This window comes from Rattus norvegicus, chromosome Y, assembly GCF_021556685.1.
Source record: "Rattus norvegicus strain SHRSP/BbbUtx chromosome Y, alternate assembly SHRSP_T2T, whole genome shotgun sequence".
Lineage (NCBI taxonomy): Eukaryota > Metazoa > Chordata > Mammalia > Rodentia > Muridae > Rattus > Rattus norvegicus.
This window is the reverse complement of record NC_141555.1, coordinates 16,314,746-16,386,834: the sequence shown is the minus strand read 5'-3', so window position 1 is coordinate 16,386,834 and position 72,089 is coordinate 16,314,746. Positions and strand designations below refer to the sequence as shown.

The 72,089-nt window shown below is 38.8% G+C and overlaps 2 pseudogenes; both read right to left on the bottom strand.

Annotated features, from left to right (window-relative positions):
* On the bottom strand, positions 38,289 to 43,991 carry LOC103694780 (vomeronasal type-2 receptor 116-like; annotated as a pseudogene).
* On the bottom strand, positions 55,137 to 55,463 carry LOC147997971 (glutaredoxin-1 pseudogene; annotated as a pseudogene).
* Positions 55,464 to 72,089: the final 16,626 nt, after the last annotated feature.

Sequence of the window (72,089 nt, the reverse complement as noted above, 5' to 3'; positions counted from 1 at the left end):
CTACTTGTTTACTTCTGTATTTTCTGTTGTCCTGTATTTTCTTAAGGGAGTTATTTATGACCTTCTTAAGATCCTCCACTGTCATGATAAAATGTGAATTTCAATCTAGATCTTGCTTTTCTGGTATGTTTATATACCCTGTGTTTGCTTTGGTGGGAGATTTGGGCTCTGATGAGACCAAGTAGTCTTGATTTCTGTTGCATGTGTTCCTGTGCTTCCCCCTAGCCATCAGTTTTCAATGCAGTTAGCTTTTCTTGCTCTTTCTCACAGTGGTTGACCGTCCTGTAGGCTCATGTGTCAGGACTGCTGTAGAACTGTTTTCCTGTTTTCTTTTACCCAGTTAAGGGAACAGAGTATTTTGCTCTCAGGCATGTTGTTGCTCCTGTCCACTGGCTTTCTACTGTCCCTGTGGGTGGGAACCAGAAGGAACTTCCCATACTTCTCCTAGGTCCCTCTCTGGGGGAGGGGGCACAGATGGCACAAGATGTTTTCCTCTTGAGTCAGGAATCTGGGCAGAGAGTAGACTCTTCTGGTTTGCCAGGAGTGTCTCCTTCTCTGAAGGTCTAGTTGCTTCACCCTCAGGATTTGGGTACAGGGAGCTATTTGACCACTTCAGGTCAGATCGAGGCACAGTCTGGAACATCGTGCTACAGCAGCTTTACTCCTACTATATTCCTGTGTCCAGAGGTGCTATGCAGTTTTGTCTTGGGTCAGAGATGTGGGCAATGGTGGGGGGAAATGGCAGTCTCTGGACGTTTTATGCTCGGTATTGCCCACACTCTTGGGTGATCAGCCCTCACTCCCACTGCGTCTATGAGCAGGGAGCTCTGAGTTGGGATCAGCGAGGTTCAGGAGCCAGCTAAAAACTGGATGTTCCCAGTCCCAACGGAAATTCTGCCTTTGTGTGTCCTGAGTCCACCAGTAAAGTCACTTAGAGCAGAAAAGTTGTAATCACCTCTGGTCTCAGACCTGAAGTTGATCCATGGGCTGACTTTCAGCTCTCTAGGAGAACCACAACCAGAAATGTCCTGCCCATCCTGATCCTATGTCCCTATGCAGGGGAGGTCCAGATGGAGGTAGGTGTTTTTTTTTTTTTTTCTGGAGTCAGGAATGTGAGCAGATTTTTCAGGGGTTTCAGCCCCTCTGATGGTCTAACTTTTCCCCACCCCACACGAGATTTGGGTGTAGGATGCTTTTTGAACTAGTTCAGATCCAGGTGCAGTTTGGACTACAGGGCTCCTGCAGCTTGACTCCTCCTATATTCATGTGTCCAGAGGCACTCTGCAGTTTCCTCTTGGGCTAGGGATGGGTGCAAAGGTGGTCAGAAGTGTCAGTCTCTACTTCCCTGAGGTCTCAGTATTGCCCACTCTTCTGGGTGATCAGCTCGCTGACCCACGGAATTTCCAAAGGAGTTTCAAATGTTCATTCCCTATCCTACAGATCTCCAGTCTTTCCAATTCTCCTCCAGAGTGGGTTGGAGAAGACCGCTTTCGTCAAGGGGAGGTACAACAGGCCCCATCAGACAAAGAGGGCTGCAGAAGTTCTTCTCTTAAAGGTAATCTCTGTGATTTCTCATATTCCACAAATTGATTAAGTCCTGCCTCCTCTCCACACGAGAATTTAATATCTTTGACAGCTGCCAAAGCAGGGCAGAGAGCTATGTCCACTCTCAAAGACAGTCAAAGATGTGCTCCATCTCCACCAAAGTGCCTTATGTAATCTGCTTCGGAGAAAGTGAGTTTGAAACCTGATTCTGCTGACAAAGGGGATTTCAAAGTTTCGCTATTTAAACGAGACGACCTTCCATGTCCTCCAGCATTAAAAAAAAATGGGCTTAAATCATCTCTTATGGTCCAAGGGAGAAAAAATGCAGTCACAATTCCCCAAGTGAACCTCATAACACACACACACACCTACCCAAGCAGAGACAAAACTTTCTGCACGTACACCATTAGATCACGGATCATTGCCAGTTTTAGAAGGGGCTCTTAAGAGTTCCACACACATGCAAGATGTGGCAGAAAATTCTGAGTCCACCCAAGGAACTCTTGTGCCTTGTGCAAATAAAAATGTGATCTTGCAACCTCACCATGTAGCCCAGTGCTTCCTATGTCCCTATACAACACAAATTATTCAAATATCTTCTACCACTGAAAAGGACCCTCCTGACATGTCAGCAGGATCAAAAGAGCCAAGTTTATCACAACACACAGTCAATGAGCCATGCATATTTATACAGTGTACAGAGAATATAAAACATCCCCTACCTCCTCAGCAGACTCTAGGTCATTCTCTCCTGAAAGGAGAGGCTCCAAAATTTTCCACATATACATCCGAGATGCTAGAATTTCCCAAAACTGAGCAGGATTCTCTGAGAAGTACTCTATCTCATAAAGATTCTGTGGAACAAGAAACATCTACAAAAGGAGTTCTACCCACAGTAACATATATAGAGATGGCTTGTGGATGTGACACATGTACAAAAGATGTTCTAGGACATATTCCATCTGTAGAGAAGGTTATGGATCCAACCATATGTGAACGAGGAGTAGGGGAACATGATATGCAAACACCAGTGTCTTTACCATCCTCTACATCTGAGGAAAGGGATTCCTTGGATTCTATTTGTGTAAAGAATGCATAGGACCTCCACAAATTACACAGGAGGCTAGAGGAACTTCGTTATTTCCTCAAGATCAGCCATCTTCCCCAACTACAGAAGACGGTACACACTCTTCCAAATATGCACAAACGGTTTCCAATCCTTCTTTACACCCACAAGTGGACCCAAAACATCTGCCATATACATCAAAGGCTCTGGATTTTACCTTATTTTCTAAAGGGGCCTTGTAACCTGTTTTGCCTATCAAGGAGGCTAGGACACCTGACAATTTTATACAAAAGTCTGTTTCCACTTCTCCATTAGAAGAAATTTTTCTGGAAAATTCCACAATTGAACAACTATATCTAGGAACATCCTTATCTGCTCATGAGGCTCTCCGAACTCTCACATATGTCCATGATGCTCTAGGAGAGGTCACATTTTCAGAGGTATCTCTAATACCTACCCCCCCCGCCCCGTTCTGATGTCACAGTCAGGATTTGTACACATATACATGGTACATCAAGACCTTCCTCATCTGATATGGATGTCTTAAGATATACTGCATCTGAACAGCATGCTTTACAACTATCCCTGTCAAACGAAGTTGATTTATTTCACATGTCCACTCTGGGGATAAACAGTTGACATTCTCCCTCTAACAAAATGGACCACAGGCATCCAGTTTCTAGAAACAAAGGGTTAAGATTTGATCCTTCTGATTGAGTCTTGAGAACTTTCTCCTCTAAGGAAGACAGTTTCAACCTTACCCCTTCTGCCAAAAGGGATCGTGTGCCATCTTCTGTTGCCAAAGAGACACCAAAAGCTACAATTACTCCTCAGGTGAGTCCCACACTTTCTCCATCCGTCCAAAGGTTTTTGGAATTTTCCAAAAAAGACAAAGGTATTGTGGAATGTTGCCAATCCTTACAGGGGCATGCTGGACATTCTATATTGTCCCAGATCCTCAAGTGACTCCTCCTGCTACCAACAAGGCAGGTTCACCATCTGCCCTAGAGTTTCAGGGAATTCCTTCACCCCTCTCTAGGGCTCCAGAAAGTGTTCTCCATTCTCAAAGTGATTTGTCATTGTGAAAATTAGACTTCAAAAAATACAAAACCTTTTTTTTATTTCCAAAGGTCTGAGAGATAGTCCACATTGAAAAAAAATGATTTAGACCTTGTGCCTTTAGCCAAAGTATTCAGAAAAATTCCATCTCTTCTAAGGCATCTAAAAAGGAATTTGGCTCTAGCATTATTCCTGGGAAACATTTACCATCAGCCATACAATCCCCAGGATAATCGGAATCTAAAAAGGGGTATCTATAAACTTTACCGTCTGCCCAAAGGTATTTAGGATGTTCAGCAACTTCTCCAATAGGTCTGTGAACCTAGAGAACAAAAGAACTAAAGCCATCTTCCCAGGGTATTTTCCCAAGAACCACATATTTCTTCTTTTCTTTTATATCAAGACAGATATCCAGCTTCCTTCTCCCCATCTCTGATCTCTTCATCCTATTTGTTCTCCCTCCCAAATGGCTCATACAGAACAAATAAAATAAATCTTTAAAATAAAAAAAATACAAGTTTACTTATCTACGTTTAAGTTATTGTGCTTCTGTAGCTGACCAGACTTCTGTGTTCCTCTGAGGACAGAAAATCCATTTTCTATCTATTAAAATCCATGATGAGGGCTCAAACATTACATGCCGTATCCCAAGACAGTTATTCAAACCACAGCTTCTGCTATTCTGAGAAATGAAATAGCTTCCTATCACACTCCTATCCTTTCTTCATGTCCTGCCTCTGATAGGCACATAAGTAAATTAGTTTGTACATGAGGACATTACAGTAGCATTTTCCTGTGCTGTGAGAAAACTGAGGTTAACACAAAGGTGTCAGGACAGTAAACAAAGAAGTGGGCATAATGACTAACTTCTCTGAAAATGCTGTTGGTTAAATGGTTCAGCATTCCTGGGAGTTTTTCAACTCACAGGTCATCTTTTGGAGCTCATTATTCAATTTCTACAACTTCTTAATCTGTTGCACTTGCTCACTGATGGTGGAAGGTTGGGATGATGCCTTCCCAGCAGACCCTGTAGATAAACAGAAGGGAACATGCATAGTAATGGCCAAGACAAATGACAGAAAATGATAGTCCTCCAATGAAGCATAACGAAAGGGGAAGTCTACAGACACTTGGAAGCACGAAAGAGGAGGAAAGCTCTCTTCAAGCTTGAACTATTAGCTATTTTCTTTCTCCCAACCATGATCACTAGATATATGCCTCACTCCCTGCTGCAGTCCCCCTGGCCCTTATCTGGCAAAGGCACGAAGAAATAGAGAACATTTTCAGTTTGTATCTGATGTGATGCAGGTAAGTACTGGAGTCAGTAGTGTTTAGAACCACCAAACCTTAATCATGTGTGTTCAAGACAAAGAGTAAGAGAACAGGATGCATGTCCAAGGGAGTAGCCCTGTCTCCATTCTTATCATAAAATTCCTATGGTATGTCCAGAAATCCACTGAAGATAAAATTCAATACTCTACCCTGAGAGTCAAAGCTTTTATCCCTGTGGCTCTTCTTGGCATTCTTCCTCATTCAGAATGAAATTAAGGAACACACAGTAGACAAGATGCATGATTGAAAATTCTTGGCTCTCTTCCAAAAATTCATCAGATATTCCTCAAACTGGGTCTCTTCTTTAGGATGCCAGATCCTTCAGGTCATAAGTCCTACTCCTAGAAGGCCTGAGCCAAGATCACCTCCTCTAGGCAGCTCCTCAGAAATGGCCCACTGCTTTCACTCGCCCTTTTCCACCAGATAATTTATGTTTTCACTTCTATGAAAAGAAAGTATCTTAGATTCTTCTTCCTCTCTCTTTTGTCTCTCCATGCTCTCTGTTTTCCCTGTAAATAGCTTGATCATCCTGAAAAACATTTGTGTGGGTAAACCAATAAGTACTAACTAAATGCCACAAGGGCAGTTTCTGTTTCCATAACACTAGTGACATCACAGAGAATACCATGGAAATTCCAGCATACATTACAGTATCCAGAAGAGAGTCCCCTTCAACAGCACATAACTATGCATTAACTAGATCTTATCTAAATAAACAAGCCAAGTTGCCCTCTTAAGGATCTTTGCCTGAGACACAAGGTAAGACTTTCTATCACTATCCCTTCTAACCCAGAGATATCACTGATCTGTAGTATTTTTTGCCATCTTCATGCAAGAATAGTCAAGACTCAATGTTCAAACACAGCCCACAAATGGTCCTCCCCACCTTAGGTAGCACACTCAAAATGACAAAGAAGAAAATATACTGAAAACATAGTTCAGAATGCTTGTCAGTTATGCGATAATTCGACACAGTTAATCCGTCTCAGGTAACATCTTCTATAGCTAAGTGCCCAATTTCACCAAATTCTTCATCTATTCCTCCTGCTAAATAATATTGGAGGGTTGGGATGATATCTTCCCAGTAGGCCAGGTACATAGATAAATACAATTATGCAAAGACTCGGGGAAGATCCACAGACTACAACAGTATGAATAGGGGAGTTAAAAATACAGAAAACATATAAATTCTGATAAAAACTACCCTCAGAGGATCAAAAATAACTTATTTTAGCCAGGAGGCTGGTTGTGATGTGATCAGTGGTACACAGTTCTGGCTACAGGTGCACTGATTAACACAGGTGTAATTTGAGTCACCAAAACCATATACTCAGAGAAAGCATGATAGGTCAATCTTGGAATGAATAGTTAAGAAGTTAAACTGAAGTATAGAGAGGTATCATTTGGAAGAAGCAGACAGACAGAGACAAAGACCGAAAGACAGACAGAAAGATAGACAGACAGATACACACACACACACACACACACACACACACACACACACAAACACACACACACACACAAACACAAACACACACACACACTCACACACACAAAACAAAGCATCAGTCATAGGGAAAAAGATGTTGTAGATCATTGGTAAGGTGCTTCACCCAGGGAAGGAAAGTCAAATTCTTCATTTGAGGGCCACATGTGACAACTTCTATACTCCTGAAAGGCAGTCATTACTACATTTATGTACAACATACATTAGGAAAATACAGACAGGAAAGGGGAACGTAAGGGAAGAGACTAGGTGTTATTACAGGATGCATGTTTATTAAAGCCCCATGTTACCTTTCTCCTGATGCTGGCAGTCCCTGTAAAGAGAAGCCAGTCCATGGTCAGGCTGGCATGCATTTCTTGGATCTCTTAAAATTTTCCTTCCACACATGATCCTTGGCTCCTAGGATTGTTGGGAGTTGTTGAATATTCTATGTCTTCTCAGTTGTTAAAGTTCTAGTCTAGCAGATTTGGACATCAATTCTATTTTTAATTATGGTTCTCCAGTAGCCAGCAAGTTCCGATCACACTGGGGTTTATGAGAGAATAAAGTGCATAAACTGACATGAAATATGTTATCATTAGTAAAGACTGTTGTAGGAAAGCTGAAAAATAGGAAAGAGGCAGACAGAAGGAGAAAGAGAGATGAGACTGAGTGACAGAAAAAGACAAATACACACACACACACACACAGAGAGAGAGAGAGAGAGAGAGAGAGAGAGAGAGAAAGAATATGCCTTGTGTATATGAAGCCAGAAAATAATTTGTGAATCTAGAAAACAAGGCATAAATGACTGCCTGTAAATCCCAGTAACTAAGAAAGAAGCCTGGAGACAGTTGTGCTATTGAGGCTTCATACACATTGCCCTATACCAATGTGAGACACTAAACTTCCATGAAATCCTTAGATTGGAAATTGTAGTTATGGTGGTCCAGAAAAAAAAATACAACACAGATTTGTCCCCTCTGTCTGCCTCTCATTACTCTGATCTCCCATGTCACAAGAGGCTGAATGATCTTCCACATACCCTGCAAAGTAGCTCACAAGAAATAGCAGCTATCTTCATTGGTGATTCATCTGAACCTACCCTTGGCTTGTGGATGGTACTCAGGAAGCTAACTGACAGGTTACACTTTGCCTAGCTAGGTGTCAAAGTTCAGACCTGAGACCCCACTCGGTGATTGTTAACACTTCCATATTTCCAAATGGAGGGCAGTGTCACAATGGCCTGATACTGTTTTGTCACGCCATTCATATGCTTCATGTGACCCAGTTGATAGCCTCCTTCAGCCTATTCACAGATCAACAGGATGCAACTTTGCTTCAGAGCCTTCATGTCTGGCCACAGAAGCAAAGAGAAAAGTGTCACAGTCAACAGTGATAATGTAGCCATGCCATGGCATTTCCTCCAAGTATTACTTTCAAGTGTATTATTTTTTGCAGGTTATCCTACTCTTTCTAGAAGGTCATGATGTGGGAGAACGTTTGGATGCTGCCCCATCCATAGTTTAGAGATTTCTTACATAAACTCCTTTCAGTGACAAGGTTTCTCTAAACTTGCATACAAACTAACCATTTAGCACACAAACTGAAACACACACACACACACACACACACACACTCACACACACACACACTATCACAAACACAGTATACAGATAATAGAGAAGAGCTTATTGAAGAAAAGTTAGGTCAGTTGGTCTAAAATATAAAATGTGAAGGGTTTCACTAAAATCTGTTACCCTAGAATGGAGGATGGGAAAATGGGAAAGAATTGTGAGACGTGCTTGCCCCTCAACTTGGCCACATGAACAATGACCTATGAGACAATAGATCTGCATGATCAAAGCCAAAGATCAGGAGCATACACAGTCAATTGAATGTGAATACAGCTCATCTCTCTGATCTCCAATGGAAGAGTTCAGGTGTTTCCCAGACCTCTCCTGCATAATATTTCAGTGCACTCCAATGTTAACACACTGAAGGATATTCAAGAACATACCTGACAGGTGATCTTTTGACGTAGGTTCAGATAAACATGAAGCAAGAGTGTCAGCATTCCCAGAGCTCTGCTGAGCAGGGGGTGCTGATTTCCTCTGGATCACATAGTTATGCTTCAGAAATCCAAGGAGTCAGCCTTCTCAGACTTATTCACAGCTGCACATGGGGTATCTTGGCTTCACAACACCATAGCTTGTAGATACAGAAGCCAGGATGAAAACTGCAAACTCCACCAGCCTACAGTTCTTTGACAGATGCCCAGAATGGCTGAGAGGTCTCTCTAGATTCATGAATATAGATAGGCATGCCTTGTATAGGTATAACATGGTTGTTTAGATTCCCCATCTACTGTTCAGAACATGGAGGGAAGTCAGGAAGGAGCCAGTCCTTGTTCTAGTTTACTAAGTGACAGTTCTTCACTGTAGTAGAAAACTGCCTGCCAAAGGACACTGTTAGGACAAAACAGCAAGGAACAGATTTGGAAAAGGTCTATACCAATCCTCCATCTGACAGAGGGCTATAACCAATACATACAAAGAACTCAAAAGTTAGACATCAGAGAGACAAATAACCCTATTAAAATTATGTTCCAGAGCTAAACAAAGATTTCTCAACTGAAGGAAATCAAGTATCTGAGAAGAACCAAAAGAAATGTTCTTCATACTTAGTCCTCAGGGAAATGTAAATGAAAACAACTATGAGAATCCACCTCAGACAAGTCAGAATGACTGAAATAAAAACCTCAGGAGACAGAAGATGATGATAAGGATGTGAAGAAAGAGGAACACTCCTTCTTTGTTGGTTGGATTACAAACTGGTTCAAACACTCTGGAAATCAGTCTGCAGGATCCTTAGAAAATTGGACATTGCAGTAACTGAGGTCCAAGCCATACCTCTCCTGGGCATATACAGAAAAGATGACATACAAAAAAGACACATACACAACAATGTTCATAGCAGCCTTATATAAAATACTCATAGGCTGGAAAGAACCCAGATGGCATTCATCAGAGAAATGGATACAGAAAATGTGGTACATCTACAGAATGGACTACTAATCAGCAATAAAAACAATGATTACAAGAAAGTCATAGACAAATTGATAGAACAAGAAAATATCATCCTCTGTGAGGCAAACAAATCACAGAAAAACACACATGGTATGCAATCACCAAATGTGTGTATTGGCCCAAAAGCTCAAATTACTCATGATACCATCCACAGACCACTAGAAGTTCAAGAAAAGGAAACCCAACTTATGCTTGCTTCAGTCTTTTTTAGAAGGGGGAAAATACCTATGAGTTTACAGCAGAGACTGAAGGAATGCAATTCATTGCATGGAGTTCATGTGGCATATATATATATACACACACACACACACACACACACACACACACACACACACACACAGCTACAAAAACTAGATAAGATTGATGAAGCTAAGAAGTGCATGCTGACAGGAACCAGATTTAGATGTTCCCTGAGAGACATATCTAGAGCATATCAAATACAGAAGTGAATGCCAGTGGCAAACCAGTGCACTGACAACAGTTCTCCTGTTGGTAGATTTTGAGAAAGGTTTACAAGAGCTGAAGGAGATTTCAACCCAATAAGAACTACAATGCCAATGAACCAGAACTTTCTAGTACCAAATCAATATTCAAAGACTGTACATGGAAAGACCTATAGATCCAACTGCATATGTGCAAAGGATGGCCTTGTTGGGCACCAATGTAACAAGAAGCTGTTTGTCCTACATGGGTTTGACTCCCAGTTAAAGAGAATGTCAAGGGGCAGTAAGGGGGGTTTATAGAAAAAGGGGAGGAGACTTGTTAGGCTCTCATGGAAAGGAACTTGGGAAATGAAATAACATTTGAAATGTAATTATGGTAATATCCGATTAAAAATGCAATAAAATTTCTTGAAAAAAATAAAAAAAATGAAGGAAAGAATAGAAATGAAAACTGCCAGCTAATCACACCTACTGAATCAGAAATCTTAAGGGTAACTGTCAGGGAATGCTAGTCAGAGTAACAGTGGTGAAAAGAGTGAGATGATGAAGTTTCAACTAGAAGCTCTGCTCTCTCCCAGATATCAGTGTCAGACACAAACTGCACTATAGGAATCCAAAGCATGGAGGAGTTTACACCGAGCTGAAGACACAATACTTGCCTTTGCCTTCTTCCTTAGGACATATTCTTCTTGGCAAAAAGAATAAAAGCCATGAGCTCTCAAGAAAACAACTATACCCTTCCCAACACTTAGCTTTGGGGTAAAGAAGTTAATGATATAAACTCTCTGACATCCAGGAACCATAACAAGCAGGGAAGTCCAGGTGCTCCTGAGAGGCTCCCAGCTCCTGATTCCTATATGAGGAAGGCTCAAATCAATGCTATGTCTTCAGCAAACCCACCAAACCCCTACACAAGACTCACTGAGTTCTCCCATGGACAAGATATTTCTTCCTTTTTTTATACCAAGACATAAGGCCAGTTTCCTTCTCCCCATCTTTGATACCTTCATTCTTTTTGTTCTCCCTCCCAAATGGCTGTTTGCTCTGAATCAGAGGCCAATTAGTAAACCCTAGACATACAGAAGGAATATCTGAGAGCCAGTTGCTTTCATGACAACACATGTGATGTCACAGAAGAAGCTAGTGCTCTCCAGGATACAAGAGATTTTTCAAGGAGGGCTTAATGATGATGTCACTGAGACCTGCCATGGCCTACCTGCTGAACAGTTTCAGCAGCTATGTTGACTGAAGGCATCCGAAAATTAATAAATCCTAAATGTATGTCACCACAGTTGTGATGATCATGGATTGATTAGACCCGTTACCATAGAGATGTCTTATTTCAGGGGAATGTATGGACGATAAAGCAGTAAATGACCCTGAACTAAGAACCAGATGCCTGGTAAACTTTCACGTTATTCACCCCCATGTTGTATGGGCCCAGAGAGAGAAGAGGGGGACTAGTGGGCAGGTTTTTGATTTCACAGAGGATGGTAGAAATAGGAATCAATTGGGTTAGGTGATAGTCATATGGAAGAGAATGGTTTATGACTTTTATGGTGTATGTCTGATATCACAGATATGTCTTTAAAGCATTATTTTAATGTATTTGAGAATATTCATATTAATATGGATTGAAATTATAGTTGGGTTTTATGTCTTAATTCATTAATTTAACTTACATGCTAGGGGAATATAAGTTAATGTACGATATACATTAATGTTGTAATGTTCTAGATTATTTTATGTACTGTATAAACCTGAAGTCTGGCTTAGACATATACTGCCATGCTGTCTAATGTAGGTAGTTATAACATACATTGGTACTGGCAATTCATGGAGTTCTGTGGACACAAGACAGGTAGCCTGGTAAAGCTGAGTTACCAGAAAACTGCCAATTGTTTCTGAAAAAATGATCTTTCCTTCTTTTGTTCAAAGGTAGCCATTTGATTCTTTTGCATGCTCACATCTTATTTATACCATGAAGTCTCAGGTAGCAATGGTTTGGGTATGTCACCACGAGGTCAGTGGGATCACAGGTCTTCGAGACTCTTGTTGGGCATCCAGGTCAGTGATCTTGTTACCTTTAGTCTCGAGGCAGACATCTCTTTGATGTCCATAGCAGTGAAACCTAGAAAATCATAGGGGAATCCAAATATCCTCTGGAGAGCCAAGAATTTCTCTTTGTTCTTAATGTCCTTTCCTCAGCAACAGGGACAATTTTTGTCTCCGTATTATACCATAGACATGTGGAGTATCCCAGCATTATGTCTGTGCATGTAGAAGATGACAGGCTTCCCTTTTCACCATTTGATCTCCTGAGATAGACTGATGAATCAGTTGTGTCCTCTGGGACTATGTACTTTGCTCTAAGTCTTGCGTGAAAATAATTTCAATTACAGTAACTGTTGAAGCTCCTTGGTATCTTGCTCCATGTTTAATGAAAATACTCCCAACTGTGTTGACTATGGCATTAATGTCTTTCATGGGATGGGGTTTGGCAGTAGTCCATTAGGTCTGTCCACAAAAATTGAACCATTGTTGTTACCTCAGGATAGTCAGGGAAGAGCATATGAAGCCTACAGCACACAACAGGGTAACAGGATTTATGTCAAGTGCGTTTTTCCAACTACACTCCAGTATGGTACAGTAAGAGTATCTGTTAGTGTGCAAAAGGGACATATAGAAGTCAGGTTCTCAAGAATACACTTGGGAGGGAATAGAGAGGCAAAGTATAGAATAGAGGCAAAAGGAACAGCCATTCAGAGCCTGCCACACATGTGGCCCATATACATAAAGCCACCATACTAGATAAGATGAAGCAGCAAAGATGTGCAGGCTGACAGGAACCGGATGTAGATCTCTCCTGAGAGACACAGCCAGAATACAGCAAATACAGAGGCGAATTCCAGCATCAAACCTCTGTCCTGAGAATGGTACCACCATTGAAGGAATCAGAGAATGGACTGAAAGAACTTGAAGGGGCTTGAGATCCCATATGAACAACAATGCCAACCAACAAGAGCTTCCAGGGATTAAGCCACTACCCAAAGACTATACATGGACTGACCCTGGGATCCAACCACATAGGTAGCAATGAATAGCCCAGTAAGAGCACTGGTGGAAGGGGAAGCCCTTGGTCCTGCCAAGACTGAACCCCCAGTGAAGGTGATTGTTGGGGGGAAGGCGGTAATGGGTGGAGGGTGGGGAGGGGAACACAAATGTAGAAAGGGAGGGGGAAGGGTTAGGAGGATATTAGCTCAGAAACCCGGAAGGGGTATAACAATCAAAATGTAAATAAGAAATACTCAAGTTAATAAAGATGAAAAAAAATAGAAGCCAGGTTGTGGTGTTCCTTGTAGAAAGGCTTCACCTCTCTGGGATGATAGGAGTATAAAATGATGACCCAGAATTAACTTCTCTGCTTCTTTCACAGAATAGGGGCAGCTAATGTAGCCTTTAGACAAGTGATCCATCCTGAGGCTACAGGGTCCAGTTGTTTGGACAGGTGCACCCAAGGTGTTTTCACGGCTCTAAAGTGTTTTTGTAAATCCCTCATGCAGTATCTTTTCATCTGTTTCATGGAAAAACAGATAAAAACATTCTGAGGAATCTTGAAATGTTGGGCTGTAACCATAACAAACTATCAAGTGTCAAACTCCATACCATCTGTTTCCACGAAGATTCGTCCTAGTACCCTCATGTGTTATGGGGTTTTGAGGATTTGCTATTTCTCAAAAACCCTGGTATCCAGGCAGAGCAATACCCAGGCACACCAAGTATCTCTCAAACCTGTCTTGTAACCTTTGGAGATGGGACCAGTAGGATAACAGCAAACATTCTGTGATACAGGATTCTTTTGTCTCCCACAGATTTTTGTCAAGATTGGTGTCCTCTTAATATAAAAAGGTGAACTTTCCTAGCTCACCCTTGCTAGCTCAGTGATTATAACTTTTGGACCAGTGCCTCAGTTTCCCTTGTTCATTTATTTTTGAGTTTAAGGAGAGAGGAGGAGGTTATCTTCATCTTGTAAGAGTGTTGACCTGAGAAATTTCTGAGGCCAGCTACAGACCGGACTGGAGAATTTTGAAATCCTTGGCTGAAGGGGTCTAAATTATTTGCCCACTTTTACATTCCTCTGTAACTGTCATTCAAAATTGAATTTTATCTCCTCTGCCAAAGGGAACCTGAAGAATACATCTTTCAACTACAAGGCAGTCTACGTATTTTCCCTGGAGGATTCAGATTTCTGAGTGTATATGTGATAGGAACTGTAGGGTAAGTAGACTCTACACTTAATGCAAGTCCCTCAGATCTCGGATTGTTTATATGATTAATGATCCCAGTTTCTTCTCAGGAAATGACAGCATCCTACAGTGAGACTGGCAGGATATCAGGATGCCCACCTCTTTCAACTGGGTATTATAGTCTGTAACTCTCCCTTTGCTTCCAGACTGCAGATTATTTAATCTGCATAAGCACAAAGGAATGGGTCAGTTGAACAATTATGGGATTTTGTTTTAGGACCAGGCCTGGGAGGATAGTTTTGTCAATACACCTAGGATTCTTCCTACAAATCTGAAAGGTAGTCCAACTATTTTTTGTATAGGGAGCAGGACTTTCACAAAGGAGATCTTCTTTTGGTAAACAATGTTTTCTTTGTTAGTGTCTGGAAGTCTAACTGTGTCTCATTCTTAGAAAAGATGATGGTTGCTTTCAGTTTATGCAAGAGGTCTCATGCCAGAAGGAAACAGGAAGAAGGGGTGACAATCTGACATGAACAATAACAGGTGAGTTATTATACCTTTGCAAATGTTAATAGAACGTTTGCTGCTTCAGAGACATTAAGGGAGTTTTCCTTTTGCTGCTTTGAATGTTATCTTCTGATCAGGTAATTGTCTTAGTAGATTATTGAGGACTGAATATGTCAATCCAGTGACCAGTAAGAACTCAATTGCTTTTCCACAATTTTAAGTTTTACCGCAGGCTCCTGGAGTAAAGTAGCCTGGGCCCCATTACCCCTGTAACTATCGTACTCAATTTACCTTTTATTTCCAGTTACAGGACTTATGTTTTCAATGTACACGTTATTTGCAGGAGGCATGTTTGTCTTTCTCCAATGCTTGCTTGGTAGTCTTCTGGCCCTTTTCTTGTTTGTTTCACAAAACTTGTTTATCTTTCAGATTTACTGTTATGATTGCCACTATTGGCCTTGGTAAGTCTCTTGTCCTCCTGGCTCTCAATCAAATATCTATTTTCCCACTCATTTTAAGCTTCCAGTAACCACTGAGACTCATCCATACCTGCACATCCCTCTAATCTTTTGACATCAAATATCTGGTGCCAACTGAGTGACAAAATCACTTTTGAACATCTTCCTATGCCCAGGGCCTCTGGGCCTACTGTTGTAGCTGTATGATAAGTCTATAAAAAGCATATTAGAAAAGAATGTTGTTCTGAGGTACCATGTGTGAACTCACTCACTTTTTACACGTTTTCTGTCCTCTGAGCTGCTGCATGGAGCCCAGCCAGAAAGTCTGGAAATAGATGACCAGTACCACAGTATCTTAGTCAAGGTCAGAATCCTAAGGGAGGTGTGAGGAATGGAAAATGACTCTCAATACAATTATTGTTATCAGTCAGAGATCCATATATGGATGCAGTACCACATTTTTACTTTCCAACAATTTTCAGTCCCTCTCTTCTGTTATGAACAGGGGAGCCAGTAACTGTTGGCAATCATTGTCATTCTGCTGATGAACATAAAAAAAAAAAAAAACATTTTCTAAGATAGAGATGAGTGTCTGAGTTTTCACAGAGAAAGAGGGTTTCTGTGGGCTCTAGTAGTATTGGTCACTTGTCCTGAAGGAAATACATATCACAACTTAGGATAGGGACTCCTTACTCAGATCTTTTGTTCCCAAATGAGAAAGATCAGACGCTAACTAGAGGGAATAATTGCAGGAACTACACAGATTTAAGCCATATTCGAGTCTTCAGGCCACAAAGAGCATAGTTGGATCAACTGTAGGTATGGAATGGACAATTCAGGAGAAGAAGAGGAAAGGGTACTTGGGCATGGTTGAAACACAGCATGAAGTCACCAATCCTGAAGAGAAAAAGGATAGGTTAGTTCTTCCTCATCTTAATAGATGTGTAGAATTTTTAATGTTTTTTCACTTGAGGCTTGGTTACTGCAAAACTGATATAATTTATGTATTTTTATTTACATTTTATTTGTTCCTCCCTTTCCCTGTTTCACCTTCGGGAACCAACTATCTTATCCCTCTTCCCCTGCTTCTATGAGGGTGCTCCTTATACACCTATCCACCCACTACCCTCCCACCTCCATTCCCTGACATTCTCTACTATGAGATATTGAGCATTGACAGGACAAAGACCTCTCCTCCCATTGATGCCTGACAAGTCCATCCTCTGCTACATAGGTGGCAAGAGTCATGGGTTAATTTCTGTGTAACTTTGTGATAGTGGTTTGGTCCCTGATATTTCCTGGGTGAAGGTTATTTTTAAAGTTTTCACAGATATAATTTTAAGGAAACAGGTGCAAGCCAGAAAGGAACCTGTCATTATCCACGTAAGGACACATCTATGTAAGGAAATTAATAAGAATGCCCAGGAGTGCTTATGACACCCAGCAATACTTCTCCTGTTTTTCAGTGGTTTCATGTACCTGCACTCAGCCATTCAAGGTCAAAAAAAGACCATTCTAACATATAGAATCCATACACAATTCCTTGTCTTTACAGGTCTTCAGGAAATAGTAAAGATAATATGGCAAAGGAGTGAGCTGCTTATTATATTTAATCCATAATTCTCAATTCACAATGACAAATAACAGAATGATCAGGAGGACAGAGATAGCCAACACTTGAACAAATAAATGACTATAGGAGACAAATTAATGGTGGCTACAACACAATCATACACTTGGGTAAAGGGTCATTTGGTGACAACTCACTAGAACGTTGATGTCTTTTACCAGCAGCAAAAATTGACCATCACTATGAGTTCAAAGAAAAGGTGCTATATCCAGTATTGCTTCTGGAAGTGACTAAATAGTTGGCAATTTCTCTAGGAAATTTAGACCAGGGTATCACAGGTGCCTCAGATGCTGAGTTGGGTTTCTTTGCTTGGTTCTCAGTTGGATGACTCAGGTTGCAGTCTTGGAAGAAATATCCACACATCAGGGTCAAAATCCATGATGAAATGTATAAGTTGCTAAAACTGGTTAGGATTTCAAATAGATGATGCTGTGTCTTCACAATATTATAGGGTAAAAATTGAAAGACCATTCAATATGATCAAGGTCTGGAGGGAAACATTTTCAAAAGACTAACTCTAAATGGAAATTACCAGATTTCATTTTAAAGACAAAGTATACAAGAAAAAAAACACATCCTGTTTGACTGATGCAGGGGGAAACAAGAATGCAGTTTAACAAGAGTAAAGAACATGCAGTCAGCTAGGTCATTTTAACTCTCATTTTCTAGAAAAGAGTTGTGAGCTCTCCCGCAAAACTTTTCGGGACAAGAGGTAGAAGCCAGAGACAGATTCATGTGGGAAAAGATGGAGAAATCTTTGCCCACATACTCAATGTAAAAAGAAAATAACTAAACCCATGCGGAATGACAAAGGGTGCAAATCCATCAGGAAAGTAAATTGTTATCTAGTGAGGTGCTTCTTATGGGTGAAGAAAATAAGACAGGGTAGTGAAGAAGGTGTTTACACATGGTTGTCTTTATAACCATAACAAGTTGTAGAAAAATGATTAATAATTGAAATCAATAATTTCAATTATTGTTAAATTTTTGTATTTTGTTAGCAAAGTTTTTCTATAGATTTTTGTGTTTTCTTTCATCAATGTCTTTATCATGCAATATAATACCAAGTAAGACAAAACAATGGTTTTCATATTCATTTCAAATTTGAGATACTAATAGAATGTGCCGTAGAACACATTTCCAACGAATCTAAATGTATAACGTGTTTGAGATTGTAGAGTTGATGATTATATCATCAGTATATCTATAATTTGGTTAAATGTATATTGCATTTCCATTTGTATGTAGGATCATTCTATTTTATCAAAGCACCATTATAATCTGGATATTATTTTCATTTATAAATTATTCACAGCATAAGGAAATATGATTGCTTCAGGTTGACAAGAAGTAGTGTCGTGATGGCTATTTTTGGTTGCCTACTTGACTACAACTGGAATTATCTAAAACCATAAAATAATGGGCATACCTTTAAGGGACTTCCACTTTCATTCAAAGTGAGAAGAACTACTTCTAGTCTTAATTTTTGAAATACAAAAACACTCCTTGAATCGAGGTATTTAATCCAGCTACAATGTAGGGAATTCCTCCTATTGGAAACCTCTATAATTACATGGAAGAAATTAAGTTTTTGCTCTTATCCTGCTTACTGTGTCTTGCTAGCAAGTCTATTTCATTACTGGCATTAAATCATTTTTTTAATCTTAATAACGTGAGTATTTCTTATTTACATTTCGATTATTATTCCCCTTCCCAGTTTCTGAGCCAAAATCCCCCTAACGCCTCACCCTCCCCTTCTATATAGGTGTTCCCTTTCCCATCCTCCCCCCATTACCACCCTCCCCCCATCACATACACTGGGGGTTCAGTCTTATCCGGACCAAGGGCTTCCCCGTCCACTGGTGATCTTACTAGACTATTCATTGCTACCTATGAGGTCAGAGTCCAGGGTCAGTTCATGTATAGTCTTTGGGAGGTTGCCTAGTCCCTGGAAGTTGTGGTTGGTTGGCATTGTTGTTCATATGAGGTCTCGAGTCCCTTCAATCTCTTCCAGATCTTTCTCCAATTCCTTAAACGTTCCCGTTCTCAGTTCAGTGGTTTGCTGCTGGCATTCGCCTATATATTTGCTGTATTCTGGGTGTGTCTCTCAAGAGAACTCAACATCCGTTTCCTGTCGGCCTGCACTTCTTTGCTTCATCCATCTTGTCTAATCGGGTGGCTGTGTATGTATGGGACACATGTGGGGCAGGCTCTGAATATGTGTTCCTTCTACATTTGTTCTAAATTTTGCCTCCCTATTCCCTGGCAAGGGTATTCTTGTTCCCCTTTGAAAGAAGAAGTGAAGCATTCACATTTTGATCATCCTTCTTGAGTTTCATGTCTTCTGTGCATCTAGGCCAATTCAAGCATTTGGGCTAATAACCACTTATCAATGAGTGCAGACCATGTGTGTATTTCTGTGATTGGGTTACCTCACTCAGGGTGATATTTTCTGTTCCATCCATTTGCCCATGGATGTCATAAAGTCCTTGTTTTTGATATCTGAGTAATATTCCATTGTGTAGATGTACAACATTTTCTGTATCCATGGTTCTGTTGAAGGGCATATAAGGTTTCTTTCCACCTTTTGAGTATTATAAATAATGCTGCTATGAACATAGTGGAGCATGTTTCTTTGTTATATGTTGGGGCATCTTTTGGTTACATGCCCAAGAGAGGTATAGCTTGGTCCTCAAGTAGTATAATGTCCAACTTTCTGAGGAAACTCAAGACTGATTTCCAGAATGGTTGTACCAGTCTGCAATCCCACCAACAATGGAGGAGGTTTCCTCTTTCTCCACATCCTCGCCAGCATCTGCTGTCACCTGAGTTTTTGATCTTAGCCATTCTCACTGGTGTGAGGTGAAATCTCACGGTTGTTTTGATTTGCATTTACCTTATGACTAAAGATGTTGAACATTTCTTTAGGTGTTTCTCAGCCATTCGGCATTCCTCAGCTGTGAATTCTTTGTTTAGCTCTGAATCCCATTTTTTAATAGGGTTATTTGTCTCCCTGCGGTCTAACGTCTTGAGTTCTTTGTATATTTTGGATATAAGGCCTCTATCTGTTGTAGGATTGGTAAAGATCTTTTCCCAATCTGTTGGTTGTTGTATTGTCCTAACAATAGTGTCCTTTGCCTTACAGAAGCTTTATAGTTATATGAGATCCCATTTGTCGATTCTTGATCATAGAGCATAAGCCATTGGTGTTTTGTTCAGAAAATTTTCTCCAATGCCCACGTATTCAAAGCTCTTCCCCATATTTTCTTCTATCAATTTAAGTGTATCAATATTTAAATAGAGGTCCTTGATCCACTTAAAGCTGAGCTTTGTACAGGGGGATAAGAATAGCTCAATTTGTATTCCTGTGTATGCTGACTTCCAGTTCAACCATTTGTTAAAAAGGCTTTTTTTTTTTTTTTTTTTTTTTTTTTTTTTTGCCATTGGATGGATTTAACTCCTCTTTTAAAGCACAAGAGAGTATAGGTGTATGGGTTTATTTCTGTTTCTTCAATACTTTTCCATTGATCGTACTGACTGTCCTTGTACTGATATAGTACAATTTTTATCACCATTGCTCTGAAATACGACTTGAGTTGAGGAATGGCTATTCGCCCAGGAGTTCTATTATTGTTGTGGGTAATTTTTGCTCTCCTGTGCTTTTTGTTTTTCCAAATGAATTTGCAAATTGCTCTTTCTAACTCTATGAAGAACTTAGGTCAAATTTTGATGTGGATTTCATTGAATCTGGAGATTGCTTTTGACGTGTTGCCACTTTTCAATATTAAACCTCCCAGTCCATTTGCATGGGAGATCTTTCCATTTTTTGACACCTTATTCAATTTCCTTCTTTCAGACATTTGAAATTCTTGTAACACAGATTCTTTGTTTGCTTGTTAAGAGTCACACTGTGGTTTTTTCAGTATTTGTGGCTACTGTGAAGCGTGGCATTTTTCTAACATATTTCTCAGACTCCTTATCCTTTGATAGAGGAAGCCTACTGATTTGTTTGAGTTAATTTTATTTCAAATCACTTTGCTGAATTTATTGATCGGGCTTAGTAGTTGTCTGGTTGAACTTCTAGGTCATTTAATTATACTATCATGTGATCTGAAAATAGTGATATTTTGTCTTCTTCATTTCCAATTTCTATCCCTTTGACCTCCTTTTGTGGTCTGATTAGTCTGGCTAGGACTTCAAGACATATATTGAATTAGTAGGGAGAAACTGTTTAGCCTTGCCTATTACTTGATTTTAGTGGGATTGCTTCAAGTCACTCTCCACTTCGTTTAATGTTGGCTGCACGTTTGGTGTATATTGTTATTTCTATGTTTAGCTATAGGCCTGGAATTGCAGTTCTTTCCTACACTTTTAACATGATGTGGTGAAGAATATTGTCAAATGCTCTCAGCATTTAATGAGATGATCATGTGGTTTTATTCTTTGATTTTTTTTTCATATAATGGAATTCTTTGTTAGGTTTCCATGTATTTAGCCATCCTTGCACTCTTGAGATGAAGATACTGGATCATGCCAAAAGGGTTGTTTTGATGTGTTCTTGGATTCAGTTTGTGAGAACTTTGTAGAATATTTTCTCCTCAATATTCATAAGGGATCTTTTGTCAGAAGCTGTCTTTCTTTGTTGCAATTTTATATGGTTTATTTATAGTCATAATTGTGGCTACATAGAAGGATTTGGGAAGGGTTCGTTCTGTTTCTGTGTATGTTTTGTGGAATAGTTTAGACAGTATTGCTGTTAGGGTTCTATGAATGTCTTTTACTATTCTGCACTAAACACATCTGGTCCTGGGCTTTTTTTCATTGGAAGACTTTTAGTAACTGCTTCTATTTCTTTAGGAGTTATGGGATTGTTTACACAGGTTAAATTATCCTAATTTAACTTTGGTACCATGTATTTGTGTAGAAAGATATGCATTTCCTCCAGATTTTCCAGTTTTGTTGAATATAGGATTTTGAAGTAGGATCTGATGATTTTTTGAATTTCCTCAGTATCAGTGGTTTTGTCTCCTTTTTTATTTCTGATTTTGTTACTTTGGATAAACTCTCTGTTCCCTCTGCGGAGTCTGGCTAGGGGTTTATCTATCTTGTTGATTTTTTCAAAGAATCAGATATTGATTTTGATGATTCTTTGTATGGTCCTTTTTGTTTCTACTTGTTTGATTTCATCCCTGAGTTTGATTATTTCCTGCCTTCTATTGTATTTGCTTTTGTTCTGTTCTAGAGATTATAGATGTGCTGTCCAATTGCTAATATAATCTCTCTCCAGATTTTTTTTGGAGGCAGTCAGAGATTTTAGATTTCATCTTAGCACTGCTTTGATTGTGTACCATAATTTTGTGCCTTCATTTTTATTAAATTCTAAAAAATTCTTTAATTTATTTCATTATTCATTCCCTGACCAAGTTATCATTGAGCAAAATTTTGTTCAACTTCCATGTATGTGTGGGGTTTCTGTAATTATTATTCTTATTGAAGACCAACCTTTGTCTGTGGTGACCTGATAAGATGCATGGCATTTTTTTAATCTTCTTGTGTCTGTTGAGGCCTCTTTTGTGACTGACTATATGTTGAAATTTGGAGAAGCTACCATGAGGTTCTAAAAAGAATGTATGTGTGTGTGTGTGTGTGTGTGTGTGTGTGTGTGTGTGTGTGTGCATGTGTGTGTGTGTGTGTGTGTGTGTGTGTGTGTGTATGTGTGTATGTTTCTTTTAGGATGAAATGTTCTATAAATTTTTGTTAAATCCATTTGTTGCGTGACTTTTTTTTTTTTTTTTTTTTTTGGAACTGGGGACCGAACCCAGGGCCTTGCGCATGCTAGGCAGCACTCTACCACTGAGCTAAATCCCCAACCCCTTGTGCATGACTTTTGTTAGTTTCTCTATGTGTCTTTGTTTCTGTTTCTATGATTTGTCCATTGATGAGAGTATGTGGCGGAAATCTCTTAATATTATTGTGTGAGATGTAATGTGTTCTTTCATTTTTAGTAAGGTTTCTTTTATGAATATAGGAACCCTTGCATTTGGAGCATAGACATTGAGGACTGAGAGTTCATGGTGGTAGATTTTTCCTTTGATGAATATGAAATATCCTTCCTTATTTTTATTTATATCTTTTAGTTGATAGTTAATATTATTTGATGTTAGAATGACTTCTGCAACTTCTTTCTTTGAACCATTTCATTGGAAAGTTGTTTTCCATCCTTTCACTCTGAAGTAGTGTCTGTCTTTCCCACCGAGAAATATTTCCTGTATTCAGCAAAATGTTGGGTCCTCTTTCCATATCTTTTCTGCTGTTAGACTATGTATTTTCATTGGGGAATTGAGTCAATTAATGTTGAGAGATATTAGGGAGCAATGATTGTTGTTTCCCATTATTTTTGTTGTTAGAGCTGGAGTTATGTTTGTGTGGCTATCTTCTTTTGGGTTAGGCAAAATTACTTTCCTGAGGTTTTGGGTTTATTTTTCTCACCTTGTCTTCGAGGTTTCCATCTACTATCCATTGTAGTACGATATTGTGTAAATTTTGCTTTGTCATGCAATATCTTTGTTTCTCCATCTATGCTATTTGAGAGTTTTTCTGAATATAGTAGACTGATTTGGCATTTGTTTTCTCTCAGGGTTTTTTGTCACATATGTACAGGATCTTTGGCTTTCATTTTCTCTGGCACGAAGTCCGGTGCCATTCTAATAGTTCTCACTTTATATTTTCCTTGACCCTTTTCTCTTACTGCTTTTAATATTTGTTCTTTTCTTTCTGTATTTGTTGTTTTGACTATTATGTGAGAGGAGGACTTTCTTTTCTTCGCCAATCTATTTGGAGTTCTGTATAATTCTTTTAATATTTACGGGCTATTTCTTACTTTAGGTTCTGGAAGTTTTCCTCCATAATTTTGCTGAATATATTTATTGGCCCTTTAACTTGATAATCTTCCGTCTCTTCTACACTTACTATCCTTAGGTTTGATCCTGTTGTTTTATCTCAGATTTACTGGATGTTTGGGGTTAGGAGCCTTTTGTGTTTCACATTATCTTTGATGGTTGTTTCAATGTTTTCTACACTGTCTTCTGACCCTGACATTTACTCTTAATCTCTAGTATTCTTTGGTATTGCTTGTGTCTCTGACTCCTCATCTCATCCCTAGGTGTTCTATCTCTAGGGTTGTCTCCCTTTGTTCCTTTTTATTTTTTCTATTTCCATTTTTAGGGCCTGGATTATTTTGTCCAATTCCTTCACTTGTTTCTTTGTGTTTTCCTGTAATTTTTTAAGGAATTATTGTGTTTCCTTCTAATGGGCTTCTACTTGTTTTCCTGTGTTGTCTGTATTTCTTTAAGGTCCTTAAAGTCCTCTAACATCACCATGAGCTGTGATTTTAAATAAAAATCTTGCTTTCAAAGTTTGCTGACCCCCATCCAGGGCTTGCTGTGGTGAGGGAACTTCATTCTGATTATGTCAAGTGTCCTTGGATTCTGCTTGTTACTTCTTAACCTTGCCCCTAGCCATCGTTTTATCTCTGGTGTTAGCTTGTCTTGCTGTCTATGACAGTGGCTTGAGACTCTTGTAAGTCTGCCCATGGGCACTCGGGAGACTGTTTTTTTCCCAGTGGCATTTGTGTGTGATAGAGACCTGTGTCAGAAGGTCAGCTATTGGCACAGGCAGAAATCAGACAGATCCTGTCCTGGACTGCTCATAGGTTCCTTTGTCCAGTGGGCTCCAGGAAGGTAATTCTTGGGCTAGGAATGTGAGCAAAAGTGGTGGTCTCCTCTGTGCTCTCAGGATAGTTTGTACTCTGGGAATCCCACTCCCTTCCCACGTGATGTTGATTTTCTTTTTTCATTCATTCTTTAACTAACTAGCTAAATATGTAATTAATGTATGTATGTATGTATGTTTGTTTGTATGTATGTATTGATTTATTCACTTTACATCATAGTTGCTTCCCCCTCTTGGAGTTCTCCTTTCATATATTCTTTTTTAAAATACTTATTTATTTATTTATTTATTTATTTATTTTTACACTCCAGATTTTATTCCCCTTCTGTTCTATTCCCTGGACAGTTCTACATCCCATAGAGAATAAACTCTACACACGCCACCAGACCTCTAAACTTCTTGGAGTTTCTAGTTTCTTGAGTGTTAGGAGCATTTTCTGCTCTCCACATTTCCTCCATCATCTTGTGAAAGGGTAGAATACACTATGAACATACAATCACCATGATACATCAAACATCTCTAGGGCTAGCCACTTCCCCTCCCACTGAATACAAATAACATAGTCCAGTCAAGGATGGTGCAAGGGTTGCAGCATTAGGACGATTGAGAATCACTCCTTTTATTTAACCCCAGATAATTATAGGTACCAACATCCAAATACAGCTGCACTGCAGCTACTACATCTTTGACTCGCAGAATCTAATTGAGGAGGCAGTGGAAAGAATACAAGATCATCTACTGTAAATCATTGTCCCCAGAACATGATAAAGGAGACAAAAGCAAACACTGTAAGATCAGTGTACTTAAGTGTTGCAGTTTGTTGCAGTTTCCTCTCCAACCCGAATCGGCAGGTACAAAGAAAATGCAACTCAATTTATATGAAAACAATCTAGCATCTAGATTGGGCAGATCCACCCTACACTGTCTTATCCTTAGCTCCCAAATCCCTCATCCCTAGCACCTTTTATTTGCCAGGTCTCCAGCTTCTCCTTCTCCCAGGACAACTCTCTCCTTGCTTCTTTCCTTTCTCCTCCCCTAACTCCACCCTTCCTGAGTCCACCCCCTCCTGACTCCTCACCTCTCCTGACTCCTACCCTCTCGTTCCCTACTCCTCCCTCTGCATAAATCTCGAGCTCTTGCCTTTATTTTACAAATGCAGAGAGAACTCCAAGGCAAAGCACAACATTTCCCCCTTTTTGTCCAGTTAAAAAACCTTTTCCCTATACATATGTGAACTAAGTATTATTACCATTCTGCAATTTGTACAACCAACAATTCAGTCATCACCCAGTCCATCAATTTTGTTCATTAACCATGTCATCTATACTAAAAACTATACCTGACTATATCCTGGTTCTACATCCTATGCCACCTGAAAAACACCCTAACTGATTTATCATCTTTCTCAATACTAAACCGCTTGGGTTGTCTATGAGACATCCAGTCTCCAACCACATCAGAAATCCAAGAATGATTAATATTACCTGAAAATATGGGAAGCACAAAACATGGCTTCCAAGCTAAGCCAATTTATAGAGACTGCTGGTCCCCTGGACAGTCCCCTATGCCTTAATATGTCGGAGCATCAGTCTTCAGCCTTCCGGCCCAGAATCATCTGACAGACCTTTGTGATGCAGATTTTGAAGGGCTGATTACCCTCCCTTGGCAGAGATTATCAGCCGACTATTTTGCATAATTTGTCCTTTTCTGGACAGTGTTTTGTCTGTAGATGAATTGAAGCAATTTGATCAGTGGCTGTGTTACCACGATTTGAGCAACTCCATTGATGCTCAATTTCTTCTTCGAGTCTAAGGGGTCCTTTCAGAGGCAGACAGGTTTCTAGTCAAATGATCTAGATGAAGAAATGTCCACAAATGTGTTATTCTGTGGACTTCTGATGCCCTTGAAGATTTCCTATCTACATAGGCGTTTCTGAACTGTTAACCATAGACTACCGTTGGCCCTCTCTAATCGAAGTATTTCCAAAACCCATCTAACCTGACTCAGTACCATGACTTTCCTATCTTGTCTTTTGCTGGTACTGGTTAATCAACTAAAAATAATGTATAATAGCAGTTATAGAACTGGGTCTAAGACTTGTATTCTTAGATGCATAGTGGAGACACAATGCTTATGTTAAAGTAGCAATATTAATCTCAATTTTAAATAAATAAGAAAGTATACCAATGAAAACCTCGCATTTGTATAAAATGCATTCTATACCATTGAAAAGATTGTAGCTTCAACTTTGTATCAAATACAAACATTTCTATCAATGTAAAATGTAGCTGTATAATTTTGTTTAAGAGTAAGTTTGCTAATCTATACGTTTATCTATTTCTGTAACTTCTATGTATTACTATATCACCCCCCCCCCCGTTTTTTTAAACAAAGAAGGATAGAAAAGAGGAAAGGAAAGGTAGCAATCCCTGGGTTTAAATTCTCTAGTTCCCCCTGCCCAAAGCTACATTTGTATTGTATCCCTTATAAGAAAACATATCCACAGTTCTTAGAATAACCAGAACTATCCACCCCAACATAAGGAACTGGGATGATGATCTTCCTCATCTGCTTCCAGCTGAATTGGGCAAAGAATTCCCTTCTGGGGCCCAAGGGGAATTAGGAAAAGTTGGCTTTGTCGAAGTAGTGCTAGCTGGGATTTGCCTGCCAGTCACTCTGTGCTGAGAAAGTTCATTGCTTAGCTGACATCTTGACTATGACAGTCTGAAGGGCTGGATAAGTAAGCTGGCTTTTCTGGAAAAGTTCTGAAAGCAAGACTTTAAATGAAGCAGCTTCAGTGTAATTGAGGGAGAATCAAACACGAAGTTGGAATGGAAGGTCCCGGAATCTCAGCATCCCAGAGTGTGTATCATTTCAGGTCTGTCTTCCTCTTCTTTCATCCTGCAGCACACAAAACTTACCAAGCATCGTATAGTTCTGTAAGCGCATTCACATGGAGTAAGCAGAGTGCACAGCTTAGTTAATAAAGATCAAAAAAGAGAATTGACTACCTTTCTTCAGGTTAGTTTGATCATATAATCAAACAATAACATAATTTTGTAATACATGCCATTTTACAAGATGCATGTAATAACAAATTATGAGAAATTCGTACTCAAAATGTTACTGTCTGTTTATAGACATTTTAGTCTCAGCCAGTTCATACACAGATACCTAAACATCCATATACATACATACATATACATACATACATACATACATACATACATACATATATATATATATATATATATATATATATATATATATATAAAACCGATTTGTTGATTGTCTTAGTAGGTCTCCCCTTGTCATGTCTGATCTTTATCAGCTTGTAAGGAACCCACAGCATTTCTGCTTCTGTAGAAACATAGGCATAACCCCTTCCCCAACATAACACATTTCCCATCTTCCATTCTGACATCAGAATATCCTTAATATAAGAAGGCTGGTTTAGTTCAGTAGTCTTTTCCACAATCTAATGTCTTTCAGCAGCTGTGCTGTTTTGTTCATCAGCATTTAAAAAATTTAAGGTTGATAAAGCACTATGTAGCCTATCTCTGGGAGTTTTTGTTGCCCCTTTTTGTCTGTTAACCATCTCCTTTAGACTTCAATTAGATCTCTCCACAATCGCTTGTCCTGTAGGATTGTGTGGTATACCTGTAACATGTTTTATATTATAATATTCAAAGAAGCGCTAAATCTTGTTAGAGATATATGCTGGACCATTGTCCATTTTAATTTGTATGGGAATTCCCATTATAGCCATAACTTCTAACAGATGTGTAATTACAGTATCGGCCTCTTCTGACGCTAAGGCAGATGTCCATTGAAATCCTGAATATGTATCTATAGTATAGTGTATGTATTTCAGCTTACCAAACTCTGTAAAATGGAAAACATCCATTTGCCAAATTTCAGTTCTTTGGGTGCCCTTAGGGTTAGCTCCTGTAGGCAATGGAGTTTGATTATATAATGAGCAAGTAGGACATTGACTCACAAACTCTTTGGCTTGTTGCAAAGTGATAGAGAATTCTTTCTTTAAGCCTTTGCTCTTATCATGGTGTTTTTTATGGAATTCTGAAGCCTCTAGTACACTTCCTATCAGTAGCTGGTCGATTTCATTATTACCTTGAGCCAGAGGGCCTGGCAGACCTGCATGGGATCTTATGTGTGTTCTATATAGTGGGTAACTCCTATTTCTTATTTTTGTTGTAGCTGAATAAATAGTGATGTCAATTCAGAATAATTCTGAATAGGTTCATCAGTCTCTATGTATAAAACAACACTTTCTGCATATTGAGAGTCAGATACTATATTAAGAGGCTCTTGAAAATCTGACAACACCATGAATATTGCATACATTTCAGATTTTTTAACTGACTTATATGGACTCTCAGTCACCTTGCTTACATTTTCTGATTTATATGCTGCCTTTCCTGACTTACTGGCAGCAGTGCAAAATGTAGGGGCTCCAGATATTGGAGTTCCCTTTATTATACGAGGGAGGATCCAGTTAGTTCGTTTTATGAACTGAAGTCGTTTGCATTTAGGGTATCTGTTGTTAATCTCTCCTAAGAAGTTACTGCATGCTCTTTGCCAATGTTCATTTTGTACCCACAAAGAGGCAATTTCTGCATTAGTAAAAGGTACCACAATTTCAGCCGGATCCATTCCAACTAATTGTCGAAGACTCAATTTTCCTTTAAGTATCAATTCAGAGACCTTCTCAATGTAGGTTTTCAGTTTCTTATCTCTGTTTATGTGCTAAAAATATCCATTCTAAGATATAATCTTCCCTCTTCATGAGAATTCCTGTAGGGGAATGAGTAGAGGGTAAGATGACTAATATGCAGGTCATCTTTGGATAAATACGATCTAGATGTGTGTCCTGCAATTTCCTTTCTTCCAAAGTTAGCTCTTTCTCAGCCTCAGCTGATAGTTTCCTTGGGCTATTTAAATCTTTATCGCCTTGTAACGTTTGAAATAAATTGCTCAATTCTTGAGTGGTCAAGCCATTCACAAGCCTCAACCAGCTAATATCTCCCAGTAGTTTCTGAAAATCTTTAGTTGTCCTTATTGATTTCTTTTGATTTGCACCTCTTCTGGCCTAATCCTTTGTAGACTTATTTTATACCCTAGATAATTAATAGAGTCCCCTGTTATTATTTTCTCAGGGGCGATTTGTAATCCTCAGCAAGGTAAGGTTTCACTTCATCAAACATTCTTTCCAGGATACTTATATCTGAATCAGACAATAAAATGTCATCTATGTAATGATAGATAATAGATTGGGGAAATTTTTTGTGAATCATCTCCAATGACTGCTGTGCAAAATATTGACACAGGGTAGGTCTATTCAACATTCCTTGTGGCAGGACTTTCCATTGATATCTTTTTGTGGGGCGACCTCTATTGAGGGTAGGCACTGAAAAGGCAAACCTTTCTTTATCGCCTTCATGTAGAGGAATAGTGATAAAACAGCCTTTTAAGTCAATCACTATAATAGGCCACTACTTAGTCAACAAAGAAGGCAGTGGTATCCCAGGCTGCAGGGAACCCATCAGCTGAATAATCTTATTAATTGCTCTGAGATCTGTCAACACCCTCCATTTGCCAGACCTTTTTTTAATGACAAATAATGGAGAATTCCAAGGGCTGGTGGATTCCTCTATATGTTGAGCCTCCAGCTGCTCCAGGACTAGCTGTTCTAATGTCTGTAGTTTTTCTTTTGCCATAGACCACTGATCAATGCAGATGGGTTGGTCAGTCAGCCACCTTAGTGGCAAGGCTGTTGTTGTCTTAATAACAGTGGTTCCTTGTGGTAGCACTAAATTGTCAGCCTCCACTGTATCTTGCTTATGGACACCTTGGACAATCTCTATCTGTCCTTGATAACATTCCCTGACTGATTTAAAGTTTTTATTAGGAGCCTGATAAATTTCAGGGCCAGACCCTGAAACTGAGGGGATATTAATTTGAGTTTTCCACTGCTGTAGTATGTTTCTTCCCAATAAGTAAATGGCTATATCAGCCACATATGGCCTTAATTTTCCTACCTGACATTCTGGTCCTATACATTTAAGCCACCTGGTGCTTTGTTTTATTTGGGATAAAGTGCCAACACCTAGAAGCTGCATATCCACTCCTTGAAGTGGCCAACTAGTGGGCCAAGATTTTGGAGAGATGATGGTAACATCTGCTCCAGTGTCGACCATTCCTTCAATTTCAATATTGTTTACCAGTACTTTTAGTTTTGTCCTTTGGTTCTCTATAGACGTTTGCCAAAATATTCATTTTTCGCTCCCTTTGAGGCTTGCCTCCTCTGGTCCCAGAACATCTATTTTTGAAGTCGTGCAATTTAATTGTTCTGAGGAAGAGAACTCTCCCTGCCTAACATTGGGGCCTGCAAGAGGACCCCCTGGGAGTTTTCTGGCAGGCTGTGGCCCCATCTGTCTGTTATTGCTCTACATTCCTTAGTCAAATGTCCACCTCTGCCAAATTTTTGACACATTCCAGGAGGCATAGTCCTCCTTTTGATATTAATTTGGTTTTTCTTGCAGTAATAACAGAGATGACCCTGCTCATCACAATTAAAACATTTGTAATCTTGGGTCATCTCTAGCTGCCCAGTGGCAGCTTCTCCTCTCATAGTCGTATCAGGAGAACAATATCCAAGAAGAGCTGTATATCTAATCCACTCATCTATTGGTGCGGACCTCGCCTTCAGTGGTCTGATTACTTCCCTAAATTCGGTATTTGCATTTTCAAATGCTAAAGACTCAATTATCTCCTTCTTGCCGCTCAATCTGATACACTCCTTTCCACAGCTTGGGTAAGCCTTTGAAAAAGTCAGGGAAGGTTTCTTTAGGACCTTGTATGACTTGAGTGAATGTTTCAAGTCTTTTCCCTGATTCTGCAACTTTGTCCCAGGCCTTTAAGACTGACAATCGAATTCATCCCCAAGTTTCTTCATAATATACAGCCTGCACCTCTTCTTCATCAAAGAGGCCTTCACCAAGCAGTTGATCTGTGGAAATCTCTCTGCCTCTAGCTCTATTTTGTCGTGCTATCTCCCTCACTTCTTCTCTCCACCACGAAATCCATTGTAAATTTTCAGCAGGCTCTAGAATTGCTCTTACCATATCTTTCCAGTCTTGGGGGATTACTGTATTTTTAATAGCCCAAGAAATCAAGATTTGTTTTACAAATGGTGAATGGATTCCAAAGTTAGTTACACTTTCCATAAATTTCCTCAATTCTAACACATCCATGGGTTGCCATTCAAATTCTTCTTAACCCTGTGGAAGATCATCATCTGGAGGCCTTTGTTGTACACTAACTGGATAGACTAAAGTTTGTTTCCGAATAACCTTAGGTTGGCTTTCCCTAATTTTATCTTCTGTCCCTACCTGAGTTTTTTCTTTAGTTGTAATTTTAAATTCCTCTCTTCAATTCTGTACCCATGCTTCATATCTCTCCTGTCTTGTGCCCCTGTTCCTTGAGTTCCTGAATTCTCTGTTCAAGGATTTGCTTCCACACTTTGAATTTTTCTTTATATTGTACTTCTAATCATCTGCTATCCATTATCTTTTGATTGATTAATTTTAAAAAGTTATTCTCCAAGTCTTGCTTCCAAACCTCATTACTTTCTCTCTGCTATTCAGTATGACCAGTGAGCTGTTGTATGTTCTGTTCTAACATCCTTTCTAGTTCCTGTCTACCACATTCATTTTCATCTTTCTCTCTCTCATTATGATCTAAATAATTTCCTGTGTATTCAACTATAGTGTTTTTTCTAGGCTACATTGCCAAGACTTAATTTTCTCTTTCTGTTGTTCATGTTGTTCCATAATTACTTGTGTCTTCTGTTTTAAGCCTTGCTTCCATAATCTTAGCTTCTCTTTATGTTGTAATTCTGATATTGTATTCTGCCTTATTTTGATTTGCTAGTTTTAGTAAGTTATCCTCTAGACTTTGCTTCCAGATTCTATCTCTATCTCACTGGTGTTCAATTTGATCTATGAGTTGTCAAATTCTTTTTTCTAGCATCTCTTCTAGATCCTGTTGCCAAGACTTAAGCTTATCTCTGTGTTGTTCAGAGTCATCTTTAAATTTCAGAAATTTCTGTTCTAGCATTACTTGTAATTTCCTTTCTAAGGCTAGAAATTTGCTATTTAGGGCCCTGTCTTTTGAGAAGATAAAGTAAATCAGAAGAATGAATATTGCAATACCGGTAAACGATAAAGTGTCTATTTCCTCAAAATTCATAACCGTCAGTCCATTCAAAATACCATTCCATGAGGCCCAAAAGATATTCATTGTGTTTCTCATCCTTAAGTATTAAAAGGTTATATATCTCTCTTACATCAAAGTAGTACCTGATCCGAAGCCCTTTATACCTTTTTCTCCCTCCGCCTCAGAACACGTGCAGTCCTCTCGATTCTTTGTTCCCAGGGAGGGGCCTCTTTGGGTTGTCTCCGGCTTTGCTTGGTCCTGTGGTGATCTCAGGAATCCTGTTCAATGTGCAGGCCAGGAATCTCCCTCACTGGCAGTTGTGCTCTAGGTTCTCCTATCCCTTTCCTCGATTCTAGATGATGCCCTCGGCTGTAGTTCTCTGTCTGGGGTTTGGGGCAGGGAGTCTCTCTGCAGTTCTCTCTAGACGCCTCAGACCCAGTCAACTCCCAATCCACCAGTACTCCTCCCTAGATCTCTATCAGAGCCCTATTCTGGGGCTGAGAGTTAAGTAAACTTTTATCTCAGGTTAGTTGAGTTCTAATGGATACGTTGGGCACCATGTTGTTGCAGTTTGTTGCAGATTCCTCTCCAACCCAAATCGGCCAGTACAAAGAAAATGCAATTCAATTAATATGAAAACAATCCAGTATCTAGATTGGGCAGAAAAACCCTACACTATTTTATTCCTAGCTCCCAAATCCCTCATCCCTTTTATTTTCCAGGTCTCCAGCTTCTCCTTCTCCCACAACAACTCTCTCCTTGCTACTTTCCTTTCTCCTCCCCTGACTCTTCCCCCTCCTGAGTCCTCCCCTCTCGATCCCGACTCCTCCCTCTTCCCAAATCTCGAGCTCTTGCCTTTATTTTACAAATTCAGAGAGAACTCCAAGGCAAACCAGAACACTTAAGAACATGAAAAGTAAGAAATTTTATGTGTCTCCATGTTTACATCCCCACATAAAGCAGAAAACTGCCAAGAACTAGGGACAGAGGAAAATAGACCTATCTTTCAGAATCAGAGGGTTAATTACTGGCTGTAAAATGCAATTTGTTCAACCTTGAAATTAAACACACATTAACAAGTATTTGTCATTTTAGAGCAATGTTTCTCCATCTTCCTAATGCCATGAATATTTAATACAATTCCTATATTCTGATGAGTCCCACCAAAAATTTTTCAATTTCTCATTCAGATATATAAATTTGCCATTGAAGGGCCTGTCCAACATGGGATACATCCAACATGGACACAACATTCTGAAACTATTATTGATGCCTTGTTGTGCTTGCAGACAGGAGAGTATCATCGGTGTCTCTTGTGAGTCTATACCCCCAGCTGATTGAGACAGATACTTAGAGTCAGTCATTGTCATGAGACACAGATCACTGACAAAGAGTTAGAGAAATGATCGAAGGAGATGAAGGTTATGGAAACTCCATAGGAAGAAAAACAGTGTCAACTAACCTACATCACTGAGAGCTACAAAAACTAATACACCATCCAAAGGACATTAATGAGCTGTTTTGTTTGCCAAACACATATGTTTCATAGGAGAACATTGTTTGTCCTCAGTAAGAGAAGATATGCAAAATTCTGAAGAGACTTTATGTCACAGGGCAAATTGATGCGTGGAAGGGTGAGGAGTGTGTTATTGATGAGCACCAGTAAAAATTGGTGGAATACAGTGTCAAGGCATATGCTAGAGGCAATGGGTGAATATCTCCAAGAAATTTGATCATGGAGAACAAAGTTTGGAATTTAAGTAAATGAAATAATTTAATGAAAAATTTCACCCTGTTGTCCTAGCCGCAGTTTGACAAATTGTTTTAAAGCCTTTGTCAAAACGTAGAATCTAATCTGACACTATAGAAGAGAATTAACAATTTAGAGATATACTACAAAGAGGAAAGATTGGAACAAAAAATATAGAATTTAATTTTTTAAAATGGAAACATGTAGGATTTTTTTTAAATTTTAATTCAAATACAACTGCCCAAAACTCGGGGAATAAATGATGGTGTTGGTCCAGAAGCCACCAAACTTTGTAATCAATATTGACTATAGGAAAATGAAGCTTTCAAAGCTGAGAGAATCTTTGCTTTTTCTTGTAATATATTCTCTCTTCTCTCACGTTAGTCATATGTTCACTGTTTAGCAGAAGATTTTTTTTGATAAACTTACAGGCCTCACATATGCATTCTTCTTACAGAGATTGCAGGCATTTGGCAGCAACTCCACCCAGCTTCCTAGAGAACACTTATGTAGTTGTGGCTGCTGCTTTTTTTCTTCTTATGTGATTTATATGTGGTATTGTTTGTTCACATTAGTAAGTACACTTGTGCAGTGTGCAGTTTCAGGCCAGAATCCCTTAGGGATGCTTGAGCAGAAAAATTGAATGTTCAAGATTAGTATGAGTTCTTGAATTTGAGCCTAAATTTGAATAGTAGATCTTCACTTTGGAGGAGAAAGAAGTAAATCAGTGAACTTATTCATAGAATTTTGTTGTCTTTTTATCTGTTTTGTTTTCCCTATAATTTTAAATCATGTATATGGTGCAGAGAGAGACTCATATGTCCATGGGTGAATGAGGATTAAAGTGGGAAATGATGACTAAGACGTGTATTAATAGAATCTTGTGAGCCCGCGAACACAATTCCTTTCATTACCAAACTATCGCCCCAACCCAAAACAAAAAACATTTGAGAATATTTCTATTCATATTAAAGGTACAGATGCTCACAATTACTAAAGGGATCTAATATCACTAAGCTCAATTTTGTCTTTGTTTCTCATAACTCATCCTTGCCTCATCCTTCCAATTGAGAAAATTATTATCAAGTATTGCCATGCCTACATTGATCATTGAGCTTCAATTAAAAAGAAATTACTTAAGAAAACACTTCAAACATATTATTTTGTGCTTAAGACTCAGTCCTTAATTTGAATCAAATTTGTCAGCATGTTTAAGTCAATTTCTGTTGCTGTCCTAAAACACTAACCAAAACAATTTTGGGAATTTTAGGGTTAATTTGACTTCCTACTTATAGCCTGATGCAGGGAAAAATTAGTCAGGAACTTACATTACCATGGAGGAATAAAAATTACTGGCTTGCTCAGCCTGCTTTTCTATACTGCCCAGGGCTAATGAACTACAGGGAGCACTACCCACATTTGTTTATTTTTCTGCTGCATTTATCATTGATCAAAGAAATACCCTAAAATTAAGTACACAGTCCCTCCTCTCAAGTGATGCTAATTTGTATGAAGGTGAAACAAATAACCATCACAATATTTTGTGTAAGCTTTATCAAATGAACCTGTGTCGATACTGGATATGAAATTCACAAATCAGAAATAAAAAGGTAGAAAGTTAAATTAAATTCAATGAAAAATAAGAACTTGGTAAAAAAGACATCTGAGGAAGAGACATTTGGATAGATCTTAAAAAAAAAAAGTGCAAATGTTTTGAGAATGCTTGCATCCAGTGTGAATGTTCATCAAAAGTTGAACTTGGTGACAATATACTCAGTGATTAAGTACAATTCCACAAGAAGTCATTTAAAACAGTTATGGATCAGAATTACAAACTTACTCACAGCTAGGGATGTGTGACAGTGGCAGTGGGGATGTCATTTTATATCTGCATTGTATGAGTTGTGTTAGTCTCTAACTAGAAACTTTACCTCTAAAGACTAGAAATGAAGTAGCTAAAAATTATATTACATGAGACTAGAGGAAAGATGAAAGGAATAAAGATGAGTGTATCCTCTCAAATGTTTTTCCATCATTCAAGGCACACGGAAAAGTGCAAAAGTTGAAGGGAAAGATCTTTAAAATGAAAGGATGAGGAAGTTGGCTGTGAACACAAATATTCTGAAAGGACCATACGTTAAAAAAAAAAAGCTTTGGGAATATGTCTGAAAAGGTACAATCTAATGAAGAATTATTACGCTGTGTATGCCAGTATGGAAGGTAGTAAGCTCAAAAGAATTTTACCTTAAATAACAATTAACAGGGATATATATATATATATATATATATATATATATATATATATATATATATATATATATATATCATGGGAGCATTTGTCATTGCACAGGAAAGGTACAAATATTTTTTTCATGTAGTACCAAGTAACGAGTTATCAGAATATAAATGTATGCAAATTTAGAATGTATCTATAGCTTATATTTCAAAATGTATATGTATATAAGATACATATATGGATTCAGTAATATTGATTGATATAAGACCCCATGTGCATTGTAGGAATGCAGGGAGAAGTACAAATGATAAGTTGGAATCAGGAAATATAAAGAAAAAATCAATTAAATCAGAGTGATAAATAAAGGAACAAGCAATATTTTGTGAAAAATGACACTGTATATCACCAAATAATGTTGGCAAATAGCAATGGGTTTTGTGTTTGTATTTACTTCTTTGTGTATGTAATATTAAACTGAATAGTATTTTGTTACTCCTATTTTGACAAAGTGTGTAATGAGATTCTTCTTGTAAAGTGACTTATTTGTTCCTCGACTTTGGTAACCTAATAGTGATAAAAGTTATTGTGCATTACAATATTTTCATTATTGTTTTTTCGCACTGAAAGAAATACATTTCATAGTGAAATGCTGCTTTCATATAATGTTCAAGAGCCTTATAGATCAGATATAATCTGAACCCCAAAGTACTTTTCATATACTGTACTATAATCAGTATGTTATTGGATATTCTGAACATCTTCATAGTACATTTTAAAGCTATTCCAGTATGTCAGGACTCTGTGATATCCATCAAGAATATCCAAAGCTGCAACTGTGCTCCACACTTTACTATGATTCAATCATGTTTCTGTTTTTAAATCAATGCCTTTTATTGCATCAGTGATCTAAGATACTCCTATTCCCATCTAAAGCAAATTATCAATTTGCTGCTGTCTTAGGTTCTGTTGCTGTAACAAAACACCATGGTTAACAGGTTATGAGACTTCTATCTCTTGGCCACATATAATTGAACAATACCAAGATAAGAACATGAATGCAAGGAATCAACAATAGTCCATGGAATAATGCTGATTACTGGCTTTATGTCCATCCTATCTACAGTCTTCTTATGACTGCCAGATCAACTTGCTTAGAGTTGTCATTGCCAAGAGGCAGCAGGGTCACTTTATACTAATCCTCAATTAAGAACATACCTTAAACACATACCTACAAGTCAAAGCAATGGTAGCTATTCCTCAATTGAGATTTCCTGTTCTCAATATGTTTACGTTTGTGAGAGCTCATTTGCCACCAAAACTTACCAATTGGTATCATTTTACGTAATACTACTATCTGTAGGTATACTACTTAAACTTTTTTATGGTTAAAGAATATCTCTGTTAAGACAAAGTAAAACAGACAAGTTGAGTATCATATAATATTTTGAAAGTATCAAACTTTTGATAAAGTCATTTATCTTTTCATTTCTGAAGAAAATTTAAATCTGGTCGAACTAAAGGAACATAACACTTTGGGACAGATAAACACCCTAGTAATCCTGCGCTAGAAGCCAAAATAGAGCAAACCTCCACAATTATCATAACCTTACCCCTCTTGCTGTGGTAGACAGGGAGGAAGGTGATCCACTATTGAACACCAACATACTGAATGTTAGGAACTTTACTTTATTGAATCTGTCAGGAAGGTTCCTAGGCAAGAATGCCACAGTGAAACTCCCCAGACCCAAGGAGCCCAAATATCCCAAGACAAAGTAGAAGGCAAAGATTGAGCCTTTTTTGCAAATAACGATGATCTTCCCATATTTTGATTGTATATCTCTGTCAATAAATGTAGGGGATTTCACCAAGCAGATACCACAGAGAGCAATTTGGATTAGGATACAAATGGGTAATGAGAAAGTTAGTTGCCCCAGTTATCATCATTCTTCTTACCCTTTTCCCTGGTGTAGTGAGCTTGAAATCTGTAACCACAGTCATTGTTTTGGCCAACACAGCAGAAATTACCACAGTAAAAATACTCCCAATGTGGTCTGCTGCATGATTCAGGTGGCCTGGTTGGAATATCCAATGAAGAGCAATGAGCAGAGAAAACAGAAGGCTAGAGAGGTGAGCAGGATGTAACTGATAATGCGGTGATTTGCTTTCACAATGGGAGTATCCTTGTACTTCACAAAACTGACTAGGACTAGAATTCTGATGGCTGAGAAGGACAGGGACATGCAGCCTAGAGCCATGCCCAGTGGATCTTCATAAGCTAGAAATGTCACAGTTCTTTGGAGGCACTGTGTCTGCTCTAAGTTGACGTATGAAGAATCTGGGCATCTCACACACTGTTACATATCTGCTGGCAAACAACAGTAAACACTTATAAAATATCATATTTCTGTAGTTAATATTTTTATTTGTATTATTCAGAAGATATAAAAATACATAATTTGATGTTGAGCATCTATTACATTTCTTACTGATTTAGGGACCATTAACTAAAGATTGCTTTCTATTCACCTATGCTTTGAGATGGAACAAATTATCATCACAGAGAATGGAACAAAAGTACTTATTAAACCAAGAAGAAAGAAAAATGTGATTAATATTATTTATAATCTCAGGTTATTTTATTCCTCAAACCATAAATTTACTACAGACAGACAAAGGTAATGTGCAAATATAGTTGTTGATGCCATTTCATGTAAGACATTATGTACTTTGCTTTGAGAGTTTTGCACTGTGTCTGTACCTATGCTTAGGCACCAGAGCATATAATTACTTATGCAAAACCCATTCACATAAGGGAATATTGTCCTTGAAGAAGACCAAAGATAGATCTCATAGATCTGTGCATATCCCTCTGGTTGTATAATCTCTTTTTTTCCCAACTACACAGTCCACGGTTATGGATATTGAAGGTTATGGTGTGAAGGTTATGGGTATTGACATTCATCCTTATTTCCTTAAATAGAGTGTGATTAGTGATAAGCACTATTCCATCTGTTCCTGCATTCTTGAAATATCTGCCCTTGTTCAAACTTTTAGAATAAATTCTTAATCCTTTAAGCCATGTAAGGTATTAAAATATATTTCATTAAAGAACAAATGTTATGCTGAGCATCTGGTCTTTGTCAGGCACTAAGCTGCATTATAGAGAAATATTGTGGACTGATAATTTAGTCAAAATTCTTTGTACAAACAATCAAAGAAGAATAGACATCTCAAATCTTATGGTTAAAATTATTGTTTTAAAAGTGTTAAACGGGGTTGGGGATTTAGCTCAGTGTTAGAGCGCTTGACTAGCATGAGAAAGGACCTAGGTTCGGTCCCCAGCTCCGAAAAAAAAAGTGTTACACATGCATGTTACCCTAAAGATTTTCTGCATAATATAAAAAATGCGTTTTTTGTAGAAGAATTTATAGTTTATTTCATAGGGTGCAAAATAGATTGACATTATTCAATCATTAAATTCTGAAACCTAGAGATTTTAGGTATTCAGTTTCCATCTAGGCCATATCATATTTCTAGTTTTGAAAAAGAAGATACTTTTATTGAACAATTTTCTCCTTCATGCAAGCATGTACCTGTATCGTTGGAAATGTCGTTTTCTGGGCACTGGACAGAATCAAAGCAGCAGTCTGCTGTTTCTTTCTGATGGATTTTCCTGAATCCAGCAGTCCACATCACACTACATATGGAGCAGGGAACCTGAGGCAATGGACATACACACACACGTGCACACACACACACACACACACACACACACACACACACACAAACGTGAGTGTCAGTGTAGTTCATGTATATATAATATATACAATGTCCCATAGATTGATAGATATGACATTATCTGTCTTGGCTATAAATATGTCCTTGATAATTTATTGTTATATATTACTTTGCATTGCACTGCAATTTACCCAACATTTACAATATCATGTAATATTATATATGTAGCATGTCAGTTATAGCAATTAATTTTTTTCTTAAACTGATTAATAGAAATGGAAGGTTTATTTGGCATCAGTTTCCTTCTCAAGATTTATAAGTAAAAAATAAATTAGAGGTGTATGGAGAGAGAAGGTAGTCAACACCAAGAAAGAGTTGTTCAAATGAATAAGAACAAAGTATGTTATGTAAGACTATCATACAATTAAACTTTTCCTAAGTTTAAAAGAAAATCTTGAATCTCCATCCCATTCCCCTCCTTCAGCTTTCTGAGGGACCTTCCACACCAATATTCCCACTTTGACATCACTACTCTAATATCACCCTATGCTAGGGCATCCAACTTCCACAAGATCCCTCCCACTGATAACAGAAATAGCAATCTTGTGCAGAGAATGGAAAAATTGGAATGGGGATAACATTTAAAATGTAATAAAATATAATAAACTACAAAAATATATAAATTAAAAGTAGCATTTGGTCTTCATCTCATGGTTATTATTTCAGTGCCTCATGTTTTAAATTTATATATATTGAAAATATAACCATTGTATCATACCTACCAATGTTCCTCCTGTGGCCCATTCCAAGTCTTCAGATATATGAAGTTGTTGAATCTGTGTGAAATAAGGAAAATAGCTTTCTATTTTGACTTTTAATCCAAAGCCTTGTGGAAAATTCCAAATGATGAAAATGTCATATTCTACACAATGATTTTCCCTGTGCTTCATGTTTATCAGTTCTCCAACAGGGTTAGTAACCCAAGGAAGCCACCTAAATGAGATGCATCATTAGATGATTACATATGCATATTAATGTAGGCAATGCTATATTGAGAATGTACCATATTTTTAATGTCTTTCCAACAAGACAGGTGTATGAAACTAATCACATGTAGTAAAATACATTATACCTCCTGAATCATTAAAAATTAATATACTTATTAATGTTTGATTTTAAAACATGCTAGAAAATAGAAAAAAATAATTACCAGAAAACAAGTAACATGGTGTGTGTGTGTGTGTGTGTGTGTGTGTGTGTGTTTACGTGCCTGTGTGCATGTTTGTCAAAATAATATTTAAGAACTGAAGCCACCTATGTAAGAATTGAGTAAAAGTCTAAAATTCTGGAAATTGTGGAAATAAAGAATGGTAGTAGGTATTTTATATGCATACTGTATGCATATATGAAATAAACATAAACTTATTAAAATGTGTACTCTTAATCATTTGCGATTTCATAAATAATTATTACTTTAATTGAGTAACTATTAAACAAAGCACATTTACTGATTCTTGAGAAACTATTCATGAGAAAAATCTTCTATCCTAGTCAATACTTAAAGTTTTTCACTCGGCTCCTATTTTCAATTTGACGTCATGTGGCAAACGGTTGAAACACATTTTCACAAAATACAATGGTATTCATAAAAATATATTGTCTCCTATTAAAAGTTATCACTGTGCATATATATATATATATATATATATATATATATATATATATATATATATACAAAAAGATTCATTTGAGAGTTTCACAGTGTAGAGATCTTTAGTCTAATAGAATAATCTCTAAAATGTATGTGAGCTTCTCAGGGGCGTGAAAGATCATATTGATATATCTAATTATCATGAAATATATGAAGCTTAACCTGCTAACAGTCAATAAACACTCCTTTGGCTTTTCCCAATTTCTGAGACTGTAATTGTTGTAAAATGATTTCATGGTAAGTGTGGGCCACAGCATACACAACATTATACAAATTGTAACCATCTTCACTCAGCACCATATCAAATATGCGTGTTACTGAGCAATGTATTGTTGAAAGTAAAATAATCCATTTTAATATTGTTCTTCGAGATTGTACAGTTAAAATGATTCCACACCAGCATAGACTGCGAAATGTCTACTGGATACTCAGGTGTTTATTGTTTGCATAAAATTTCTGAATTCAGCAATTTCACTGTGATGGTGTACAAAAAGGACAGTCCCATTGAAGAAATCAAGGCTGAAATCTTTTATATTTGTGATAACATCCCATTGCGAGGTTGTCGTACAGATTCTCTGAGCACCTAGGTTTCCTCATCTCCTAAAGCTGACTTCTAGAATAGAGTTAATTTCACATAAACTATAACAATTTTTGCTCTAGATGTCATAAGATTTTGGTCATAAATCTTAACCCTTGCCATGTATAGCTGCATGTTTTCTGGGATCATATTAACAAAAGCTAAACAGATCACATGCCTTTACATTTCTTCTCTCAAGTCTGAGAGAAACTGAATACCTTGGTCATCATCTGTAATGGCCAGTCCTATCCATGTCCATTTAAAATGAAGCATCAAGGATGTCATGCCATTGGATAAACACGTGTCCTTTGATGCCAACTGATGGACATAGGGAAATTGTTCATGGTCACTCAGGTTTGGGTAAAATGGTCCAAAGAAGATCTGAAGACTGTTTAAGAGAGGACAAAGTATCCCACTGAGGAATATTATTGGTAGGATGTTTGGAGTCATGTACAACTAATGTTACTCACCATTCATAACTCAGATTAATGTTACTCACCATTCATAACTCAGTTTAAGGATACAATGATTATACTACAAATATTCAATATTTTCCTATTATATTCTAGACTATTCTTGACAATTCTGAGTATTCAGTTTTGACTATTAGATCAGTAATTTGTACAACAGATTATTTAATTATATAAATACATATATATATATATATATATATATATATATATATATATATATATATATATATATATATATATGTGTGTGTGTGTGTGTGTATGTGTGTGTGTGTGTGTGTGTTGTGTACGTGTGTGTAACACCATACTCAGTAATGCATGGGGTCCAAGTTTTCCTGTAGGCACATGTAAAGGTAGTTTAAAAGTTGTTAATTCATACAGTGTCTCACATTCTTACTTTGGAGCTTTGAAATTAATTGCCAGTGTTAAGAATGTTTTCCATAATGGTCTTGTAAGTTATACATACATGTTGGCCTCAATCTACAGATAAAATTAGTAAAATCCAAATCTTTGCTTGCTTGTTATTATACTTAATCCACAATTACCAATATATCTTCACACATGCCAAAAATGATGGAAAATAGCAAAGACATGTTGGATAAAAGATAAGGATTCTTTTTGATCTCATCAGTAGCAAAAAGCAAAACCAGAAAAAACTCTTATTTTCTTGCTGGTATTCTAAAACTAAGTATAGTGATGATTCAAGGAGGTGTTAGAAACATAAAATTTCAATTGCAGTTAACTTTTGTACTATAAGAAGTATATTTGTCCTGTTAAATTAATCAAAAAAATTAAAGGAAATAGTAAACATCAATATCATACTGTTAATCAGTTTAATATGTGACTGAGTGTTTGCATGACTAGACCAAAAAATATTCTGGTAAAATATTATGAAGCCAGGCAGGTTATTCCCTATTCAGTGACAACTTCAGAATGACAGGAGGGGCTCATTTAAAGAGTACTTATAAAGCAAAATATATGTATATGCATTAGTATGTATGCAATAATAATACATGGAATCAAGTATAGTAGACCTCCCTCCCTTCTGCACATATATATTTCATTATATGAATTTATAGACAACTTTTAGAGACCAAAATAAGATAACCTTTTTCCTACTTAGTATGGATTAGAATTTGTTCCATATTTTGGCTAAATTATGTCTTTGACAGTGTAAGTATTTTTTCAGTACCTTTGCACACTTAAAAATGGGTAAATAGAGTGTCCTAATTCGAATTTCCATCCTTTTCTATACTCTGTGGTAATGCCATGTCAAATGATTTGGGAACACGCATGGAGGCTGACTCTTTCACTCTGTTGTGACTGCAATTAAAATGCCATCCTGAGCCGTGTGAGTCTTTTGGAAGTAATTTGGTGCTTATATGCATTGGACTGAGATCCATACTGTAGTCATTATATCAAGCATAGAGGTGAAACATGCAGATTTTTTAGTAATGTCGAATTTGCTTTTGTCAAGTTTGAGAGGTGAGGCTACATATTGTTTTCACAAGAGACAATCTTTATCTTATTTGGAACAGAAATAGTACTTCAGAACTCTCTTTTTTTTGCCTATCAAACGTTATAGGCTTGATATGATGAAAAGAATGCACTCACACACTACCGTGTCCCTCTTGATTATTAAGGAAATTTTTGTTCACTTGATTCCTTTAAGTTATTCTGTTGGATGGCCATCTTAATATTTGCACTATAATATTTGATTGGTATATAAAATAAAAATTTACTTTCTTGTTTAAGAGAGAATATTCCACTGTGTCCTTCTAGTTTGTTGTGCCTTTATTTCTTGTGGAATTATACATCTGATTCCTTGTTACGTTACGGGGAACATGTGATAGCCTATATTTAATTTCATTTCATAGAATAATATTACAAGTATTGGTGATGTGCTTTCATTAAATGTTTGATGTAATTCATTAGAAAGACGTTCTTTTGCTGCTTGTTGTCCATTAATGATATGCTGATTTTTGTTTCTTCAATCACTTAAAACTTAGTTTAATACATTACTCAGATAAGAGGCAGTCAAACATTGAAGAAATTATGAGTATCTGAACTGAATTCTCTCCATGGATGGAAAGGCTTCTTTTTTCATGACAAAAATATGAAATAACAAAGAACTCATTGATTAAGCACAAATATTTGCAAGGCACTGTGATGTCCATTGTATATCCATGTACCAATAAATATAACTTCAGTATCTTCATTAAAATGGAAGAGCAGCACAGTCAATTATAATGATCCTGATTTATGTAGGAAAGACACACTCCACTTAGTTTATTGAATCAAAATCTAACTGCTTATTACTTGATTAAAATAGGATTTTTAACACAATACATCATGTTTGACATGGCATATTACTTCTGTAATACTAAAAGTACATAGTTAGGCAGAATTTTGCTGATGATTTTTCCAAGTTGTCCCATTATAAACTTTTTTTCTCTCTTTTTTGATTTTTCAATTTATATTGGTCATTTTATTTACTTACATTTTTTCCCTCCATCTGAATTGAATTGGGTATTTTTTTCACCTTTATTAACTTGAGTATTTCTTGTTTACATTTTCATTGTTATGCCCTTTCCCGATTACCGAGACAATATCCCCCTGACCCTACCACTCCCCTTCTCTATGGGTGTTCCCCTCCCCATACTCGCCCCATTACTTCCCTCCCCGCAACAATCAAGTTCACTGTTGTCAGTTTTGGCAGGACCAAGGGCTTCATCTTCCACACTGGTGCTCTTGCTAGGCTATTCATTGTTACCAATGAGGTTGGAGCCCAGGGTCAGTCCATATAAAGGCTTTTTGTAGAGGCTCAGTCCCTGGAAGCTCTGGTTGGTTGGCATTGTTGTTCCCATGGCGTCTCAAACACCTTCAGCTCTTCCAGTCCTTTCTCTGATTCTTTTAACGGGGATCTCTTCTCACTTCAGTGGCTAGTTGCTGGCATTTGTCTATGTATTACCTATATTCTGGCTGTCTCTCAGGAGAGATCTACATCTGGTTCCTGTCAGCCTGCAATTCTTTGCTTCATCCATCTTATCTAGTATGGTGGCTGAATATGTATGGGCCGCATCTGGGGGAGTCTCTGAATGGGTGTTCCTTCTGCCTCTGTTCTACAATTTGCCTCCATATTCCATGCCAAGGGTATTCTTGTTCCACTTTCAAAGAAGTAGTGAAGCATTCGAATTTTGGTCATCCCTCTTGAGTTTCATGTGTTCTGTGCATCTACTGCAATTCAAGAATTTGGGCTAATAGCCACTTATCAATGAGTGCATACCATGTGTGTTTTTCTGCGATAGGGTTACCTCACTAAGGATGATATTTTCCAGTTCCATCCATTTGCCTATGAATTTCATAAAGTCATTGTTTTTTATAGCTGAGTAATATTCCATTGTGTAGATGTACCACATTTTCTGTATCCATTCTACCTTTGAAGGGCATCTGGGTTCTTTCCAGTATCTGGCTATAATGAATAAGCCTGCTATAAACATAGTGGAGCATTTGTCTTTGTTATATGTTGGGGCATCTTTTCGGTATATGCCCAAGAGAGGTATAGCTGGGTCCTCAGGTATTTCAGTGTCCAATTTTCTGAGGAACCTCCAAACTGATTTCCAGAAAGGTTGTACCAGTCTGCAATCCCACCAACAATGGAGGAGTGTTCCTCTTTCTCCACATCCTCACCAGCATTTGCTGTCACCTGAGTTTTTGATCTTAGCCATTCTCACTGGTGTGATGTGAAATCTCAGGGTTGTTTTGATATGCATTTCCCTCATGGCTAAAGATGTTGATCATTTCTTTAGGTGTTTCACTGCCATTCAATATTCCTCAGCTATGAATTCTTTGTTTTGCTCTGAATTCCATATTTCAATAGGGTTATTTTTTTCGCTGTAGTCTAACTTCATGATTTCTTTGTATATTTTGTATATTATCCCTCTATTTTTTTAGGATTTGTAAAGATCTTTTTCCAATCTGTTGGTTGCCATTTTATCCTAACAACAGTGTCCACTTTTTTACAGAAGCTTTGTAGTATTATGAGATCGCATTTGTTGATTCTTGATTCTAGAGCACGAGCCATTATTTTTTTCTTCAGCAAATTTTCTCCAGTGCCCATGTGTTCGAGATGCCTCCCCAATTTTCTTCTATTAGTTTGAGTGTATCTGGTTTGATGTGGAGGTCCTTGATCCAGTTGGACTTGAGGTTTCTACAGGGCAGTAAGAGTGGATCAATTTGCCTGCTTCTACATGCTGACCTCCAGTTGAAGTAGCACCACTTGCTGAAAATGATATCTTTTTTTCATTGGATGGTTCTAGCTCCTTTCTCAAAAATTAAGTGACCGTGGGTGTATGGCTTCATTTCTGGGTCTTCAGTTCTATTCTACTGGTTTATTTGCCTGGCTCTCTCTCAATGCCATGCAGTTTTTTCACTGTTGCTCTGTAATACTGCTTGAGTTCAGGAATATGGATCCCCAAGGAAGTCCTTTTATTGTTGAGGACAGTTTTAGCTCTTCTGTTTTTTTTTTTGTTATTCCACATGAATTTATGAATTGTTCTGTCTAACTCTATGAAGAATTGGATTGGAATTTTGATGTGGATTGGAATGAATCTGTAGATCACTTTTGGTATAATGGCAATTTTTACTATAATAATCCTGCCAGTCCATGAACATGAGAGATCTTTCCATCTTCTGAAATCTCCTTCAGATTCTTCAGAGACTTGATATTCTGTTCATACACATCTTTTACTTGCTTGGATAAAGTCACCCCTAGATATTGTTTATTATTTGGGGCTATTGTGAAGGTTGTCATATCCCTAGTTTCTTTCTCCACTTGTTTAGCTTTTGTGCAGAGTTATTTTTATACCCAGCCACTTGGCTGAAATTGTTTATCAGGCTTAGTAATTGTCACGTCCACCTCGGCTGGCAAGGAAAATGCAACGCGGTCGGATTCTTCTCAACAGCCTTTACTGCAGGACAACTTCGTTGTGCAGCGACAAAGTTGCTCGCCTTATATACACAACAGTATGCTAATAATCTTTCAGTGATAGGCGGAGCATGAATCACTCCACTATCACCCCACTATCCTCCCAGGTACTTGTCCACCAGAGATTGGTGCAGCAAGAACCACCCAATTAGCATAGTACCGTCCCAGCCAGATTGATGCCAGGTCCAAAACCCGCGTATGTGCAGTACTTTTGTTCACCACAGGAGGGCGCCGGTTCACCACATTATCATACGGCTGCCCTAGCAAGGAGACAATCCTGTGCATGCACGGTAATTTGCTTACATTCAGTTGGGGCTGGATGTCGTCGCAATCTTTGTTTTACCATGCTGCTCCCTATATCTCCCCCTTTTTTGTTTAATAAAATTACAGGTCTATATCTGGGTATCATGTCAATTTTGTCATTGCTCCTGTCTTAGGTCATTCCTAATGATGACTAGGCTGGGTTACCCTATCGCCACCAGGCTCCATGTCTTAGGTTGGTCTGACCTCGAACAAAGTTACCCGTCCCTGGATACAATGACTCCACATGAGTGTGACAAAAATGATCTAGGGCAAACACTTAATCTTTCAAAGAGGCCAGCCATATATTGGGAGAAGCACCATGTTCTATGGCGGTAATAGCCTGTTAAACAACCTCTTTGTGTCTGGCATGTTCCCTTTTAAAATGGCCAATAAGGCAGAGCCATACTCCGCATCCCAGGAGGTCAATAACTCCCCAGGCAAACATGCCCATCCACTCCTTAAAAAAGGAGTAAGCGTTGGTGATCCATGAGGTACAATCTTCAACTGTGATGGGGTCCAACCTAGTGCTGTCGACCACTGCAATCTGCATCAGCAATTGTCTTGATAGTTGCTCTGTTTTCATGGACCAGTTTCCTTTTAGATAATTTGAGATTTCTTTGCTCTTTTGAGAATGCTGGTATAATTTTTTCTGGTAGCTGAAACATTATACAGTATGAAGTTCTCAACCATCAAACTAGCAACAGGGGGCAGGAATGTATATACCCCTTGCTCATTCGACAACACCCATTGAAACCAAGGCCAGAGATTATGCATGCCAGTCTTATTCTCCCCCAATCATACTGTACATGGCCAAGAGGATCGGAAAATTCAATTTCCCAGTAGGAATTGTTTTGCTCTATGGAATGGATTCTGACATGGGGTAAAATCAGGTGGAAACTCTTGATGCGGGTGGCAAGCAGGTAAGACTCTATGATGGGTAGAGTTATTCCATGTATAATTACCTTTCCCCGGGTGTGATTGAATGCTACAATTATGCATCACAATCAGTGTTGTAATGTTCAAATCAGCAGAACTATCAACTGACGTGTTCCGGGGGGAAAGAGACCCCCTGGGTAATTTGACTCAAAGCAGCCAGGATGATCCCTGTGCTGATTGGACTGTCACTCACAGGATCCAACAATTAGCTAATGTGGCTCTATGCAACCAAAAACAGGGCAGGGAAGAGTCCTTTATGGTAAAACATAAGGTATGCAACAGAGAAAAATTAATGATGGCATACCATTGGGGAATTTCTCCATTTGGCACTATATAGGGAACATCACACAAACAAGATGTGGAGGAAAAGGTTGGCAAAACTGTAGAATTGTTATGAACTGGCGTGGTTACTGGCCAGGATCTGGAAATAGCCCACAAGGACACCGAATCAACCTGTATTACCATTCCCAATAGTAATAGTAGGGTTCGTAGTCTCATCTTCAAGAAGACCAGAAGGCAATTTTCAAGTCAAGCGCTCAGGTACCCAAATTGGATTTTATTGATTCTGCGGAAAAATACAGACAGCTCTTCTAGATCTCAAAATCACGAGATCTGGTCCACGCCATTCATCAGTTAAGACATCCTACCACTTTACTTCTACATTAGTTATAGGTGTCGTAGCAGCATGGTGATCCGCAGCAGAGTGGCCATGCACATCCAAAATTAAGAAATTTAGAGTAAAAGAGCTAAAGAAAGTTGTTCTTTTGGTGTTCGGCTGCTGGCAATTCCCTCTTTTTGTTTTTGTATAAACTCTTTTAAGGTACGATGCACTCTTTCCATAATTCCTTTACCCTGAGAATTGTATGGTAAGCCTGTAGTCTGTTTGATCTTCATTATCTGGCAAAATACCTGAAAGGACTTAGCAGTGTAGGCAGGACCGTTGTCTGTCTTGAGACTATCAGGCTGTCCCCAGGACGCCCAAGCCTCTAAACAAAGACTAATGGCATTATGAGCCTTTTCACCACTCATAAGAGTGGCATGTGTAATACCGGAACAGGTATCAACAAAAACATGAGCATATTTTAAATTTCCAATTTGAGATATGTGTGTGACATCCATCGGCCAAAGTTTTAGCGGGATCAGACCACGAGGGTTAATCCCCACATGAGGAGGGTTGTGAAATTGAACACAGTTCTGGCAATGTAAGAGCACATCACGAGATGCAGCCTTAGAGATGTTAAATTTTTATTGAAGAGTAAAGGCAGGAACATGAAACTTTTGATGAAATTCTCTAGTGAGATCAACTGGAACAGCATGAAAAATGAACTCTCTACGAGTACTAGCATCAACCACAGCGTTATTACTGGTCATGGGACCAGGCAAATTAGAATGGCTCGAGTATGTTATATGAAAAATGTATTTTTCTGACCCAAATCAATTTTTGTAATTCTAAAAGAATTTGACATATGGTACTAGTCGACCGAATTGGCCCTGCAATTTCAAGTGAGCGCATCCCATTAACCACATAAGCAGAGTCAGAAACTAAATTGAAAGAATCATGAAATCTTTTAAAAACTTCCAATACAATTTTAAATTCTGTAATTTGGGGGGTACCTGGACTGTATTGAATTAATACTGGTTCTTGAGAATCAACCATATAGGCACCTACACCTGTTTTGGAGCCATCTGTATAAATATCTATTGCTCGAGACAAAGGATCTGAGGCAGTGACATTACAAAAGATCACTGGATGTTCAGTAAAAAATTGTAGCAAAGGACCCTTAGGACAATGATTTTCAAACTCTCCATCAAAACTACAGCATAATATGTCCCAGTCATCTATCAAGGCACACGATGTTTCCATCTGAGCAGTTGTATACGGTATAATAATTTTCTTGGGTAAAATACCAAAATGCTGAATACAAGATTTAATGCCTAAAACAACAAGCTGTTCAACAGCAGAAGGGTAATATTCAAGGATCTTATTAGGAGAAATATGAGGATAAATCCAAAGAAGCAGACCTTGTTGCCATAGCACTCCTGTAGGGTGACGAAACGTGCTCAGTATACACAAAATCAGATCCTTCTTTTCCTTGTGCCTTCTCAGTATTGCCTCTTCCAGTCTATTTTTCTACTTTCCTCAAGGATAATCATGCTTCCTCGGTTAATGCACGGGGTGAAGAAAGCTGAGAATCCCCTTTCAGGATCTCATAGCGGCTGTTAATTTTGCTATAGACTTGTTCTGGACAACCAGTCTGGTCGAGAGTGAATCTCCCTAGACCCAATAGCATGTCAGTGTCCCTATATCTCTGAGGGTCTATTCCTGAGGCCAGATTAATGGCAGCCTGAGTATTAGAATATTCAAAAAAATAAGATTACCAGTCTAAGTATTCACCTGAGGAGAGACAGGCTTTTGCCAGACTCCCCCAATCCCCAGGGATGAGGCAACACCTAACAATAGCCTCAACTTCAGCCACAACAAAAGCTGCACTGACCCCATAGGTTCTAACCGATTCTGCCAATTGCATTATAGTCTTAAAGTCAACAGGTCCATGATATCAATGCCTGTTAGCATCCAGAAACACTGGAAAGCTTAATCCCATATCTTTCCACACCTCTGGGCAAAAAGAAGTACCTTTTGCAGGCTTCACTATGTTTTTATGTTGAGGGTTATATGGAAGTGCTTTTGGTAAAACTGCTTTCTTGCCTAATTGTCTGCCTCATCGCAACTAGCGTGTGATTAGTCTGGATCATATCTCTCCCTCTCACACTGAGCAGCCTCTTCCTCGAGATCAGCCTCATCATCCCAAAATCCAGTCTCCAAAACACTGAGTCTATCCTCAATGCTACATGGTTTGACTGCCAATTCCTACATATGAACGCATGATTGTGTGGTCTCCAATACCTCAACAAAAAGACATTGACTTAAAATCTTTTAGAAGCCTGGTTTCTAAGATAAGATTTCCATAAAAATACCATCCCAATTTAGAACTGTTTCCCTAGATTGGCTCATGCCACATGTTGTCTGGAATGACTCCATCCAAATTTATCAGTTTTATGATGTCTACTTTCTGTTACCAATGTCACATTTTTTTACCATATCCAATAACTTAAAAGCCAATAGTCCATAACCAAGGCATGTAGAGAATATTTATACATTTAAACCAATCAGAAACAAAATTGAAGTGAGTACACATACCTTTAATATTTAAATCAATCACAATTTTTACTTTTTCTAGCTGTCGTTTTAAGAGAAACACGTTGTCACCTGTTGAGTAGAATAATCACAGTCAAAGATTATTCTAAGAGGAACAGCCATCAGTTCCATTACCTTAGATGCTGTGAAGCTCCTGGTGTCTTTAGGATCAGCTACTATAAACATTAACAACCCCCCTGGGGAGTTTGTCCAGCCAACCTAGGCTTCTAGCTACAGATGCATGCTCCAAAAGCCAATTGAACCTTTTTGTTTATTGGTTCCTTTCTTGAAAGGAGTTAAAGCTACATCAATGGGTGCATCAACCAGCAATTAAAATTTTAACCTTTTCTTTTAAACATGAATCACAAAACATTCTAGCAAGGAGAAACAAAACCCAGACATAAATTAACATAAATGGACAGCTTGGTGCACCAAGGACAGACAATAGACACAGAGGAAAAGAACTAGATGTTGTTCCACCAAAGGGACCCAGACATCCTACCTAAAGAACCCAGAACCAGAAATAAGCACTTCTCCAAAAGGAGCCTGCAAGGAGGCAAGACGTCTCCCACCTCCTTCTGTTCCCAGGAGAGCTCCAAATACTTTAAGCTCATTTCCTTCTTTTGCCAACGTATCTGTGGAGAGTTTGGGAGGACTGTTTTTCTCAACCCCATTCTCTCTCCTGTTCAGGGTGTAAACTGTCTATACAGGGTCCAAAGACTAAAAGCATTTTTGAGAATCGACTTTGCTTCTCTAGATTTTAACATAACTCTGAAAGAACACATGTACAAAAACATTTTACCATTATTACCTTGTCCCCTTTTGACCACTACCACTACCCCAAATCTTTATCTTTGCACATGCTTTCAATTTATGCGATCCTTCTGAATTCTGCTTACTGGGGACTTTAAACTCTGTATCCACCACCTGAGTTCCCATTCAAGGGGTCAATACGAGTCTGGTGGTGGAACTGAGGTAGAGTCATGTTCTTCCTTTTGTTGCTCTTCAGGGAGGCCCGGGACACGATGGTTCTACCTTTAGTTTCACTTTCTCTAAGCTGTTGGTGATGCTTTCTAGATTGTCTGACATTTCTAAGGTCAAGGCTTTTAAAGAAGAATATATCTTATTTGTTTCCTGGTCCTGATTATTGTCTTTTTTTATCTCTGCCTTCTCTCTGTTCCTTTTATCTCCTTTTTTTTTCTTTCGAGATCTTTTTTCCCTCCGACATACTTTCTTGTTTCTCTGCAAGGACCTTCTGACCTGTTCTAAGGGCTCTAACAGCTTCCCACACAAAGAAAATAATAAACAAAATTACAGGCCTTACCCACAAAGGATCCATTGGAACCAACATTGCCGTTGTTTACAAACCTTTCAGCCTCTATACCAAGGCTTTCATCTTCTTTGCTTACCTCCAGAGTACTTTCTCGTCCCTTACCGGGAAATTTTTGACATCGCCATCCTGGAACTGAAGGGTTCTGAAATCAAGGAGGATGTCCTCGGGTCCCCGTACAAGGCCACCACTTGTCACACCCACCTTGGCCGGCAAGGAAGACGCAACACGGTTTTATTCTTCTCAACAGCCTTTACTGCAGAACACCTTCTTTGTTGACACGGGGACCACAAGCGGCAAATTCGATTGCCTTATATACACAACAGTATGGTAATAATCTCTCAGGGATTGGTGGGGCACAGGTCACCCCACTATCACCCCACTATCACCCCACTACTTATCCTACAGGGATTGGCAGAGAACGAATAACACCTCCATATGGTACCATCCCCTCATTAGCATATTACCCGCCAACTGACACTAGGTGCAAAACTGGCACATGTGCAGTACTATTTTTCACCACAAGAGGGTGCCAGATCATACAGCCGCCCTGACAAAGGGACAAGCCTGTGCATGCGCAGTAAATTGTTTACATTCAGATGGGGCTGGCTGTCGGTGCCATCTTTGTTTTGCCACGCCACTCCCTACACTTGGGGCAACAAAGGCCTGTGTGTAGATTATAAACAACTCCACAATATTCATTGCTTTAATAATTACTAGGAGGTGGACTTCTGTAAAATGACTTCAGCAGACCAGCATGTTAGAGAAACAGTAACTGATTCCCAGGAGATTTAAACGCACTGGATTGTGAAACATGGACTTAGAGGTAGAGACACGTCAGCACATGAAGACTGGATAATCAAACCTCTGTTGTCTCTTAAGTTTCCCTACCCTATGGTTTGAGGCAAACAGCAATAGATTTTTGCACTGAGGAATAGAATAAAAGCCAATTTGTTGAAAATCCCAATCATAAGGAAATACTGAAATCCTCTGTGACACACATCAACTCTCAGCTTGGCTTCAGCATGGTTGAATATCTGCTGTCAGCATGGGCTTTTACTGCCACCCCTTTTATAACTGCAGTGATCCAGTCTGCTTCAGCCACGTCATCAGCTCCCCATTCTGTTGCAGGTAGATTAGATCACTGCATCTGCCTATGCAGTCTTTCTTTACCTATGAATACTCAAGGAACTTTTCTCACTCCAGTGAGCTGTTGTAAGTAATCTTGAATCGCATTGGTTTGTTAGTAGAAGTAATGTCTACAAATCCCAGAAGACCATGTTTGCAAAGCATTTGATTGAGGATGTCTTGGGTTTTTCTGAAATAGGGGCACGTGGGATCGATGAACAGGACTGCCTTCTCAGACTAGATCTTGCAGTTCATATACACCTGAGCCATGCAGACAGGGTGCAGCTTCTCAGGAAAGAAAGTTCAGTTGAAGATACTGGTCAATTTGAGAATGGCAATCCCAATGTATTCTTAACCATGCATTCTATTTGAATCCCCAGAGAAAAAAGGGAAGAAAGAAGCTTTTACTTTTTCATGTTTGCACTCATGATGCTACCCAACCTCCCAGTCATTAGAATCTACATATTGAAGATTTATCCATATACCAATGACCAGTGGAGACATCTAGCCTTTTGGACTAATAAAGTAATGGATTCTAGGACATTAAAAATAGTCAGCCATTGTTAAATTATGTAGTCCATAGTCTGTGATCATTGTGATCATTCCTTTGTGCCATTGTGTACATTCCTCTGTACAGAGAGATTCAATCTTTACTATCTGTTGGGAACACCAACTACTACACTAGGTATCTAGAGAAGACCTTATACGGCAGTTTGTCTCTAGTAAGAGTTTCACCTCAGTTACATATTTCCAATGGCCACATTCCCTTAGTCTGATTTTCAAATGATGCTTTGATACAGTGCTTCTTATTTTCTTTAGTTCTTGGTAACAGAATTCAAATAGCAATTTGAAGTAACCTATCAATGAAATGCACAGTAACATATTTGCATGAGTGCATCAGAGAGAATGATTATAGGATAAACAAGAAATGGAAAACAAGATGTCTTTCCTTCTGAGAACCAAGACCAGGAAACCTGAACTACATAAAAATCTGAGACAAGTTGTCTGAATTTTGTTCTTTCCTTCAATCATGGAGCTCCTAGTGAAGGAGCTCAGATCTCAAGAGTTGGCAAAAATTACCTTTATTGCTGAGCCAGGTCAACTGCTGAATACCTCATTCATGGACCTGAAGAAACTCTGTATCCATCCTGCTATAATGTGCATATGTCTATGTATCATTCATAGAATGGACACTTTACTGTTGGTTTGAAAGCAACAGTTTGTCCCTGGAGAGACACAGAATTTCTTCTTTCACACATTTTTTCACAGGGTGATGTTGGGTCTCATAAGTTCATTCTGGGAGTTTGCTTTACAATAATCATTCAATGATCTGTAAGAAACACTTTTTAATGTTGTGAGATCTATTAGAACAATATCAACCATCATTTTCCCTTCCCAGTTTAGTACTAAATCATATTCCACTAATGGTCTGTGGTCTCTGAAGAAGGCAGCATCTCCTGAGACTAGTCTGAATATTGCTCTTGGCACTGCATTTATGATACATCTATGTGATTTCCTTACCACTTTCATCCCTAGGAGAGTTTTTTAATTCTTCATTTCATCTGATGGGTCTAATATACATCGTCTCCCGGGATGAGATTTGAGAGTTATGGTAAAAAAATTTAAAAAATGGAAGAAATAAAAGAAAGGAAAACTGCAAGCTTATCTCACCAATTGACTCAGAAATCTAAAGTGTTAGTCAGTGTAAATACTACTGGAAAGACTGAGATGATGAAGTCTCAACTAGAAGCACTTCTCTCTCCCAGATATTAGTGTAAGAAACAAAATGCACTATTGGTATTCAAAGCACGGAGGAGTTTACACTGAGCAGAGGACACAATACTTGTCTTTCCCTTCTTATTTAAGACTTTTTTATAATTGACAAAAAAAAATAAATGCCATGAGCTCTCAGGAAAACATCTGTGACCTTCCAAACACTTGGCTTTTGGAATAAAGAAATGAATGATATAATATGTCTGACTTCCAGAAGCCATAAGAACTGAGAAGTCCAGATGCTTCTGAGAGGCTCGCAGCTGTGATTCCCATATGTGAAAGGTTCAGACCAAGGCTATCTCTTCAGCGAACCCACTCAATCTGTACCAAGGACTCACAGAGCTTTCCCAAGGACCATCTATTTCTTCCTTTTTTTTAATACCAAGACAGAAGAAAAACTTCCTTCTCCTTTCTCTGGTCTTTACATGCTCTTTGTTCTCCCTGTCAAATGGCTGTTTACTCTGAATTACAGGCCAATTAGTAAACCCTAGAGGTCCAGAAGGAATAACTGAAAGAGAGTTGCAGTCTCAACAACACTTGGGACATCAGAGAAAAAGCTAGGGATCTCCAGGTTACAATAGAGTTTTCAAGGGGGGGCCTAATGATGATGTCACTGACACCTGCCATAGCCTACCTGCTAAACAGCTTTCCTTATATGAACCAGATACAAGGGTGACATTTCCTGGTATGTCTCTTGTGACACAGTGGAAACCTTTATGAACCCCATCTCTCTAAAGCTGCAAACTTCTCTTTGCTTCATTATTGGTTACATGCTCAGAATGGTGAAATTTGGTCATGGAGTTGGCATGGGTAGAAAATATTTAGGAAAATGGCGTGTAGGAGATTCTCCTAGATACTATTTTGTTCCCAGGTTCATCACTATAAAATACAGTTCAATTTCTAGGATTTCTCTGTTCTCCAAAGGCCAGTATTTTCTCTACAGACCTTTAGTTGAATGAATATTGTATTTCACTTCTTATTGTATATTCCTTCATTGGTGATTTTATAATAGTACCTGAATGTGTACTCATAAAATTGGATTTCCAATTCCATTTTTTGCACTGATTTCTCAACAAAGGGGCAAAGCTGTAGACTGAGTATAACAGAGTAAATATGGTATACCGACATCAAATGATAAACTTCGACATCCTATTTTATCCAAAATTTCCAGATATCAGTAAAGCAAAGAACCCATGGAGCATACAATTCTCTTCTCTAGTCGCTTTTGATATCATCTGCAATATTTACATTCCAGTGTCTCAGGGCCTGATTTAAGGGTTTAGGATGTTTTACCATGATTCTTTCTTAAGGCCAAACATAAGATATAGGAGGATGGGCAGAAAGAAGAATGGCTTCTGGAGTACTGAAACCTCAACTTCAATAGGTTCATAAGAACAGGAGAGAGTCTATTTTGCAATGCTATTTGTGGATTCTACCTTCTTGACCTAGTTGCCCAGATTTCATTTTAAAATTCCACCCAACTTCATAACCATAGGTGTCATCAAAAGTATATATATATACATCAGCCACCAAAACTAGATACGTTTTATGAAGCTAAGAAATGCATTCTGAAGGCCACCAGATGTAGATATATCTTGAGAGACACAGCTAGAGCATGTCAAATACAGAAGTGAATGCTAGTGGCAAACAAGTAAACTGAAAACGGACCTCTTTTTGGTAGATTTTGAGAAAGGATTATCAGAGTTGAAGGTCCTTTCAACACCATAAGAACAACTTTGCCAATGAACCAGATCTTCCTGGTACTAGAGCAATATTCAAAGACTTTACACAGACTGGCCAATTTTCCTAAATGAATATGTGGCAGAAGATGGCATTGATGGGCACCAATGGAAGGAGAAGCCCTTGATCCAACCTAGGATTGTCTTCTAGTTCAAGGGATTGTCAAGGGACAGAAAGTGTGGTTAAAGAAGGGATAGTGAATAGGTAGGGATTTATGGGAAAGAAAATGAGAAAGAAAATAATATTTTACATGTAAATATTGAAACATCCAGTTTAAGAAAGCACTAAAATTTGCTAAAAAATAAATAAAAGAAAGATATAAAAGATAAGAAAACTGTCAACTAATTATGCCTATTGACTCAGAAATCTAAAGTGTTATTTAGAGTAATACTAGTGGAAAGACAGAGATGATGAAGTCTCAACTAGATGCACTTCTCTCTCCCAAATATGAGGGTCAGATACAAATTGCACTATTGGAATCCAAAGCATGGAGAAGTTTACTCTGAGCAGAGGACACAATACTTCTCTTTCCCTTCTTCCTGAGGAACTTTTTTCTTTTGGACAAAAAGAATAAAGACCATGAGCTCTCAGGAAAAAAAAACTGTGCCCTTCCCAACACTTTGCTTTTGGAATAGATAAACAAATGATATAAACTCTCTGACTTCCAGGAACCCTAAGAACAGAGATGTCCAGATGCTTCTGAGAGGACCCCAGCTCTTGATTCCCATATGTGAAAGGCTCAGATCAATGCTATCTGTTCAGCAATAACACTCAACCCCTAACAAGGAGTCACTGAGCTTTCCCAAGAACACATCTTCCTTTTTTAGACCACGACATAAAGGCACATTTCTTCTCCCCATTTCTGATCTCTTCATCCTCGTTGTTCTCACTCCCAAATGGCTGTTTACTCTGAATCAGATGGCAATTACTAACCCTTAGAGGTTCTGAAGGAATACCTAAGAGGCAGATGCAATCATGACAACACTTGTGACATCATAGAAGAAGATAAAGCTCTCCAGTTTGCAAGAGATTTTTCAGGCAGATCCTAATCATGATGTCACTGAGAACTGCCATGAGGGCCTACCTGCTAAACAGCTTTCCTTACATTGACAAGATTTGAGGGTGCCCTTTCCTGGTATGACTCCTGTGATTCAGTGGAAACCTTTATGAACTCCATCTCTCTAAAGCTAGAGACTTCTCTTTGCTTTATTAGTGGTTACATGCTCTGAGAGACAGGTAGATATAAACTGTTTGATTTTCAGGATCCATAAGAACAGGGAAGTACAGATGCCTCTGAGAGGCTCCCAGTTCCTGATTCCCATAGGTGGGAGGCTCAGATCCCACTAAATTCCTACCAAGTACTCACTGAGTTGTACAAAGGACCATGTATTTCTTCCTTTTTATACCAAGACAGAAGGCGAGCTTCCTTTGTTCTCCACATATCTGATCTTTTCATCCTCTTTGTTCACCCTTTCAAATTGATGTTTACTCTGAATTAGAGGCCAATTAGTAAACCCTAGAGGTACTTAAGGAATATATGAGAGGCAGTGGCAGTCACGACAACACTTGTGACATCATAGAAAAATATAGGGATCTCCGGGATACAAGATATTTTTCAGGGAGGGCCTAATGATGATGTCTCTGTGAACTGTCCTGGCCTACATGCTGAACAGCTTTCCTTACATTGACCAGTTTCGAGAGTGCCTTTTCCAGGTATGTCTCCTGTTCTCTCTAAAGCTAGAGACTTTTTTTCCTTTATCAGTGGTTTCTGAATGGAGAAAATTAGTCAGGCATGGGTAGAAAAGGTGTAGGAACATGGGTTGAAGGTTTATTCTGGATAAGAATTCTGTTCCCAGGTCCATTCCTGTGACATACACTTCAATTTCTTAGGTTTTCTCTGTTTCCAAAGGTCAGTATTTTCCCTACAGACCTTTAATTGATTTAATATTGTATTTCATTTTCGTATTGTACTTTCCTTATAGGAGACTTATGTATACATTCCTGAATGTGTACTCAAAAAATTCTGTTTTGAAATTCCATTCTTTAGAATTAATAAGCAACAAAGAATGCCCAGCAGTAGAGTGAAAATAACTGTGTAAATATTGGGTACCTAATTCAAGTGATAATTCCCATATCTTTATTTTATCCAAAAATTATGAGACAGCAGTAAAGCAAAGGATGTCATGGACTGTAGAATGCAGATATCTAGTCCCATTAGTTATCAGTTCAATAATAATTACGTTACTGTTCGCAGGGCCAGACTTAAGGGTTTTGGAGATTTTACCATGATTATTTCTTCAGGCCAAACACAAGACTCAGGAGGATGGGCAGGAAGTGGAATGGCTTGATGTCCAAAGAAACCTCAACTTCAATAGGTTCATAATAACAGGAGGGAGTCTGATTGGCACTGGCCTTTGCTGATTCTACATTTTGTGAACTAGTTGCACAGAATCCATCCTAAAATTCCACCTAAACGCATAGCTGTTGGGGCCACCAAATATATATATATATATATATATATATATATATATATACACACATATATATATATATATATGTATATATATATATGTATATATATGTGTGTGTGTGTGTATGTGTATATGTATATGTATATACGATAGAACAACAGATAGAGATAGATAGGTAGATAGATAGATAGATAGATAGATAGATAGATAGGTAGATAAATAGATCTGACACAAAACTACATAAGATGGATGACGCTAAGAAGTGCATGTTGCCAGGATATGGATACGGATCTTTCCTGAGAGACCCAGGTAGAGCATGTGAAATACAAATGTGAGAATTATTGGCAAACCAATGGAATGCAAACGATTCTCTTATTAGTAAATTTGGTGAACGGATTACCAGGACTGAATGGGCTTTCAAGCCCATAAGAACAACAGTAACAACGACCCAAAATTTTCTGTTACTAAACCACTATTCAAAGATTGTACATGGACAGAACTAGGGCTCCAACTGCATATGTAGCAGAGAATGGGCTTGTAGGACATCAATGGCAGGGGAAGCTCTTAGGCCTACCTAACCTGTAACCCCCAGTGTAGGGTAATGTCCGGGGGTGATGGGGAAGGGAGAAGTTTTTGAAGGGGAACACCTTTATAGAAGAACTGGTGGGAGAAGCGATGGGAGCCTTGTGACTGGAAAACTGGGAAAGTGTATCATATTTTAAATGTAAAAAAATATCCAAATTTATAAAAGGATAAATAAAAGTTTAACAAGCTGAACAGCCAAAGAAGAATCTCAATCCTACTTGAGAGGGAGAAGAAATGAACCTCAGGAGAGAAGAGTGAGGGACCTGGGTGAGAAAAGAAACTGTAAGGGAAAGAGGCGAACATGGTAAGGTATTGGTCGGGAGTAGGACTGAAGCCCTGAGTGCCAGAAGAATGAATGGAAACAGGCAACCTCAGGAACTAAAAGGTTGGAGGAGTGGGGTGGCTCTAGAATATTGGAGAGACCTGAGAAGAGAGAGATTATCAGGACTCAGTGAAATGTCCAGGAGTAGGTAGAGGGAACTTGTAGAATCTACCTCCATGAGGAAAAGAGAGCATCAAGTGAGGGATCAGGTTGCCATCCACAAATCAAAATTCGGACCCATATTTGGTCCTCTTTGAAAGAACTTCAGGGACAAAACCAGAGAAGAGCCTGAGTAAAAGGAATTCCAGTGACCCACCATATCTTAGAATCACATTAAGTAGAGAACCGCAAGGCCTGACACTATTATTCATGCTTTGTCATGTTCACAAAACAGACCTGACATGTCTGCCTTCAGAAAGACCCAACAAGGAGCTGAAAGAGTTAGATGCAGACAATTACACTCAGCCAATGAACAGAAGATGCCAAGACCGGTGGTCGAACTAGTGAAAAGCTGGAGGAAGCTGAGGAGGAGAGCAAGTCTGAATGAGGGCCAGCAGTGTTATCTAACCCGGACCCCAGTGTTTTTTTCAGTCACTGAGCCATCAATGCAGGATCATGCACCAGCTAATATGAGGTCCCTAAGACTGGAGTGCTGATTCTGGACACAACAAGACAAGATGCACATAACCCTCAAGAGACTTGAGTCCCCAGGGAGTGCAGAAGTATGGTAGACTGGAGGTTGGTGAGAAACAGCTTCATTCAGATGGGGAGGAGGGTAGTAGGTATGGGATGTAGAACAGTCACAGTATGGGCTGGGATATGGATGAAATCTGGATTGTAATATTCTATTAAATAAAATTTAAAGAAATAAAACATAAACTGAAATAAACACTTTCTTCCCCAACTTTCCATTTTCCCTTTTGGTTATGATATTTCATAGCAGCAATAGAATATCTGGCTAAGACATGGTATTATGGACAAAAGTGTGCAAATCCTAACTAGAGAAGGATTACATCTCTGTGATCTCAAGTTGCTTGACCTGATTCAAACTTTCTTATTCAGAGGTAGCAACAGATAGGGAATTTCTAAGACTAAGTTTATTATCATGACATAGTGAACACATTTATTCCAACCCTTATGGTATCTGTGATATCCGGAAACAAATCAAGAGATTGGGAATATCAAAATGGAAGAATCTTGATTAAACATTCATGTAAGAAATGAAATTCATATCTATTAGATTACCACAAAGAGGTTGATGCTTCTGATTGCTGCCTGCTACCCAACACAATTCATATTCTCTTTTATTCCTTCCAAAATAATAATATATTAATTAATAAGAGTCTATATCTAGAGAGAAAGTTTGAATTTAATGTGAACATAACGCCAAAGGTATTACTGTATGCATGGTTGCATTTTGTTTACTACATTTATTATAAAAAAAATTGTGTAAGTATGTCAGTTGGAATTGCTTGGAAAAGTTCCTATAGCTTGCAGATATGGTCTTACTTTATTGAGATTTTACTGTAGCAGTGAATTCCATTTGTTTATATCATGGTTTCTACTACATTTACTGATAGAAATGACAATAGTTAGATTGATTCTGAAACACCTGGATAAAATTTCATTTACCAATTGTAATGATTATTGAAGAACGGCAGCAATTATCTTTCTCACTACTAATGGACTTTTTTCATGTATATTGGTATTGGCTTTTGGAAAAAGAAAGCAAAATTCATTTTTTAATGTCTCAAGTTAGCAAAAGTACTTTAGAAAAAAGTCATTCTACTCTTATTAAAGGAGATATTTGTCTAATGCAAAATAAGTTTTAAAAGAATTAAAAAGGATAGCATTTGGGTTCTTCTTTAACTGTCCTACAAGTCATTTGGTCATTTTACTTTTTAATGTACCAAGGAGTACTAAAGTAAGGGTAGGATTCTGTGACATAGAAATACTGCATACAAAATAGCCATCTCATCAAATACTCTTGTAATTTGTGATTTTGAATTCCCTTGCAATTCAGAATAAGTCCCTTATATTTTCTGGCATTTTAGCAATTGGTTATTCTCATTTTCTCAAATAACATGCTTTTACATTTTTATCTCAAATTATCTACATACAAATGTTGAAAAAATATATGTACTACTGTGTTTCCTTTAGGCATGTACGTAATATCAAAATATATCCTGTAAACTTTAGTTATTGTTGCAATTCCATTCACCATGACACATCAGATTTATTCTGGCTCTACATGTTTTACAAATACACCCATACACAAATGGTTGTTGCTATCACAGAACAGACAAAAATTTGGCAACTTCGTAGGTTGCAATAAAAATCAGTCAATTAGAATTAATTTGGTAAGACAGGTAAAAGATTAATGCATGCTAGCTGGAAAACAGTTCTGACCATACAAAACTTCACACGTGTGAACTTTAAATTTTAAATTAAATATATTGTATGGCAATTTGAACCCAGCCTAAAATGATCTTCTTTATGTCCTTTAGAAGATCTAAAATATTAATGGTATTCTTTTGAATGTATAAGGGCATTTTATATTTTATAGTGTTTTCTCAGAGCCAGTTGTCTCTTTATATTCTTATTTGCTTTACAATTAGATAATGGAGAGCCAGGATTCCATCCCAGACAGTAAGACTTTAGATGCTGTATTCCACCACTATACCACAGCAATTTTAACAATTTTTTAAATGAATTAATCTTCTAATTTTATTCTAAGTGTGAAAGTCATATACACAGACAGTACTGCTTCATGTAAGGATTTATATTCTTAGTATTTCATTCAATCAATTAATGGTTTTATATTTTCACAGTTTAAAGTATGTTAGTATGTGACTGAAAATACATGGAAGAAACCTGTATCCCAACACTAACCCAAATCTATTGCTGTCTTATCCCATAAAAACCTTTCTGAGAGTGGTTTAAGCTCTGTTGGAAGATATGCCAGTGATTCTTTAACCAATAAACCCAATAAAAAAACAGCTGTCTATTTTTCTTTCCAATGATTCTGTGTGTTCATATAAGAAAATGGAACTATTATTTCAATTACATATCTTTAAAAACATGAAATACTACAGTCTGCTGACGCTTGCTTTCATACATAACAAAGATTCTTAAATCTTTTAAGTTAAACAAGCATCTAGAACCTCTCTCATTTCTTTAGGGTAAGCCTCCTGTTCCTTTCTCACTCATTTCCTTCTTTTGTAATTGGATATTTTATGTATGTACATTCAAATGTTATATCCTTTCCTGGTTCTCCTCTCTCCCATCGACCCTCCCCATGCTTCTGTGAGTTTGCTACCAATCCCGCCTGCCCACTCACACCTCAACACTCTGGCATTCCCTACACTAGGGAAACAGACTTCATAGGACCAAGGCCTTTCATCTTCTTGATGCCGGACAATGCCATCCTCTTCTATATATGAGGCTGAAGCTGTCCCGCGCTACGTCTCGCCAGCAGGAACGACGCGGCACACACAGGATCCTACTACAGAAAAGCTTTAATGCGTCTTGAGAGGGAGAGCATAAGCTTACAATGCGGAGACGGAGAGTGAGGAATAACCGTCCCTTATATAGGAAATTATCCTCGCCTAGGACGTGTCACTCTCTGACTGGTCGCTGCCAATTATGCCAGATGACGTACCAAAACGTACGTGTCCCTTTGAGTAGGGACGTTACCAGGCGCCTGCGTATTGCCCTTTTTACTAGGTGCGTTCTGCCGGATGCCGGTGCCATCTTGTAATGGAGTTTGTGAGGACAGCTCCTCACATATGTGAGGACAGCTCCTCGGACAGCTCCTCACATCTCTGTGAGGACAGCTCCTCGGACAGCTCCTCACATCACCCCCTTTCTGTTTTTTTTTTTTTTTAAGCAAACAGGACACCCAGATATAGGAGGGTGAAGACAGAGGTCATATCCTCGTACGAAGTTGGCGAACCTGTACAAGAGAGATACCCTTAGGCTGTTGTTGGGACCCAGGGCACTCCCGACCCGTCGCACTGCCATTTTTCGAGGGAGGGAAAACTGGGGCAGAAACCCTCATGTAATATGACATGCCTTCCAGGGAGCATATTTGGTAGAACTTCCCTGTGCGATGCTAAGCTCGTCACCCCTCATGGGCTGCTCAAGCCGGACACTCGAATCCTGTGCAATGAACCGAGGTTCTAGGAGTGCAAGAGCTGTCCAGCCGGCGACCTGTTGCTTGAGCATGGTCAACCAGATATCGGCTGACGCTCCTTGTTCAAGGGCTACAAGCGCCTGGGCGATCACTACTTTGTCCTTTCTTGTTTGAGATCTCAATTTGCAAAGCAACCAGAGGAGTAACACTAATCCACAGCAGAGGATCACTCCAAAAAGTCCCACTCCCACCCATTCCTTGAAATAAGAGACTGCTGAGGTGATCCAGGAAGACAATCCCTCCGTCAAAGACAGGTCCAGTCAGGTAGAATTTATTTGAATGATGGTCGCTCTCAGCTCCTGAAGTGTCTGTTCAAACTCCGAGGTCCAATTCTGTAACAGATGCTGTGAAAGACTCTTAGACAGATTAGCAGCTCGGGTAAACTTGTCATATTATATGGAGGTGACACAAAGGCCTGGGAGTTTTGCTCACAGCCAAGCTGGGCCAGTTGCCATAGAATGTCTAATTGCTCTCGGACCAGATCTATACGTTGGTTGACAAGCATAAGGCCTCCCTATATCTGAGTATTGGCTGAGGCCTGTCTGTCCTGAGCCACAGAGATGGTGGCCGATAAATCGTTGATAGTTTGGGTTGTCTGTACTGAATTTGACAAGGCCAATGCCGAGGCAGTAACCGAGGGAGCGACTGCTGTCGTAGCAATAATGCCAGCAATAATTGCAGAAGTACCAAAATCTCTTTTTCCTCTAAATAAGGTCATGGTCCCCGGGGCATCAACAGGGATCGGGATAAAGCGAGGCATGCGGGTAACTACTGCGATATTTTTTATGAGTAGCTGTCCAGACAGAGGCAGCAGGTTTGATGTTCCCCGTCCAGGAAAATGACAACCGTCCCTTTTCGCCCTTTCCTCCAAGTAGCATCGCCATGGGCATAAGATCAGTGCAGCTACCATTAACCCAATGTAAGGCCACCACCATAGAGAACTGTGGCATCCTCCTCACCAGTTCCCCATGTGGCCTCCCTTAACCAAGCAGAAGATTGATTATATAACATAATGCAAGGGAGATCAAAAGATGTTTTGTTGAATATGCCAAAACAAAGGCTGCCCTTAAGGGGAATAGTCCTATTTTCTTTTAGTCGTTCAACCTGTGGATCCTTAGGTAAATAGGCCAACCCTAAATCCCTGTTAGTGGTACATCACCGGCATCGGGAGTGGAAAGGTTGACATTATTCCCCATCGTAGCTTGCCCTGCACCGTTGCTGGCATCCATGGAAGAAGAGTGAGGAGGTGCAGGAGTCCCAGTCCCTTCTTGATCACTTGCTGTGATGCTCCTAGTAAGTCGTCCTGGGATCCATATGGGATTTTCATTGTCCTGTGGAAAAACACAGACAGCTCCCCTGAATCTTATTAAAACAGGATCCGGGCCTTTCCATTCATTTGTTAATACATCCTTCCATTTGACTAATTCTTTTGTCCTCTTGGGCTCTGACCAATGTCGCTCAGCCGCTGTTTGTCCAGCTTCATCAAGATTTAAAAAATTTAAGGTAAAAAGGGCCAGAGCAGTGGCCACTCGGGGTGTTGGGGGGAGTTCTATCATAATTCCCCTCCTTTGTTTTATTAAATATGATTTGAGCGTCCGATGAGCACGCTCTATGATTCCCTCTCTTGAGGGTTGTAGGGCAGGCCCGTCAGGTGGGTAACCTGCATCTGAGCACAAAACTGACGGAATTTTTGAGATGTGTAGGCGGGGCCATTGTCAGTTTTTACACATTTTGGCTTTCCCCAAGCACTCCATGCTTCAAGGCAGTGCTGAATGACATGTGTTGTTTTTTTCTCCTGTAAGTGGGGTGGCATGTAGAATGCCAGAACATGTGTCTATAGATACATGCACATACTGAAATTTTCCAAAAGTAGAATTATGAGTAACATCCATTTGCCAGATTTGCAATGGCTGTATTCCTCTTGGGTTGACCCCGATGTGAGGAACTGGGAGGAACTGGCAGCACTGTTGGCATTGGGTGACTATATCACGTGCCTCTTTTCTAGTTATAGAGAAGAGGCGGCGTAAAGTTTCTGAGGTGACATGGAAATTGCCATGAAAGGCTTTAGCGGCCTCTAAAGGAGAGGCCAGGGCCACAGCTATCATTTTTGTGGCTTTGTCAGCCAAATCATTCTGTGAACTCATTGGGCCAGGGAGTCCAGAATGGGCCCGTATATGAGTAATGTATATAGGGAATCTTCTATTTAATAGGATAATTTGGATTTTTCGGAAAACATCTGCCACCTTACTAGTGGTTTTAATTATACCGGCGGTTTCAAGAATACTAACAGCACTAGCTCGGCCTCCTCCTCTGAGTCTAAGGTTTTATTTTCAGACCTTTCAGAACTGTCGAGGTTCAGCGCTTCTAGCTCTTTCACAGGGTATAGGCTGGCTCCCCCTCCTGGTTTATGTGTAGAGGAGGAAGTGCTGGAATCTGAAAATTTCAACGCTCCCTTGTCTTTGGACTTACCGGGAGGGCACCTTTTCTTTCTTTGGACGTCTTTTTTCTTGCGCGCGCCCAACCTCTCACTACGTTCGGTTTCTGACAGATTTTCCCGGACTACCTGGAGAGTGGCCTGTCCTTCTACTACTGCTGCCTTACACGTTTCATCCTTTAAACAATTCTTGACCAGCTTCCATATAGCTTTGGTCCCTAGGCGCAGATCATCTTCCGCCAATTTTCTGTCAAGGTCTTTTCCAAGTTTGTTCCATGAGGCAATTGTAAACGAGCCTGAACAGGCAAACCAAGGCGCCACCCTCTCCACCTCCTTCACAAAGTTTTTAAGTGTTCCTCCTCCAATTTTGATGTTCCTCTGCTTTAACACTGTTTCCAAGGCCGTGACCACAGACTGTGAGGATCCCATGATGGGCCAGGAACGCCGGCGGCTTATCTACGTCCGTCTGACAAGGCGTGAGGTGAAAGGGTAGAGACGGACACGCTGCTCTCTTATGTACGGGAGTCTTACACGCGCCTCCCCGGACGGTGCCGCTTATCTACGTCGGCCTTATCGCGTCCTTGTTCCTCAACAGTCAAAATCGAAGGTAAAAGGGAGCTGCGCGAAGCTCACTTATATACGAGAGACTGAGACGCGCCTTCAGCTGCTGTGATCGTCCTTTTAACACCGAAAACGGTGAAAACAGAACATAAAGAGTAGGGTGGCTCCCAGGACAAATACTATAGCCTCAACAAATCCTTCCCAAGGTGGTGACAACCCCAGACCAAAGTCCAAGAGAGGGCTGCCTCTCCGAACGTATCTACCTGCAGTTCTGAATCCTCCTTGTCGCCAAGGGATCTCCGAAGGTGCTGACGATGGTGAGGTCTTTCCCGGGTTTTTGGCACCAGATGTCCCGCGCTACGTCTCGCCAGCAGGAACGACGCGGCACACACAGGATCCTACTACAGAAAAGCTTTAATGCGTCTTGAGAGGGAGAGCATAAGCTTACAATGCGGAGACGGAGAGTGAGGAATAACCGTCCCTTATATAGGAAACTATCCTCGCCTAGGACGTGTCACTCTCTGACTGGTCGCTGCCAATTATGCCAGATGACGTACCAAAACGTACGTGTCCCTTTGAGTAGGGACGTTACCAGGCGCCTGCGTATTGCCCTTTTTACTAGGTGCGTTCTGCCGGATGCCGGTGCCATCTTGTAATGGAGTTTGTGAGGACAGCTCCTCACATATGTGAGGACAGCTCCTCGGACAGCTCCTCACATCTCTGTGAGGACAGCTCCTCGGGCAGCTCCTCACATCAAGCCATGATTCCCTCCATGTGTAATCTTTGATTGGTATTTTGTCCCCCACTGCCTTCTTCATTCACACTTTATACACACTCATGGTTCTTTATTTGTTTCTTGTTTTCTTTGATATGGTTTGGTATCAAAATATATGCAGCACAAAACTTAGCACTTTACCATTTTTGGTATAGTGCTCAGTCTCTCTAGTGTGTACCTATCACTCCCTCTCTGACCCAGATATCTTTGAATGAGATGCCTTGCGTTTTACACATAGTACACTTCAACTGTACTCTTTGATTGGTATTTAGTCCCTCAGTTCCTTCTTCATTCACTGGACAACAGGGTATTATGATTCACTGCTGTCAGTGATGTCCTTGCAGCAGGAAAACTATGGTCAGTGAGCCTGGACCTCAGGAAGCTGAATGTTCACACAAATGAATGAACACATGTAACCAGAGCTGGGTTCCCACTGAAAAAAAAGCATGCAAATATTATCCACATATTGTGCAATGATCACTTGCCATGGGATTCCATTCTGTTTCAAAATACTATTGTCAGTATTATTTGGTGGCCAGCTCCATGAGTGAGTGGGTCATCATTTATTGTAGATTATTTATTTAGTTTTGAATTACCAATATTTGCCTCAGACAAAGTTCTTCCAGCAGATCTTTATTTACACTCATGGCTTTTTATCTATTTTTGTTTTGTTTTGTTTTTTTGTTTTTTTGTTTTTTGTTTTTTGTTTTTTTTTTGGTTTGGTATCAAAATATATACAGCACAAAATTGAGCACTTCATCATTTTTGGTATAGTGCTCAGCATCTCTGGTATGTGCCTGTCATTCCCTCTCTGACCCAGATCTCTCTGAATTTATGGAGCTGAGATGCTATGCATTTTACACATAGTAACCATCTTCCTTCTCTCTCTTCCCAGACCCCTAACCTCCTGCTTCTTACCTCTGTTGATAAAAACTTTATATACACTGATATATGCAGGATCAGAATATACTTGTCTTTTTGGTGTTAACTTAGCATCTTCAGGGTCCTTCCATGCAGCATACATCAAATGCCTGAGTGAAATTACACTCAAAGTACAGACCAGAGCTGATAAATTTTCAAAATAAAACTTTTTTTCCCAATATTAAAGTTTGATGATGATCCTTAAAAGCTTTAACATCCTTTGTAGCCATCCTCCCACCCAAGGTAAAAAAAAAGGATGGGGGCGTTGGGGGGTGGGGGTAGTGGACCTGTTTAAAAAGGTTCATTGGAGTATCTCCCATCTGTGTTGTCTGGAAAGCAGAATTTAAGTTCTCAAGTTGGAATAGGCAGCTTGTTCCATTAGCAAACATTTCATGAATACACTAGTAGTCAAGATTTTTAGAGTTGTCATAACAAACAGGAAATAGCAGCAGTTGCACAACGTAGTTGAAACAGCCAGGCTTCTGTTAGTAGCTTGGAAAGAGAGAAGTTCTATGCTGTGCTTCTCTCAGGGAATTGAAGATCACCAGAGACTCAAGATTCACCAACACTGTTTCGGCTCCTTTGTTTGTTTGCCATAGTCTGCATAGTCAACTTTCCTTGGAAATATATAAGATGTTAGAAACTTTTGCTGCTGCTACAAATATATTACTGTAGCTGAGTAATCCTGTACATCATTTTCTCTTCAGAGTGATAGAGATTATTCCAATCATTTACAGCTATTGCAGCTAATGTTGAAATGGGTAATCCAATATTTTATCAGATAAGAAAAATTAAGACAGTGTAGATGCTTTGACCATATTTCCTATATAAAAAGTTTAAAAACACTTATAACTTATGAGCTGTAATGATACTACAAACCCTTAAAACCACCTCAATAGCAGTTACTTATTCTTACTCTTGTATGAAATAACATACAGTTAGATAACAAAAGGTGACAACAAGCTGTTTTTGAATATGTAAGCCTGACGCTGCCTTTGGTTAAGATGATAATTATCAAAAATACGATTTCAAGCAAATTTACAAAAATATCTGTGTAAGACATGAAGCTCATCTGTGAATTTTCCTATTCTGTTTGGCCAAAAGCACATGCCATCTCGT